This window comes from Podarcis liolepis (genome assembly GCF_965112155.1).
Source record: "Podarcis liolepis genome assembly, chromosome: 3".
Lineage (NCBI taxonomy): Eukaryota > Metazoa > Chordata > Lepidosauria > Squamata > Lacertidae > Podarcis > Podarcis liolepis.
Window position 1 is genome coordinate 103,417,222 of NC_139557.1, and position 72,089 is coordinate 103,489,310.

Genomic DNA, 72,089 nt, shown 5'->3' on the forward strand with positions numbered 1-72,089 from the left:
GGGTGAGCAGCGCGGTGCTTCGAATCGACTGCTCTTTTCACGGAGTGAAGCCGCATTGCTGTTGCTGGAGAGCGCTGACTTTTTCCTGTGGACAATTGGACTTTAAACAACTACCCGTGAGTGGAACAGAAAATTGGACTTTGAAACATCTTAATTTGGCACCGAAGTGGGAAGGTTCTAAACAGGAAGTCCGCCTTCTGCTTTTGTAAATAGATTGAAGCAAAGACATTGCAAGCTAAAGTCTGGAAAATCTTTTGTAAAGGACTAAATCTCCATTGGCTAAAACTACTAAACCCCCTTTGGAAGCAGGAGAAGAGGGGGGAAATCTTAAATTGTTTAAGCCTGCAGGAGAGAGAGTAAAGAAAGATAAATTTTCACCGTTTTGAACCTGGGAACGGGGTGCCAGGAAGATAGAAGTTGTGGGAAAGTTCACTGACTGAGAATAAAATGTTATTTGACAGATAGTTAAAAAAGAGAAACATATTGATTCCAATGTTTCCTTTTGCACTTAAAAGGAACAAAATATTTGAAAAAATAAAGTAACTTTGTTGCTGGATCTGCTTTCAAAAGGACGGATACAAATAGAAAATGTTTTCCTCTAGAGGGAGCTTTTGAAATTGTTGTTGGAGTCGATCTGGGGAATTCTCCAGTTGCAGAGATTAAAGATCGTGAGAACTAGACATTCACCTTGAACAAGAATGTGCGCAGGAGAAGCCTTAGTGATTGCTTTTTGCAAGACAAGCGCTTTACTGGAACAGCTACATGAAAAGATGGATTTGATGACTGTTGCAGTTAATAATTTTGGACAAACAGTGAATACTTATATAGAAACCATTTAGGAACCGAACCAGCAATCTGCTTTGACAGGGCAAGTTGTGCAGAAGACAAAGGAGGAGGTTGTTGTTGAACCTCAAGTAATACAAGTGGAAAGAGTCGCGGCCTTGCAGGAACATAAGCAGGAACATAAGCTGTTGTCTTTGATGACTGAATCTGGAGAAAGTCAGATTTGGAGAGATGGAGTCTCGTTTGGTTTGGAGATGGGAAGTTGGATAGACCCCCCTATGCAGGGTTGTTCTGGCTTCTGGGATCTGGTTTTGGGCCAGGGGGAGTCTGGAGTTGTGGGGGCCTTTAACTCTGGAGGGACTTTGAAACATGCCTTCAAATACCTTTTGGATTTTAGTGCTGACTATGGAGAATGGGCTGACCTGTCCAGAAGGGATAAAGACATTGTTAGGTTGGAGTTTCCCCGAGATCTACTCCTCAGCGACAAAGGAAGGAAATTGAGAACAAGACCAGCAGAAGACAAAGTAAAGTGTAGGTATAAATATGAAGAAGACCTGCAGAAGGGACATGGAAAAGAGTTAAGAGCCTCGGATAGAAGATCACCAGGTTAATGGACTAGATGGAATGGATAGAAAGGACTGTCAGAACCCGAGACCAGGAAGAAGAGACGGTAGATGAAGACCGGAAGAAAGTTTAAAAATTCATTTAGAGAATTATTGTAAAATTAATGAGTATTAGAAAAAACGTTGGAATGAAAATATTTGGCTTTAGTAGAAATGCTATAAGGAGTTATGTATAAATAAGTTTTATGTTTTAGGGCTTTTTATGGTAAGATAAGGTTAAAATAAATCAAGATAATTTAATGACAGAATATAGTGAAAGATGGAAAGGATTTGCTGAGATAATTAATAACTAGAATACAAAAAGGGAGGTGCGAGGAGGTCGATGAAACAAGTTAACGAAAGATAAAGATTTGGGAATATTGGATTTGTTTTTAATTTTTTGTTTGCTTTTGTTTTTTGTTTTGATGTATTGTGTGTTTTGTTCTTTTTCTTCTTTTTATTGACTTGTACTGTTTAACTCCTTGTTTTTGTTTTTTTTCCTTTTTCTTTTTTTCTCTGTAATTTTAAATTCTCAATAAATATCATTTAAAAAAAAAATGAAATGGGATTTCATTGCCGGGCTGGTATTCAAAGGCAAGCCACCACAAATACCCCCAGCACCTTTGTTGCACTGATTTGGAGCCTAGGAAGAGGGCCTTTTCAGTTGTGGCTCCCTATTTGCATGGGCATAGCCGGGGGGCGGGGGCAGCTGCCCTCCAAATCAATAAAAATACTTAACTAACTTAGGTTCTGCCTCCCTAACAAAAATCCTGGCTACTCCCTTGCCCATTTGTGGAATGCTCTCCCAGGTGACGTCCACCTGGTACCTGTACTGACATCTTTTTGGTGTCAGGTAAAAATATACCTCCCCTGCTCTGGGCTTTCGATGGACTATGGTGATGTTGTTCGCTTTTAGTTGTGCTGCCGGCGCTTTCTGCTGCTGTTACTGGAATTTGCTTCCGGTGTTGCCTTTTACAAATTGCATGTATTTTTGTGCAAATGTCTTTTTCTTATACTCCATATTTACTTATGCCAAAGAGCAAGTCAGGAGTCAGAACTGTGCAGCAAGTCATAAACCGTAAGATAAAACAGGAGGCAGAACCAACAAATATCCAAGGGTACAATAACACACTGGTAAGGTCAAGCAAGTGAAACAGGAAGTCCTTATATTCCTTCCTGCCCAGGAAGATCCCATCAGCCACCATGGGTATGGTAGTCGGTTATGAGCCTAAAGGTTCTTGCAAGTGAAGTGATTCACCCAGTGCTTTTTTTCTAAAAAAATATTTAGGGGTACATCTCATTGAAATACTCATTGAAGACCCTCAATGAGGCCAAACTTAAAATGTTTAGGGGTATGCATACACCTGTGTTCCCCCAGGAAAAAAAAGCACTGGATTCACTACTCGGTGCAGTCTCAGATAGACCCCACAGACCCTGACAACATCAGAGCTCTAGTTTATCAAGAAGGATACTAATTGTTTTGATATCCCACCCATGAGTGAGTGATGGATGAGCATTTCTATATAAAGTAACTGTAGGGTCGTCATCACGTTAGATTCAATGAGCAGTCAGTTAGTGTATAAACCAGTTGAGCTATATAAATCAGCAGGAGTACACTTTTTCACACTATACACTTGCACATGTGTGGAGACGACTTGTACTTACGTTGAGTGTAATGGGTGAACAAGTATTTTTAATAAAACCAGTTTCAAATAATTAATCATATGCTGGTGTGACTAAGAACACAACATGGTATAGTGGTTAGAGCCCCAGAGTAGGATCAGGGAGGTTTGTGTCAATCTCACCACTCAAGGCATGAAGTTCACTGGACGACTTTGGTCTAGTCGTTGTTGTTTCTCAGCTTTGCCTACCTCAGGCAGCTGTTGCGAAGATTGTAAGGGAGAGAAAAAGAACCATTACACCAGCCAGAGTTCCTTGGGGGAATGGCAAGGCAAAAATATATATAATAAATGTAATACATGTTGGATCAGCAGCACAGTGTTGCAGTGTGGGTTGCTTACTGTTTAAACATACCATTCATTCTCTGTCCTGGTATTATTATTATTATTATTATTTTAAAAAATTGTATACAACCCTATACCCACAGGTCTCAGGGCGGTTACAACATAAAATCAGAATATAAAAACACAAAATACATAATCAAAACAAAAACAAAAACAACCCCTCCCCCAACACATTTTAAAAGGGCATTGGATGTCAATCAGCCCAAGGCCTGGTTAAAGAGGAACGTTTTTGCTTGGTGCCCAAAGGTGTATAATGAAGGCGCCAGGCGAACTTCCTTGGGGAGAGCATTCCACAGATGGGGAGCCACTGCAGAGAAGGCCCATTCTTGTGTTGCTACCCTCTGGACCTTTCGTGGAGGAGGCACATGAAGAAGGGCCTCAGAAGATGATCTCAGGGTCCAGGTAGATTCCTAAGGAAAGAGACGGTCCTCTTCTTCTTCTCTCTGCAGCCAGTCAGCATTCCACAGTCACTAAGCACACTTCGTCCTTACTAGGCTGTTTTAGGGGTTCCCAGCTAAATTCAATCGCAACACCAATGGGTGGTATTCAATGCTAGTCCAGCCTGGAGTAGACCCACTGATGTTAGTGAATATGGTTTCTTTTTATTCAGCGAGTCTACTCTAAAGCAGGACTTGGCTGAATATAACCTCAGCAATCCACGCCGTGGTAACTTTCAAGAGGACTGTATGAAAATATTTTTGGGTCCGTTCCCCCCTTGCAACTGCTCTCAAATCAATCTTCTTAAAAAAATGTATTAAGAAGCAGGCTGGGGAGGATTCGGCGCTACCCCACCCGCCTCGCTCTCATAAATACCAAAGTGAGATTGCTTCCAGGGCCACCAGCCCTTCGACTTTCAAGTAGGGAGTGGACACTACTGTGCCGGCTAATTATAAGGATTCAGTTTCCTGGTATGAAGGAATGTGCTACCTGCAGCAAAGGATGCATGAGCGATCAGGAACCAGAGAGGGACGGGGAGGAGGAAGCCGAGCTGAATGCCACATAGAACTGAAGCCGTAGCCCCAGGTTTATACCCACAATCCTGGCCCCTGCCGGGAGACTAATCACTTGGCCATTCTCATTTGCTGTTGTCCAATCAATTCCTGAATGGCAAAACTTCACAATGCGGAGTATGAATTAGAAGGGAGGGGTGGGGGGTGGGATGGTGGAAATAAATGTGGGTGCAGAGGGTTTTTTTGTGGTGGTTGGGGTTTTTTCCCCCCTTCTTTTTTGCAACAATACCAAACTGAGCCTTTGAGAGAGGACAACAGACGGACAAAGGCACGGCGGAAATAGGAGTAACTTTTGGAGGCCCTCATAGCTCTTGTCAATAAGAGTTAGCGCCATAATGGTAGCATTGGCCCCTCTATTGTATTGCAGGACCGTTGTTTGTAAGCTGTTTTATTTTATTTTTGAAAAATAAAGCCATAAAATGGAACATTTTCTGGTTGCCTTTGTCTGGAAAATACTGAATTGGATGTCCTCCTTGTGTGTTTGCTGGATTGTTATTTTTTATGTATATATAATCATTTACAACCTGCATGAAGAACTTACATTTCACTTTCCCTCCCCTCTCTGAAGAATAGGAAAGCATATTGAGCCAGACAGATGTCAGGCCCCTGTTTTAAAATTTAGCTTTGTTTACCCAACAGAATGGAATTCATTACGATGCAAAAATGGCTCAATTTTGTGACCTCTTTTTTTTCATAATCCAAAGTGTCGACAATATCAAAAAGCTCATTTGAAGGTCACAGGTTTATGTATTTATTCTCTTAAGTGTTTCAGAAAATTTATATGGAGAATGCCAAAAGTGGAATATGTGCAAACATAGTCTTCATTGTTTACCCTAACCTTGCCATTATTATCGGATAGACAGTGTGTAGGAAAAAAGCATTAAAAGCTATTATGAGCAATGGAATTTCCCTCCCTTTTCTTACCAGAAGACTTTTCATTTTAGCCCCTGATCTGAAAAGGTCACTTTCTCATTCTTTGCAGTTAGTTCTTTTTATAACTTCTATATTTCAAGCATGAGGAGGGGGAAAAAATCTTTGGTGAAACTATTTTTCATCCCTGCAATGAAATTCATTTTCATTCATTGCATCTGGATGTTTTACATGTAGTTCCAGTCGGCATTTTGATGACATCGACAGCTATAAAAGCTGAATGCAAGGTGGAGTGTTTGTTTGTTTTAAAACCAGGTGCCCCCACCCTGCTTGAATAATATAAAATTGGCAGAATTAATAAATCGTGAACTTAAAAGCATCTTCCTAATCTGAGGATGTGAAATGATTTAATTTTGTTATATATAGTGGCATATGGTTTGACAGGCCAGCTAATATTTAACTGTTACTTAATTCCTCCAGTTCTCTGCCTTTTGTTAAAGGAACTTTTCTGGCTGGATCTTGTTGCTCCGGTCCATGCTAATTGCAGCTTGCATTATATTACAAATGGCTTTGTAAAGAAAACTATACCGTAAACCTGGAAAGTTGCATGTTTCTATTTGCACAAACTTGATGCACTTATTTTGAGAGGGTCATTGCAAAGGGAAGCTGTATAGGCCGTAAGAATGTCCCGTATAATAAGCTTAAACAGAACCTTTTGTCAAGCCCAGTATTCTCAGGCCTGAAAATTAGGCCTCCTTTTCCTAACTGCAAGCTGAAGTGGTTCATTACTGCGGCTTCCTTCGCCGGGCCTTGGCCCAGCCAATCCCCCCCAGTACTCAAGGTCTGTAACTTCCTTAAAAAGGAAGAAGGAAAACAGGCTACACAAAGGTCTTGTTAGCACTTCCTATGCGAAATTAGCAGCTTTCTAAAAGGTACAACTCCAATTACCTCACATAGTGGGGACCCAACAAAGACTCCAGTCTTGCAAGTGACATTCTGTCTTTCTAGAGTTACTTCCCTAATTAGGAGTGAAGAAGGCCTATTCTAGTGAGTGCATCTATTTACAGTGGGGCACAATGCTTTAACTTGAGCGTCTTTCTGAAAGACCAGTGTTAAAAAACACAAGTGCTCTTTTGGCAAAGCTGTCTATGGAGAAGCACCACATTCCTAACGGTTACACCCTCTACAGAAAAAAAGAGAGAGAGATTGAGAGAGGGAGAGAGAGGGAGAGAAAAAAAAAGTGTAGGTCCTTCTACCATCAACCCCCCCCCCCCCACGGTATTGTTCACACTTCAAGATTCGTTTTAGACAATAAAGCTTCTGCCCAGTGAGCGCTGGGAATTACAGTGGACAATGGAGGAGGCATTCTTAAGAGTGTCTAATGATGGGGGGGAAAAGAAAAATATTTATTGCTTTTGACAGTTTCACAAGGGGCAAAAATCCTTGTCATGGTTTAAAGTTTCCACAGCTGTTTGGAGGGGAGGGTGGCGCCTACGGACTGGAAACAGTTCGGCGTCTTTGTTTAGCAGGCCAAGCGCAAAAGGGGCCAAGCTGGGAAATTAAAGATGTAAGTTCATTAAGGTAAGAGAAATTGCGCCAGCGTTGTTGTTGGTACAGGTGTAAGCTGCGGGTCAAGATGGCCCCGACCTATTTGCATATTGCTTGCTTGACATGGGAAGATACCTTTTTCTGAATCCATGTGCAGAGAGAAAAATAGGGAAAGGCTTTATTTCTATATTTATACGTCTATATATATTATATATAGCTCCCTCTTTTTTCTGTAGGCCCCTTTTCACTATAAAGGGCCTCAAAGAGGTTTACAAAACAAGCAACAGAATAAACACATGAGCCAAATAAGTAGGCGTTTTAAACAGCAGATACAGATATAGATAGGCACTTGTACCTTGGCAGATAGTGGTCTACATTCTTTCACATTCTTGTTGGGGAATAAAGCAAGTTTGTCCTTGTTTCCAAATGCAACACATCTGCATTTGTTCAGGAACACATCCATCCATCCATCCATCCATCCATCATTCTTTTCCACCTCTGTTGCCTTTCCCATAGCCTAATTTAGATTGTAAGCGCCTTGTGGGAAGAGACCTGCCTATTATTTATCCGGCATGTAAAAACTCTGCAAAAGCATCACATAGTTGCTTAAATAATTAATAGTGTTGTTGAAGACAATTAGGAAACAGACCCATTTGCACAGATGGGTTATCTATCTGTCTATTTGTGTCTATATGTCTTTCAGTCTATTTGTCTGTCTGTCTGTCTGTCTGTCTGTCTGTCTGTCTGTCAGTCTGTCTGTCTGTCTGTCAGTATCTATCATTTCCCCCACATGGTTTTATCACAGATTTTGACGGCGACACTTCCTTTGCTCTCTTATCTCTCATTAAAAGTTGTTTTGAAAATCCATGGTTCTTGCTGCAAATGAACCCAGATTATTAACATTTATTCCCTGTGGGGCTTTGTTTTGTTTTGTTTTACCTCAGAAGACTGCAGCTTGTTAAGAGGAAGGTTGTTAAATGGTTCTGTTCTTCTCCACAAGGCTCATAGCAAGTGAATTTTTCTTTAAAAATTAATTTCCGAAAGGAAAGCGATCACACTCTGTAGCTGCAATGCTGCTGTAATGTTCATGCTGCCTATATGATCCATACCCAGGAGATAAAAGTAAAATCTGTGCCTAAACTCATCCAAATGGAAGGAACTGACAGCAAAGTCTCAAAGCATGCTTTTTAAAAGTAAGTCTCATTGAAACACAGAGTTGTGTTTGATTCTGAGGCTATAGATCACTTGCATGTGATGATGTCAGTGTGATATTTAATGTGCAATTAGGCTGTAAAGTTAATTTTAATGCTCATTTTCAAATAAGACATGTAAGTCATTATCATTACATTTTGAGAGCTTTAGGCTGTAATCCTAAAAACACTTAACACAAAGTAAACCCCACGGATACAGTGGCACTTGCTTTTTTTTTTTTTGTAAACATGCAGAGAATTGATTGTGCTACATGTTTCATTTCTGGATAGAGAAAGAGAGAGAGGGAGCGCATCATGGATGCAGAACTGAGAGAGTATCTAATTTCATCATTTTGCGAAGCAGTGGTGTTCATAAATGACCTTTTGCACACAATTGTTTTGCAGAGGTCAATTTTTAAACTATTGTTCAGTTTTGTACCTGAGAAGAGAGTGCAGTTTAAAGCTGATGGGCTACTTTTCTGCAATTGCACCCATATTGTGATGCTGCAATGCCCTTGATAGAAAGAAACGGCTGTCTTGAGACAGTGGCATAGCCTGCTTGGAACATTAACGTCCACATATCTATCTGCCCGTTCTCTCATTCAATTTTTAGCGCGTGTGAGAAGCTTTTTAAAGGCAGACTTTTCTATAGCAAGGCTTCCTGATTCAGGCATTCTGCCTCTGTTTCGAAGCCAGGTCTGTTTTGGATAAGTGCTTCATTGTCTCTCATTCTGTCTTGGGCAGAATATTGAAATATTTATCTTGGATTGGGGGGTCTAATTCTGCTCAGCAGACATCAGTCAGAAGTGTTCCATTGACTTGGGGTTGCAAGTCGATCTGTCCTGGGTTTTCTCCCCATTTATTACTCTTGAGCAAGATGCCTTAGGAAAATAGGTGGATAATCTTCAGGAAGTGGGGAACAACAGCCTTGCTAATGCACAGGAGAATCTGCTGTTATCAAAGAGTGGTTTTTCTTCTTCTTCTTTTTGCTCAGACACAAAATAATTATTCTCTTTCCCCCTCCCCATCCTTCCCCCCCCCCCTTTTGGCAACAAACAAGCAGAGAAGCTGATGTCTTTGCATAAGAGAACTGCGGCAGCGACTTGTAACCCTACCAGTCAATTTTTTAAAAGGTAGGCTTAACACTCTCTTTTTCATGTGTGAATAATGGATTCTGTTTTGCTACATAAAGAATTATTTGAAATGGTGCAGCCGAGTTAAAACATACATCCGTTTAAAACCAATTTAGCATTTGCATTCAGAGATATTTCAGATGCCCCATGTTTTATGCAGCTTTCCACTCCTTTTAGCAAAAGGTGAGCTCTCCAAATGATAATTTGGTGTATTTGAAAACATGCCCGCAGAATGGCGTGAGTCTCTTTATTGAGTTACTAACATTTCATATCTGTCCATATTGCTAGCACTTTCTTTCATGCTTTAACTATTTAACCGATCTGTTCTATTTTAAAATTTACAGCAGTGCTCAGAAGCATTAAATATCAGTTATTGTGGAAGGTTTGTGTTTGTATTTTGTTTCATTAAAAAAACAAGCAACATGGAGATGCACCATTTACTAACAACTGCAGTCAAATAAATGACTAACACCACCAAAACGTAACACACCAAATACTAATCACAAGTTTGCAGTAAAGAACACTACAAGTGGAAGTATCACAATACAGTACACTGTATTTGCAACTTGTAAAAAAAGCATAATCTGAAGAGAGAGAATTTGCAATAAAGGAACTTTTATTACAAAAAATATATATTTATTCAAGAAAGAGAAAAAATTTTACCTTGAGGTATGTGCTTTTTATCCAGTATTCATTTACCCAGAAAAGGAGGAAAAATATATTTCCAAATGTATCAGAATGTTGAAGATGTTGCTATCAGTGATGCACCTAGCTGATATATAAATATAGGCTATTACTGCTTAGATGTAATTCCAAGTATAAGCTCAGCCCTGTGACGCTACCTATATTTTAATATTTCTATTCAAGCAGATGTAAAAAATGATATTGAATGGGTAGACATATGCCCATGGACAACACAATATTTACAGATTCAGAGAATCTCACCCCATATAATTTTAGAAATATATCCTGGTGTAGCTAAAATGGATAATTTTTGACAAACACCCCATTCTTAAAAAATATGTACCTGGAAGTAAGATTCCATTAATTCCAACTGAATTTAGGATCACAACCAAGGTAGTGTTTTAGAAATGCCTAGAAGTAGCCATTTCAAATACTCTTACATAATTGTATTAGACTTTTAACAGTATCATAATTCTTAATAAATTGCTATTTTCTAACAAACTTTAGGCTGGGTTTTTAAAAGTGACACCCATTTCCCCCCCCTGTCAATGTTGTTAACATAAAAACATTACATTTATTTGCTCAAAAACTATACGGTTTCTTTTTTACAATTGATGGAATTCAGTTTGAAACAATTAAAAAAAATTGTTCCCTTGGGAAAATATATCAAACATACAGACCAGTCCTAGAAGGAAAAACCACTTTGTCTATGACACTTACTTCCAAGTAAGTGTGCATAGAAAAGAAGTTCCCATTTCTGATTTCTTCTTCTAAGTATACAATTAATTCAATGCATGCAGTCACTAGGAGGGTGTATTTGCAGTGGATATTTGGTTTGGGGTATATAACTGAATGGTTGGGAAAAACTTTTAAAATGCTAAATTATCATCGCTTTGCATATATGTATATATTTGTGTGTGTGTGGAAAATACTCTCATTAAAGAGGTGGATCACGAATCTGAAGAAAGTGTATGAAGTGTAGCATGCAAAACTAAAATGCACTTCCAATTTCCAGGTAAATAAAATTGGAAAATGTTCTTACAAATTCTGCTGTGCTGCATTTTTCTCCTGCCCTCTGCAGTTCTGAATTTCTTCTGCTCCTATTCTGAGGATTAGCAATTTAAGTTATGTATTAAACATATCTGGCAAGCTCAATCTAAGAGTCATTATACATGTTTTAATAGCAAAAAATGTGTCATTGCCAGACACAATTTTAATATTTCAATATATGCTTCTTTCCCTTAATAGCCTGATTAGCAAATTTACTTGGAAGGGTAGTTTTAAGATGCATATTGTGGCCGGCAAAATAAATATTCAAGATACTTCCCCCCTTTTTTTAAAAGGTTTTTTATGCTTAAACTAATTTCTGCAAATCAGTGTGTATTTATTTATTTATTTATTTATTTAAAGTCATTGCTAAGAATATGTACAAAAACTTTGCAATGTACACTATATTTCCAGTCCCTAATTTGAAGGCCCTGGATAGATTATTAGGCCTTGATCCATGAAAAACATATGCACTTATCATTAGTCATGGCATGCTGGCATGGTCTTGAATATTTGAAAAAAAGAAAATAGATATATTTGCTTTTCCATAAGTAAATAAGGCATTTTCATAGTGAGCAAGATAACTGTGATGTCTTTGTGTTTTGGTGTCGTGCCCCACCTAAGAATTATTGTGTTTTTTTTACATGCCAGCTTCAAAAGATCCCTTTCCTATTGACCTGGGAAGTCACAACATCTGTTCAACATCCCCGCAGCTGTGAAAGATGTCATAGGTTAGACCAGGAATGGGAAACTGTTGATCCTCATATGCTGTTGGACTCCAACTCCCATCAGCCTCATGAAGCATGGCCAATGGTTAGGGATAACAGGCGTTGTAGTCCAATAACATCTGGTGGTCATAAGTTCCCCCATCCCTAAACATTACTGCTAAAAATGGCCCCTTCGTGTTGACGTCAGCCCCAAACATGTAGTCAACGCATAGTATCTGATGGCCTTACTTTGTCTATTTCCCTGCCCAACCAATGTGGATGAGGAAACTCACATGATGGTGAAGCTGTGTCATGGAGAGGTGTGGCAGAATGTTGTTGCTTAGTCGTTTAGTCGTGTCTGACTCTTCGTGACCCTATGGGCCAGAGCACGCCAGGCACTCCTGTCTACCACTGTCTCCCACAGTTTGGTCAAACTCATGCTGGTAGCTTCAAGAACACTATCCAACCATCTCATCCTTTGTCGCCCCCTTCTCCTTGTGCCCTCCATCTTTCCCAACATCAGGGTCTTTTCCAGGGAGTCTTCTCTTCTCATGAGGTGGCCAAAGGATTGGAGCCTCAGCTTCACGATCTGCCCATCCAGTGAGCACTCAGGGCTGATTTCCTTAAGAATGGATACGTTTGATCTTCTTGCAGTCCATGGGACTCTCCAGAGTCTCCTCCAGCACCATAATTCAAAAGCATCAATTCTTTGGCGACCAGCCTTCTTTATGGTCCAGCTTTCACTTCCATACATCACTACTGGGAAAACCATAGCTTTTACTATATGGACCTTTGTTGGCAAGGTGATGTCTCTACTTTTTAAGATGCTGTCTAGGTTTGTCATTGCTTTTCTCCCCTGCTTCTTGGGAGAAAAGCAATGACAAACCTAGACAGCATCTTAAAAAGTGGATACATCACCTTGCCTTGTGGCAGAAATGAGAGGGAGAATTCCATATGGAGGTTGCTGTTTTCACCAGCATCACACTGGTGCATGCAATCTGTTGTTCTGGGTACATCAGTGGTCTCAGCTTTATCACTGCCAACACCCACCTTGATCTAGTATAAGATGAAATTGGATTCCTGGTGGCTCTAGCTCACAGGTGTGGAAGATGAGTGGTAGAAAAGTCATGTTGCGACCTGCATGGCTATGAGGATGTTAGAGAGACAGGATGGTTCTTTGGGTTTGGGGTTTTTTCAGTCTAGAAAAATAGCAGGCAAGGGGGAGACATGATAGAGCTGCAAAAGTCTGTATATTGTGTGAAGGAAGTGGATATACAGAAGTGTTTCCTCCCACCTTTCTTTCTCATAACACAAGAACCTGGGTTCAGCCACAGAAAGTGAATGGTGAGAGATTCAGGACAGGCAGAAGGAAGTACTTCTTAACTCAGCCCATAGTTAAACTATGGGATTTGCTACCAATAAAATGTAGCGATAACCACCTATGGCTATAATAGGAGGGGGGGAAACAAGTTCATGGAGCATAAAGTGATCAATAGCTACTAGTCATGATGGCTAAATATTACTTCCAGTGCTATAGGAAGTGATAACAGCTGCTAGGAATCATCTGTGTGGAGAGTGCCATGGGAATAGATTGCTGGATTAGATAGGCCTTTGATTTGATCCAACAGGGTTTATGGGTTGCAATTTAGCAACCCGTGTCTCAGCAAGTATTTGGGTGCCATAAATTAGGTTCTCACAACTTGTGACCAATCTTACAACTTGTGACTCAATAAATCTTACATTTTGACAGCCAGCCTGGTGCTTCAAGAAGGATGGGGACGTCAAGCACCAAATATATCACAAAACAGAGAGAGAGGAGGCAGTGATTATATATGGGGGGAAAACAACAGTGTAATTCTATGCATGCCAGAATTAGAACACGTGTCTACTCCCAGGGAAATGTGCATAAGCTAAGGGCTGCCATATGTCCGGGTTTTCCTGGACACGTCAGGGAATTCGGATGGAAAATGGCATCCAGGCAGATTTTCGGCAAATCGGGAGGAAATAAATGTCTGGGGAAACCCGGACATATGGCAAAGGGGGAGATAATAATAATAATAATAATAATAATAATAATAATAATAATAATAAATTAAAATTTAAGAAAGGTCAAAAACTTTGTTTTTGGGAGATGTTTTTCACTTTTCGGAATATGGCAACCCTAGCATAAACCCAAATGCAGCCCAAAAGTACTGTTCCATTAGGCCAGGACTGAGGAACTTGTGGCCTTCCAGGCATTGTTGGCAGCCCAACTATTTCTGACGCTTGGACATGCTAACATCCAGGTTTCCCATTCCAGCATTAAATCAATATGTGTGTGCACGTCTATGTGTGCATGTGGACCAAATATATTTGCTGTATTTGAAAATATTCACACAGAAAGGTAATTGACACCATAAGTCAGCCTTGGCCAACCTGGTGTCCTCCATATGTTTTGAACTACAACTCCCATCAGCCCCTGTCAGTAGGTGCTGATTGGGACTGTTGGGAGCTGTAGTCCAAAATGTTTTATTTTTTTAAAAAAGAGTGCCGCTCTACAACACAAATAGTTTCAAGGTGGCCTGCAGATACACATAGAGGGCACCAGGTTGGTCCAGGCTGCCGTAAGTATTCAAAAAATGTATGCTATCTCTTGTCACACACCACCCTTCCTCTTTATGGCAGTACAGTCCATTCAGAAGTTTCAGAATTATACCTTAATTGTGCCATAAAGGTGAGGCACTATGGTGGCTGCCACAGCAGAAAACAGCTCCTGAACCCAGCCGATTAAACGGCTCTAGCTGGCTGGCTCCCGGGCTGCCAGGACTGCTGCCGCCAGCGCCGTTAGCAGAGAGGAATCGGGGGTGCCCGGTGTGTTTATCAGAGGAGCCGAAACACCTCCCCCCCCACACACAACCTTGATCGAGCTGGGAAGGCACCCGGCCACTCACCCAACAACCCAGAGGAGCTCCAGGGCCAGGAGGACCGCAGAGCTAACACGAGGAGGGGGAAGGAAAGGGGAAAAGAGGAAGAGAAAGAGAGAAAGAAAAAGGAGCCCCAACCTTACTGTTGCTGCTGCCATCGCTGCTGCTGACGGGAAAGAAGAGGAGAGTACGCACCACTGAGGAGACTGCGGGAACCCCAGAGAAGCCCTCAAGACACAACCCAGATGGGACACAAATGACCGCCTGATCCAGATGTTCTGTAAAAGCCACCAGTCAACAACACCTGTGCAGTTCAGCAACATCAAGGAACCACCACCACTCCAAATCACAACACCCTCCTCCCCAAGAGGACATCAAGCAGGCCTTAAACCAAAAACATCAGTGAGACTGCATTGACACCAACCAGGGAGATGGCAAACATCACTGAGAACACAACACCCCCCCCAACCAAGATGAAAATGAAACAGCAACAAAACAAGAACTGAAGGAAGTGAAAACAAGACTAACAGAACTACTGAAAGCGTTCAGTGACCTGACCTCCAAAGTGGAAACTCTAGAAACAAGAACCAAATACAAGAAAGAATAATAGAGGAGTACCGAGAGAAAAACACACTTGTGAATAATCATAGAATCATAGAATCATAGAGTTGGAAGAGACCACAAGGGCCATCGAGTCCAACCCCCTGCCAAGCAGGAAACACCATCAGAGCACTCCTGACATATGGTTGTCAAGCCTCTGCTTAAAGACCTCCAAAGAAGGAGACTCCACCACACTCCTTGGCAGCAAATTCCACTGTCGAACAGCTCTTACTGTTAGGAAGTTCTTCCTAATGTTTAGGTGGAATCTTCTTTCTTGTAGTTTGGATCCATTGCTCCGTGTCCGCTTCTCTGGAGCAGCAGAAAACAACCTTTCTCCCTCATCTATATGACATCCTTTTATATATTTGAATATGGCTATCATATCACCCCTTAACCTCCTCTTCTCCAGGCTAAACATGCCCAGCTCCCTTAGCCGTTCCTCATAAGGCATCGTTTCCAGGCCTTTGACCATTTTGGTTGCCTTCCTCTGGACACGTTCCAGTTTGTCAGTGTCCTTCTTGAACTGTGGTGCCCAGAACTGGACACAGTACTCCAGGTGAGGTCTGACCAGAGCAGAATACAGTGGCACTATTACTTCCCTTGATCTAGATGCTATACTCCTATTGATGAGGCCCAGAATTGCATTGGCTTTTTTAGCTGCCGCGTCACACTGTTGGCTCATGTCAAGTTTGTGGTCAACCAAGACTTCTAGATCCTTTTCACATGTACTGCTCTCAAGCCAGGTGTCCCCCATCTTGTATTTGTGCCTCTCATTTTTTTTGCCCAAGTGCAATACTTTACATTTCTCCCTGTTAAAGTTCATCTTGTTTGCTTTGGCCCAGTTCTCTAATCTGTCAAGGTCATTTTGAAGTGTGATCCTGTCCTCTGGGGTGTTAGCCACCCCCACCCCCCAGTTTGGTGTCATCTGCAAATTTGATCAGGATGCCCTTGAGTCCATCATCCAAGTCGTTGATAAAGATGTTGAATAAGACCGGGCCCAAGACAGAACCCTGTGGCACCCCACTAGTCACTCTTCTCCAGGATGAAGAGGAACCATTGATGAGCACCCTTTGGGTTCGGTCAGTCAGCCAGTTACAAATCCACTGAGTGGTAGCATAGTCAAGACCACATTTTACCAGCTTCTTTACAAGAATATCATGGGGCACCTTGTCGAATGCCTTGCTGAAATCAAGGTAGGCTACATCCACTGCGTTTCCTTCATCTACCAGGCTTGTAATTCTGTCAAAAAACGAGATCAGGTTAGTCTGACATGACTTATTTTTCAGAAATCCATGCTGACTATTGGTGATCACAGCATTCCTTTCTAGGTGCTCACAGACTGTTTGCTTAATGATCTGCTCCAGAATCTTCCCTGGTATTGATGTCAGACTGACTGGGCGATAATTATTTGGGTCCTCTCTTTCCCCCTTTTTGAAAATAGGGACAACATTTGCCCTCCTCCAGTCTGCTGGGACTTCGCCTGTTCTCCAGGAATTCTCAAAGATGACTGCCAGTGGTTCTGAGATCACATCTGCCAGTTCTTTTAATACTCTTGGATGCAGTTCATCTGGCCCTGGAGACTTGAATACATCTAAACTAGCCAAGTATTCTTGTACTATCTCCTTAGTTATTCTGGGCTGTGTTTCCTCTGCTGACTCATTTGCTCCAAATTCTTCAGGTCGGGCATTGTTTTCTTTATCGGAGAAGACTGAGGCAAAGAAGGCATTGAGGAGTTCAGCCCTTTCTGTGTCCCCTGTTTGCATTTCACCATCTTCTCCTCTGAGTGACCCCACTGTTTCTTTGTTCTTCCTTTTGCTACGGACATACCCATAAAAGCCTTTTTTGTTGCTTTTAACTTCTCTAGCAAGCCTGAGTTCATTCTGTGCTTTAGCTTTTCTGACTTTGTGTCTACATGTGCTGGCTCTTTGTTTGAATTCCTCTTTGGTGGTTTCCCCCCTTTTCCATTTTTTGTACACATCCTTTTTTAATAATAAGTTGGCTGAACTAGAAACCCACCTGGAAAGAATAGAAACAGAAAACACAGAAATGAAAATCAAACAAACAGACCCCGAAGATCGCAGTAGATGCTGCAACATCCACTTCTGCAACTTTCCTGAAAAAGTGGAAGAGAAAAGCCCAGCAAACCTAATTGTTCGTTGGTTGAAAAATACTATCCCAAACCTGGCACTCAAGGTAGACGACCTGGGGAGGGCTCACAGAGCCCTAAAACATATGCCGAACCCCCCCCCCAAGAGACATCATTGTAATAATAATTGTGTGCTTCACACCCTACAAAAAGAAAGAAGAGGTATGGAACAACCTCAGAAACTCAACCAACCTTCGATACGGAGACAACCCAATATTGGCCTTACAGGATTTATCTCAGGACACCCTAAATCGGAGGGAAAGCCTACGCCCATGCACCCAGCATCTCCAAGAAGCAGGGATCAAGTACCGATGGGGCTTCCCCTTCTGCCTCGTTGTAACAACCAACAGAACACAACACAACACATGGCTACCAACATACCCAACACTGGTGTCACAAAGACGCTTAACACCGTCTCACTGACCATCCCCTATCGCAAATGACAGGGAGGACGGCCTGCCCCTGAACAAGGCCCTCCACACCAGCTGAGACTTAGGACCAACCAGCTAAACACCAGAAGGCCCAAAATACCCCTAAAACACCTATATGACTACATATAGGATACTCTTTATAATTTACCCCCAACTCTTTAACCCAAATCTAATCCTAATCCCACTAGTCCCCCACCCGCCACTCGCTAGGTCAGCACAACCCCATTGGTTCGTTAAACAACACAAAGTCAGGCCCACAGGTAAACTTTGCAAAGTCAGAAGCTATGTGCGTCAACACCCCCTCCTCACACCCAAAAAGAACTCACTAATGTCACCAAAATAAAACTTTGCCACACCGCGTTCAGATACCTAGGGGTACAAATAACCAGAAACCTCAATAAATTTTACCTGCACAACTACAAGCCCCTGTGACAACAAATTAACAAAGACCTAAAGAGATGGAACAACATGAATTCCACTCCTTCAGGCAAAATAGCCATGATCAAAATGATCACCCTCCCAAAATTAACCTACCTATTCCAAACCCTCCCAATCTGGATTCCCCCAGCCCAACTCCGCAGATGGCAGAGAAAACTACACTCTTTTTTCTTTTCACATAAAAAGCCAAGAATAAGCCCCAAATACCTGCACCTCCCCACCTCAGAAGGAGGATGGGGAATCCCCAACATAGAAGCATATTACATTGCCAACCAAATATGCCATATAATCCCATATATACTAGAAGATGAGACAAAACAATGGATACACCTAGAGAGGAACACAATTGAAAATACCTGCACCACAGCATACCCACTCCTCCCAAACTAAGGAAAATTCCCACAACACTTAACAGGTACACACAGACCATGCTCAAAGCATGGAAAACAGAAATAGGCAAACTATCCCCAACCCCATCCCCACTAATTCCCCTGGCGTACCACCCATTATTCCACCATGCAGCACAAAACCTCCAGATAAAAACCTGGCAAACCAAAGGTTTATATCGTCTAATATTCTATAAAAATAACAAACTTTGTCAACACAAGAAATACAGGACAAACTAGAAGACACCCAAATGCCCTGGTTAGCACAACACCAATTACATGCCATCTTAAACAATCCAGCAGTAAAATCAGCAGCAACTAGGCCCCTGACAATCTTCGAAAACCTTCTCCTAACAACAAAGGGACACAGTAAAGGGATGGTATCCGCAATATACAAAATACTACTCCAAAATCCCACGAACCCCCTAGATGCAATAAAAAAACAATGGGAGGGTGACATAGGCTATGAGATTAACCCCACTCAATGGACCAGAATGTGGTCTAAACCCCCCTTTAAATCCATATCAACGAAAAGAAAAGAACTCACTCTGAAACTTACCTACAGGTGGTACCTAACACCAAGAAAACTAGCGCTAATACGACCAGGAACCTCACCTAAATGCTGGAGAGGGTGCACCTCCACAGGCACAGGATTTTGAGTGCCCCAAAATCCAACTATTCTGGACAACAGCCATATGAGAAATATGTAAAATAACTAAGCAAGTATTAGAAATCACCCCAGAATTGGCCCTACTAAACATCTTCCAAGACAATAATGCCCACTTACACCACAAAGAACTCATAACCCACTTATTTTCAGCAGCCAGACACATCATAACCAGACACTGGAGAGACCTGTCAGGAGTAAGCATGGACCAATGGTACCAAATAGTATGGGAAACAGCCTTACTAGAAAAATTAACCAATAAACTGAAACTGACACGGGGACAAACAGAAGAAGACACCTTCACCCCGGTATAGCTCCCCTTTATGACATACACAGCCCAACAAGACAATGACAAAAATCCACCAACAACATACAAATCAATATGGCTAACCTGATCCAAAACCCCACTCACACATGAAAACAAAGATCACCACAGCCAATCACAAACAAACAACCACACCCTAGGCCAACCCCAACCTCTCTCACCACCAAAGGAACACAAGTGAATAGCATAGAACCTGCACAAGCAACGCTGACACAAAACCCCACAGATATTAAGTAAAATAGAACTATCGCCACCCCACCCCCACTCACCTTTTCCCCCTCCACCTCTTTCCCACTTTTCTTCCTAATGTCTCAACAAATGAAACTGATCTGTAAAAAATGTTACTTGAAAAAGAGAGAGATTGCACATACTTTTGTAAAGCAAGAAAATCTTTAATAAAAATAAAATAAAATTGTGCTATAAATGTGTGAACCCTCCTGGAGATAATTCGTGGACTTGTACAGGAAAGAAGAAACCATCATTTGTAATCAATATCCAATTAATTCCCTAGGCTTAACAATTTCCACCAATGATTAAAAAACCTCCTGCACTAGAAATATTGTCTTCAGATAGCGTTACTGAGCCCAGGTTTTCTGTAGGACTGACCACTAGAATTATAGCAACTAAACACATGAATAATGCTACATTCATCTGTTTGTCTGTCTATCATCTATATCTATCTATCTATCTATCTATCTATCTATCTATCTATCTATCTATCTATCATCTATCTATCTATCTATCTATCTTCCATCAATTTATTAGTGATCTCCCCACCCCCACCGCCGCCATCAGCCATAATCTAACAAATCTACATGGTTTTTCTTACTCGTGATACTCGTAACTATTGATGGGGTAGAAATTTCTGTTCAGTTTGCATTTAATTAAAACTTTCTGAACAATATGGAAATAAAAAAGAGGCCACCCTTCAAAAATTGCACTTTTAATAGATTTGCAGTTCAGTTCTCCAGCCAAATAAGGTGTGCAAACATGCCCATACTAGGGTAAAGTGTGCAAATAAATGCATAGGTTAGTGAAAATAACGTACAAAATGCAACATGGTAAGGGGAAATTGCTTTTCAAAAATGTGTGCCTTAGCCAAAACTGCATGAAAAGTGTGTTCATTTGGGGGAATGTGCACAAAAATGTTTATAAATTTGTATTTGCAATTTAACCAAAATTCACAAATTGCTGCGGAAATGTTGAGAACTGAATTCAAGACAGGGAAAATTAGAAACAGGCATATTCGCCATTCCCTGCTCTTAACAAAAATAGCCAAGATTTTGAAATGTAGTACATGCCAGCAAATTAATTCTATTGTTTTATTCATTACTCAGATTGCAAAAACAGGGCAGATTACAGCGTAGAAAAATAAAATGGTGCCATCACACTCAAATAAGCAATGAAAGCAGGTAAAATATAACAAATGAAGTTATCATCTGTAACTCTGGACTGTCATACAACTTTGACAGAGAGTCCCATCAATGCCATCAGACTTCTGCAAAGGCAGAGGTATGTTTTCATTTGGCACCTGAAGGTGTGTCAGATGCAGTTGCCAAACAAGGCCGTGCCTTGTTTACAGGTAAAGTTTACAGGTTAGTAATGTTCTTAGGCAATCTGGTAAATCGTATGTACAGTGTACAGTGTACACCAATGCACAGTGAGACATTGGTCATCTCTGCTGTATTGAATGGATGCACCAGATCCTGTGTTGTAAGTGTTTTTCAGTGAAATGAATGCAGCTTAGTCATAGGTTCAGGGTGGGGAAACTCCTCCTCATTTGGCACTCTGTTTGGTCCCCAGGCTGCCCCCTGACTTTCCAGACCCCAGCCTACTATACAAAGGTAAAATTAACATTCATTGCTCCATCCACTTTGCCTCTGGCTCTGTCAGGAGCCTTCCCAAAGCTGGGAAGGTGCTAACTAGACTTAGGGGAGGAGGTGGGAAGAATCTAGCACCTTGCTTACCCAGCTTTGGGAAAGCAGTTTGAGGCCTGCGGAGAGGGGCCCCTCAGATGTTGCCAAGGGCTGCCCAAAATGCCTTGAGGGTTGCATTGGACCACCTTGTGCTATGGGATTGTAGGTGATCAGAACACGAGTCAGCCGTGTGGTATGACTGCAAAAAGGATGGGCAAAATTTTAGGCTGCATCAATAGACGCAGAATTAATGGAACTTTGTTCTGCACTAGTGATATATCATCTGAAGTACAGTGTCCAATTCTGGATCTTGCAGTTTGAATTCTTCTGTGCAAAGCTTGTAAACTGCGGGTGGGGAACCTCTGGCCTGACACAGATCCCAATTTGGCCTTTCCCCCAAACCACACCAACCTACCCTATACCTTATGTGATGTCATGTGTGATGCAGGGAGAGACACTCAATCACAGAGTCGATCCATGCAGAGAGCAGCTTTGCCAGCCCTATGTTTGGTGCTTTGCCAAGCAAAGGGCCGGCAAAACCCCATGCGCTATCGTTCCCAAGTGCCTGGCAGCCAACTGGCTATTGAGTCCTTGGGAAGTGCTGCGCAAGGGACACCTGGGTGGGACAAACCGCCTGTCAGTCATCTGACCTAACGATGCCTGGTGATTGACAAGAGGGTTGTCCAGCCCACCTGTCAACACCAGCCTATGGGGGGTGAGGACAGATAGCGATCAGGCCAAAAAAGGTTCCTTGATCTGGACAAACTGGAACAGTTTCAGAGGAGTACAATGAAGGTGGTCGGTGGGGGGAAAGTCCCATGAGAGGAAAGCTGGAGGAACCAGGTATGCTTAGCCTGGAAAAGAGAAGAGTGAAGTTCAGGTCAATTCTGTGTCCAGGGCAGCTGTTTACCAGCTCCATCTGGTACGCAGGCTGAGACCCTATCTGCCCACGGACTGTCTCGCCAGAGTGGTGCATGCTATGGTTATCTCTCACTTGGACTACTGCAACGCGCTCTATGTGGGGCTACCTTTGAAGGTGACCCGGAAACTACAACTAATCCAGAATGCGGCAGCTAGACTGGTGACTGGGAGCGACTGCCAAGACCACATAACACCGGTCTTGAAAGACCTACATTGGCTCCCAGTACCTTTCCGAGCACAATTCAAAGTGTTGGTGCTGACCTTTAAAGCCCTAAACGGCCTCGGCCCAGTATACCTGAAGGAGCATCTCCACGCCTTTCATTCAGCCCTGACACAGAGGTCCAGTGCCGAGGGCCTTCTGGCAGTTCCCTCATTGCGAGATGCCAAGTTACAGGGAACCAGGCAGAAGGCCTTCTTGGTAGTGGCACCCACCCTGTGGAATGCCCTCCCACTAGATGTCAAAGAGAACAACAACTACCACACTTTTAGAAGACATCTGAAGGCAGCCCTGTTTAGGGAAGCTTTTAATGTTTGATGGACTACTCTATTTTAATATTTTGTTGAAAGCTGCCCAGAGTGGCTGGTGAATAATTAATAATAATAATAATAATAATAATAATAATAATAATAATAATAATAATATATTATTATTATTATTATTATTATTATTATTATTATTATTATTATTATTATTAATATCATCATCATCATCATCATCATCATTAATTATACACTGGGTTGAAGAAAAACCTAGTCATAATCAGTGCAGAACCATTGAAATCAATGGGGAGGGGCTATAGCTCAGTGGTCCCAGGTTCAGTCCCTGGCACTGCAAGGTGGGGTTGGGAGAGACCCCTGCCAGCACTGGGGTGCCTGCCTGACGTCTGCCTGGAGGGTGTGTGTGCCCCATTGAGGTAGTGGTGGTGGAAATACCCAGGGGGGGCATAAAAATGTGGGGGCCAAGGATGATCAGTTGGCAGGGAATAAGAAATGTCCCTATTTTCATCCGAGGAATGTTGGAAGGTCTGTCTATTAAAGGCATGGGGCAGGCACATATTAATAGTCCGTGTGGGGTATCCAATGTTAATTGGACTCAAAGCAAATCCATTGAAACCAATGGACTTTGGTGCATTGAGTTCAAGGGGTCTACTCTGATGTTGTTGGATATTATTGAATAGTACCATGGAATGGGTAAATTCTTAGAATTTGTTCGAAATCTACAGTATTTATGTCTGAGGTAGGCCTTCAAATGCACAAATCATATGCAGTCTTTAGCAGGAGAATGATTATAGCCGTAATGGAAATTCTCAGTGTGGATTTGAACGTTATTGATGTCTGAGTGACAAAATACTTACATATAGCATGTGCCTATGGAGTTGCCTGCGTGATCTCTGAATCCAGACTGCAGAACTGAAAACAATCAGAAAGGAGCCCTTTCTTCATGATGTACTGTTTGCTGTGTTAAGTGTTGGCTTATTTATGCGGAGTTTGGAAAATCTGCCATCGAGCAAGGGGCCATCCATCAGCTAAGGAAATGAAAAGGCATTTGGGAATGGGAATTTGAAGGACCCAGAAAGAGACACGCACAGAGAGAAATAGACAGGAGCCAGTCTCTTCTAAGTTCTTAGTTTGGGCACCAAGTTAAGACACAAAAGCATTTGCAACAACATTGTGGGGAGAAAGAATAAAAGCGAGGCTGTACAGCCATTAAGGCAATTAAGGAAAGATTAAGGTTGCTTTTTGTTGAAAGACCCATTAATCAATAGGCCAGAATTCACAGCATGTTGCAAAACATAAATCTACAAAAAAAAGAAGGGAAAAAAGGAAGAGGGGGCAGGGTGGGGGCACAGACCAAACCACTGGCCCCAATTCAGAGTTCCTCTTGAGAAGCAGTGGACTGTGTATAAGCTGCTGCATTCAAGGATCAGCTCTGATAATACTGATCACCTCTCTCTCTCTCTCTCTCTCTCACACACACACACACACATTCTCTCTCTCTCTCTCTCTCTCTCTCTCTCTCTCTCTCTCTCTCGGCAAGAGTGTGGCAGTAGGGATACCTGAAGCCACACATGCACACCCAAAGGAGATAAGAATTTAATGCTACCAATTAGTGCTATGACGAATCTTGCCTTCAGATTTCCAGATGATTTTTTGTCCCATGTGAAAGAGGCTGGATTCCTCTTGTCTCTGCCTCTTTCTCAGGAGGCTTGAGAAATTCACAAAATTTGCAGTTTACATTTGCCTTACACGTGACGTGGCCAAGCGGGTGTGAGTAAGTGAACAGCCTCTTTCATGGTGCAATTATTTCTTGGCACTCTGCAATCTTCCCAGCCCACACTTCCTAAAAGCTCCATGATGTCCATGTTCGCTGAGCTTTCCGGTGAATGCAGGCACTTTGGAAGGCTGAAGGGTGCAGACTGCAAGAGTGCGGATGGGCAGAATGCACTCACAAAAGGTTAGACAAACCAAAATGCTTGTTTACAAAGCTATTGCACTACCAACCTTACTGTATGCTTGTGAAACATGGACCACTTACAGACGCCATCTCCTACTTCTCGAAAGATTCCATCAACAGTGTCTCCGAAATTTTTTACACATCACTTGGGAATACAGGTGAACTAATACCAATAATACTAATACTGGGAAAAGCAAAGATCACCAGTGTTGAAGCAATGATTCTTCAACATCAACTTTGTTGGACTGGTCATGTTGTTTGGGTGCCTGATTATCATCTTCCAATGCAACTACTCTATTCCAAACTTAAAAATGGAAAGTGTAATGCTGGTGGTCAACAAAAGAGGTTTAAAGACAAGGCAAATTTTTAAAAATGTAGTATAAGCACCAACAATTAGGAAACACTGGCCTGCGAGCATTCCAATTGGAGAACAGCGTTTACTAAAGGTGTCATGGGCTTTGAAGACACTCGAACTCAGGACACAAGGGAGAAATGTGCTAAGAGGAAAGGCATGCTTGGCAAATCCACACCGTGATCAACTCCTGCCCAGAAACCAATGCCCCCACTGGGGAAGGATGTGTGGATCCAGAATTGGCCTCCACAGTCACTTATGGACTCATTGTTAAAACCGTGTTTATGGAAGACAATCTTACTCGGCTATGAGTGATCAAGAAAGAAAGAAAGAAAGAAAGAAAGAGAAGACACTGGTCACCTGGGAAGTAAGGCAAATGCGATAAAAAGCCAACATCCCACGCATTATTCGCTTGGATAATTTTCTAACTAAGTTTACTTTCTCATTCATTGAGGATAAATGGTCTTGGAAACATCTTGGCACATTGCTAGGACAAAGTTTGTGTTCAGAGGTTCGTGTGCATTGGATGCATCATTCTTCTATGTGAACTGTTTTTCCCCATGAGGGATTGCAATGTATGAAAGCAGTAACTAAATATATCTTAAGCCAAATGATGTGGAGGCGTCGTAGTGAAAATTCCTGTTGTTTTGCATAAATCAAAGGCCTCTGTAAACAGGCAGGTTTTCAGCACGCACTGAAACTGCACAATCATTGGCACATGTCTTCTTTTTAAACACGTTCACTGTAAACCTATACCCGTCTACCTGGGAGTAAGCCCCTTGGAATTCAGAGAGACTTACTATGCCCAACATGCCTGTCTCTGCCCCTCCCTCTTCTGGTCCTGGGAGACTAGGGGGAGGAGAGATGGTCACAGCCAGAGGGGGAGACACCCTGGCTTCGTCACCAGCCTGACTCATCTCTGCCTCTTGGCCTCCCTCTTCTCCGGCTTCCGCCTCTGCTTCTGATTTGGGATTTCTCTCTGCCATTGACTCTCCCTGCTCACCACGCCCTGTTACCTCTTCAGCTTCTGACACCTCCTCCTCCTCCCAGGCTTCTCCTTCTGACCACTCATCATAGTCCCACCACCAGTCCCCTGGCTCTGAGTCTTCTTCCCATGGGGGTTCCCCAGCTGGTGCCTCCCACTTTTCCTCTGTGTCCAGCCAGTCTACAACAGGAAGGAAGACAGCTTCCAGCTATTCCTCTTCCCTCTGGAGCCTGCCACATCCACCCAAATCTGCTCCAAGGGGTCCTTCAACCCTCCAGAGCAGATTTTGGGGAGATGAGGTGCTATGGAGGGTGGGGAGTGCTGAAAATTGCCTTGCTTGGTATTCGGCTGACTGATACTTTTCGTCAGCACAGTGGTGCCACTTGAACCCCCCGATATTTCCTTTTTAACTCTGATTTGTGGGAGAATATTTAGTTATTGAATTAATACATCTACTTGAAAAAACCTATTTGACTCTACCCAAGAGCAAGTCCTGCTATGATGATGATTCACAGAAGGGCCATTTCCACAAGCTTCTGGAACAAGCTTCCCTCAAAGGCGTATCTGTCTCTCACATTATCGAGTTCTTTCAGGCACCAACTCAAAACATTTTATCTATCCAGGCTTTTGCAGTTCAATAAATAGAAGATGAACTCCTAATTAGCACCGTTTGTACTCCTTTTTAATACTTTGGTACTAAATTTTTAGTGCCTATGTGTTTTTAGCTCTGTTTTCAAATGTTTGGTGTACATTGCCTCAGTGGCATAGCTATTAACATGAGTTTGACCAAACTGCGGGACGCAGTTGAAGACAAGAGTGCCTGGTGTGCTCTGGTCCATGGGGTCATGAAGAGTCGGACATGACTAAACGACTAAACAGCAACAACAACACACATACATACATAATTTTATTTGCATGCTGCCTTTCCACAGTTCAAACCATGTTCAAGGCCGGTTACAACATGTAAAAAACACACAACAAAAGTAGTCATAAACAAGAAACAAAACATTAAAAAGTACAAAACCAAACCAAACAATTTCTACATTAATTACAACAAAATCTAAAATAAAGATGCAAAAAACCAACACACACAAAAAATCCCAAACAACATTCTAGTCCAAAAGTCTGTTCAGCATCCTCAGCTTTTGTAGCTGGAGTCAGTCAGTGCTCCATCCTCCTACCCAAGTGGAAAGATGCCTGCAAGGCAGGGAGCAGGTCTTTCAGGATTCATGGCCAAGGTGGTAATCAGACTACCTAACACTGAGCCCAGATCATTGGTCCATCTAGCTCAGTGTTGTTTAGATTTGGATTGGATTTTGGATTTGATATCCCGCTTTATCACTACCCTAAGGAGTCTCAAAGCGGCTCACAATCTCCTTTCCCTCCCCCCCCCACCACAAACACTCTGTGAGGTGAGTGGGGCTGAGATACTTCAGAGAAGTGTGACTAGCCCAAGGTCACCCAGCAGCTGCATGTGGAGGAGTGGGGAATCGAACCCCGTTCACCAGATTACAAGTCCACCGCTCTTAACCACTACACCACTGACTAGCAGCCACTCTCCACAGTCTGAAGCAGGTGCTTTTCCCATCCTGACCTAGAGATTACATGATTTGAACATGGGACCTTCTGCATGCAAATAAGCCCAAAGTTGATGATAAGCGAGATCATGGCTCAGGTGGGATTAGAATCATAGCCTTTCCCATTCATAGCCACTGCATTATCTGGCTGCATGAAAGTAACTCTCCTATTTGCTCCACACCAAGGCCTGCCCAATCAGAGAACTCTCCTATTGCTTCTGAAACGTGCTCCAGCTAGGGGAAGTGATCTTCCAGGGGAAGTGAGGTTTCACAGAATGGAAGCTGCTACAACGACCATTTCTGTTAAGAGCAGCTGTTAGCTTCTGCTGCTAATCCTAGTGCCTCCTGTTCTTCCAGCGGCTACCAATCAACCTGTTGCATACCACAGACTGAGGTTTTTGCCTTGTTATTTATTTTGCTTCTCGTTGGGAATGAGGTAGCCCTTTCCAATGAAAATATCCTGTTCCGAAAGGTCTCTTCCAACCCGCAGAGAGAAAGAGAGAGAGGAGATACAGAGGAAGGAAGAGGTAGGAAAGGTCACTGAATCATAGAATTGTAGAGTTGGAAGGAACCCCAAAGGTAATCTAATCCAACCCCCAGCAAGGTCTGTTCATTCACAAAAGGGAAATTAGGATCCAAACCTTTGTCTTCTTTCTTCCTTTAACTTGTTCTGTTTGCTAGTCTTATGACACACATGCTGATGACCATTTATTTCCCAGCAACTTGTCTTCTGGAGTGGCAAGAAAGGAAACCCATTGCTATGCACTTCCCATCTTCAGCTGGGCATTCCAATAGGAAGGGAGGTCAGTTGTTAATTCAGATTGCTGCTCTTCCTTTGAGCAACTAATTGAAATAATTGAAATAATTCTAGTTACAGGTAGGTAGCTGTGTTGGTCTGCCAACTGAAACAGAAGTCACCAGACCCTTATATATAGTGAGAGGGTAAAGCTATTTTTAGCCATCTCACCCCTTGTTTTTTCCTGTAAGACCACTTGCAGTCGTTAACAGTCGTCAACAGGTTTACCACACCTATCAGCCAATCACCCATTCCCACTACCCTTCTGACCCCTCCCCACCCTGTCACTATATATGTGAGAGAGTGGGGACTTTCATTTTCAGTGCATCTGAAGATGTCTGCATGCACACGAAAGCTCATACCAATAACAAACTTAGTTGGTCTCTAAGGTTCCTCTACTGGAAGGATTTTTTATTTATTTTTAATTGAAATAAGTTGTACCAAGCAGCTACTCAGGCATATCTACCCAGTCATACCCATTGCAAAAGAAGAAGAAGAAGAAGAAGAAGAAGAAGAAGAAGCAGCAGCAGCAGCTATCGTGGCTATCAGTGAGATGCTGTAATTGAGAATCACTGGCTTTGCAAGATGCCTTCAGGCTCCTATTCTGGGGTGGAAATGGGGAAGATGGGGTCTTAATATGCTAATTAAGAAAGGGAACAGAGTGGGAGGGCAAGCCGCACATGTTAAAACCTGCACCTGAAATAATTGGAAATTGGCTTAAAGTGGAGGCGTGTAACCTGATTGATTTGCCAGCTCCAGGGCATGTTGCTTCATCTTTGGAGTCAGGGTCATCATGCAATCCCTAATGTAACAGATGTAGTTTGAGAGGGAGCCGTCACTGGCGGGATGGAGCTGACAGCTCAAGCGTTTGCAGAGATGACTGCAACACGGCCAAGGGAATAATTATTTGGGAATGCCTTCGGGTTTGTGATTTTTACACAAGGCAGAAAACATTCTGCGCCCTACCCCAAGATGCCTGGAGTGTGTTAGAAGGCTGGTTGTTTTTTAATCACCTGAAAGCTATTGTTTTGGATGTTTCAAGATGGAAGATGGGTCAAAAACAGAGGGAGGTCTTGTTTCAAGGCTAAAATAAGCTAGGAATATGCCAGCCTTCCACTCATAATGCCAACAACCTCTTGTGTCACAAGTTCCATGGAGGCAGTTAGTTGTTTTTGTTATTTCTACCCATGGTGTTTTAAGTTGCAAATGAAGGGGCTAATAATTTTAAAAATAAATGTATCTGGTTGTTGTTTTTAAATCAGGGGTGTGGAAGCTGTGGATCCCCAGATGTGGCTGGGCTCAAACTCCCATCAGCCAGCATGGTCCATAGCCAAGCATGATGGGATTTGTAGCCTAACATCTGAGGAGTCAGGTGCTTCCCATCCCTGTTTTTCAAAAGCACAACATTTGTCCCTTCATCCTGTTAACTCTAGTCTTTCACCCATACTTTTTTCTAACAGTGGTTTGAAACCACAATAGTTTCCCTAACAATATTCTAAAGCACCCCAGAAAGATGGGCGTCTAATCTTTTTCTGAAAAGCTGCAAGGCTGGCTTCCTGAGGAACCTTGTCTGTGGGAAAGAGAAAGTGATGGAATTGGAATGAAAATCTAAACAACAGAGGAGGATGGCTAGGTTGCCTGTTGGTGGTGGGAGGAAGCAGAGATAAATAATGTAATTTATTTTTAAGCAGTGGTTGTATCTGGACAGAGGTCCCTGGACCGCAAAGGGGATGGAAACCATCTTGTCTACTCACCATGGTACAGATGTGAATTCTTGAAGGCCATTCTAATTATCTGTTTGGTAAATTTATAGGCTCCCACTGTTCAGTATAAAGACATACCCTCCAACATTTCTCCAATGAAAATATGGACACCCTATTCAACTACAACAACAATTTTATTATTTATACCCCACCCATCTGACTGGTTGCCCCAGCCACTCTAGGTCGCTTCCAACATATATAAAAGCATAATAAAACATTTTTTAGAAAACCTCCCCTATACAGGGCTGCCTTCTGTTGTCTTCTAAAGGTTGTATAGTTATTTTTTTCCTTGGCTGGGGGATCAGATAACTCCATGCTCTCTAACATTTCTCCAATGAAAATAGGAAAAGTGGGACATTCTGGAATCAAATCAGAAACCAGGATGGCTTCTGTAAATCTGGGACTGTCCTTGGAAAATAGGGACACTTGGAGGGTCTGAGAAGACGGCAAGAATAAGGGTAAAAAGAGATACCATCAAATTCATCCTTAAAATAATGAAGGGCAGCTGCTCATAAGAAGTTGTCAAAATCCAACAGAGCCATAAGACAGTGAACTCAGATCTCTATCCTCATTCCAGGTAAGCAAGAGGCATAGGAGCTGACTCTTAGGGGTTGAGGGGTCTTCAGCTCCCCCAATAAAATATTTGAGGGCCCCAGCCCCCCCCCAAGTTAATGGGCATTGCCATTCATGTATGCCACATCATGTGATTGATTATGTGTGACGGGGCTTACCTGCCCCCCCTATTTTATTCAAGTTTTATATATGCTGGGAGCTGCCCAGAGTGGCTGGGGAAACACACCCAGATGGGTGGGGTGTAACTAATAAAATTATTATTATTATTATTATTATTATTATTATTATTATTATTAGGCATCCCGGCAACTCTGGTAAGAGGCCTTATCAAAGTTCAAGGACACACCCCAGCCAAGCAAAAATACAGAGGATGTGAAGCAGGGCCAATTGAAGGCGTGGCTGGGGAGGGGGTGTGGCTTGTGGAGAGTTAGGAGAGTCGATTGAGACACAGTTGGAGTATCCTGGCCCAAAGGTTCCTCACTATTTGTGCAGGCTATTTTGGGAAGGCATCAGAAGCACCATAAGTGAGATCAAGAGGCGCAAACTGCAAATGAATCCAATCATGATGCCGTTAGGCCACATTAGCCAGTAGATAAATTATAAAGAAAGAGCAAAGGGCTTTGGTATCACATGTGTTGATAACAGCTCTGATAATGGTAGCAAAAAGCTGGAGAAGCAGTAATCTTCCAAAAATCGATCAGGAAGGTGAGGAAACTGTGGGATGGGATGGCAATCACTACTTAGAAATTGCTTTGAGAGGGAAGAATGCAAACACTCCAGATTTTTCAACAAAACTGGTGGTCTTTTATTCTGTACCAAAAAAGAGAGAAGAAATTATAACTATGGGTGTTCTTATAATATGATATAGTGTGACAATACGTGATGCATTTGATCTAAGATTTAAGTAATATCTCGTAATTATGTAGTTAGGAAACTCATGTAAATATATCCGCATGCCATAAGATCCTGCAAGATGGCCTTGTTCCCTGCCAGCAGTGGTTTTTAAAATACTTGTGATTGCAAGTATAACAGAAAAGGGGGTGGGGGGGGAGAGAGAAGGAAACAATGTCAGCTCACATTAACAATATGAATAATCCATCAGTCCTAATTTAAACATTAATATAAGCAGTCCATGTGTCCTAACAGATAGGCAGGTGAGCTATATATTCAAATACAGAAAGGGGCAGTGAGATCTTCAGACCAGGTGGTTGTTCATCCTTGCAACCTTGGAAGTACAAGTCTCTGCAACCATTCTGGCTTGCAGGATCCACTTTTGCTGTCCACCCGTTAGTCCCCACACCCAAGGTGTGCGCAAACATCTGCACGCTTTCTCCCTGTGCTACGGTATCGGTCAACCTCCTTCCTCCAAGCTGCTGTGTCCCCTGAGAAGTAAACTGCCATTGGCATCAGGGAAAGAACGATATCTCTGTGCTAGTGCACATACTATGTGTGCAAAAAAAGCTGCCAGGTTCAATTCCATATAGGGCAGGAGAAGACTCCTTTCTGAAATCCTGGAGAGCTGCTACAAGTAAGCGAAGGTCTGGCCAGTGGTTGAGTCAGCTCCACATATTCCTAGCTTCTCTTCTGGGGAGAAAGGCTGGGAAATTGGTGTGTGGTGGCTATTCATCATGCTGGAAGGACAAGGTTAACTTTCCGTTCATTCACTCACCATGGTTCTTCTCCTGATAAACTCTTATAACTGTTTTGGTGGGGTTTTTTAAAGTAGAAAATAGACACATTAAATGCATAGGCACATTTAATCATCTATTTTGATGGGAGGCAGTTGAGCTTCTTCCATCCCAAGGCAGTGTTGCTCTAAAGGGGCTCTTATGTTCTTAAGACAGGAGAGCCCTGTTGGATAAAACCAAATGCTCATCTAGCCCAGGGTCCTGTTTCCCACAGTGGCCAATCAGATGTCTCTGGGGAGAACTAAAGACTGAAAAGAAATGAGAAACCAACAGATTCACTCATTCCTTAGAGCTAGCTGATATACCAGTTTGCTGCTATGCTACAACTCTTGTGTGTCTTAAGTTCACAGTGCCGTTCTCATGCTTCCCCTTCTCCCTTTATTATTTCATCTGTATGCAACCTCTGGTGATAACCCCCTATTTCCCCAAACCCCTGGTTTTCCAAATTTTCTCAGTTCATCTTATCCTCACAAAGTTCATCTCTTCGTAATCACAGGGACTAGCTCCAAGAGACCACCTGCATTGTTTGGGATTCTACGTGTTGAAGTGCCCCATGTCAATATTTCCATCGAATGCCTGCTGAACGCTGAAACATACATGTTACGGACTCTCGGAAAGTGGCTGCCGGGGGCCTCCCATAAGCCAACAAGCTCCACAGAATGTCAACCCTGTCCAAGGATTCGACATGAGATGAAACGTTGCATTGTAACCAACAGAGAACGATATTCAGTGTATTGCTAAGGTTACATCAGCACAAGAATTCTCTTTGTGCAACTGGACACTCTCCTCCCCCAGCACAATGACCACATCTGTTCTAGGTTTTCCTCCAACCTTCTGGAGCAGATTTGGAGACCACGCGGGGTGCACGGGGGCGGGGACAAGAGGGGCGAATGCCCCATTGTGGTAGTGACAATCCTTGCACTTGCACAATTATTTAGTTGAATGCTGTCCTGAGTCATAATCAGAGCAGAGCCACTGGCATCAATGGACTTGAATTAGTTGTGTGACTCATTGTATTTTTAATTACAGACTCACTCTCTTGTCTGATTTCAGTTTTGTGCCCTCTTTGCAGCTTTTGCTTTAAGTGGGAAACAGATCAATAGAATCTCCAATATTGTGGCTGATTCACATTACTAAAAATGTAGAGATATTGTAAGCAGGGTGTTACGGGAGGCCATGTAAATCTGTCACTGTACAATAAGATGTGCACCAGGTGTACATAATACCTCCATCTTTTGAGTTGGAAGAATCATGGGAATAGATTACAGATGTCCGTGATGCATATGTTATGCCACTGATGTGATGTGATGCATATAAATTTCGACATTATTAGCAGGGAAAGCAGAGTTTCAGACAAAGATTTCCCTTGTTCTTGCTAAGTTCTCCCTCTTCTTGACTAACCCAATACGCCTTCCTGTCTTCCACAAAGAGCCCCTTCTGTCTCTAAGCCTTCTTTAAGGTTTTCATATACCAATTGTCCTTTTATTTCCCCTGCAGAATTTGTTTGTCGGTGTGCTTTCTCTGTCACCTTTCGTTAACACTTCCACGAAAATCCCATGCCATCACAATGCATTTGCTTACGACTTGTGGGAGATGTGGCTCATAGGTGGCAACATGTGGCAGGCAAGTAACAACCAGTTTATTGCTGCTGCAGTTATAACTATGCATCTTGCCTCATAAATCAAACTGCATGCCTTTCTGAGCTCCTCTGGCTTTTCTCTAAGAATGCTAGAATATGGGACCGGTGTCACCATGACAGTAAATAGAAACTGGATCAGGTCTTTAAGAGCGGAGAGAGTGCAGCTATTAGCATCGGAGACAGAATTACTGTTATCATTCTGCATTAATCTGACTCTTTCCTATGCACTGCCCTCTCATTGTCTTCAGCCGTTTGGAAAGCGTTCCCTTAGCAAACAATCAAACCCACCAAGTCCCCTGTCAATAAATTTTATTTGAGAAATATAGCGGTTGCAATATTGATGGATCTCGCTTTCTTCTCCTTGCTTGTCCTGGCTTTCCTCCGCCCAAGAGCTGCATTTAGGCAAGAGCAGGTGCCCCGTTCTCCTCCGGCAAAGGAAACACAGGCAAACGTTGACGAGCACCCATATTTAAATACTGTATAGCGTGTCTATTTGCATATCTTAGCACATTTTCTCTGCATGGAGTACATTTCAAAATAACCAGGGTTGCGGGCTGTTTGGGTCGGTGGCTACTGGATCTGTTGATAACTTGAAATATGTAAATACATCTCCTCTCCCCTCTCCTTCCCTCTCCCCCCCCGCCCCCCGCCTTGCTTTCTTCTTTTCTACAACCAGTGCTTTAGATTGCATTAGCTGTAAACAAAGATGTATTTGCAGGGGCAGTCGGTTTGAGTTTATTGTTTATGTAAATCTCTCTGAATGTGACATAGCCAGATAGCTTCCTATGTTGTGCTGATCCACGTTTTAGGCCTGCAGCCAAAAGTATTTTATCTTTTTACTTCATTATAGTGATCTTCCAATTAGCTGTGGTCTGTAATACCCTGATTTTGGTGGCAGTGGTTTGGGGAGGATTGTTTGATAGTTCTGCTCGAGAGGCAAAATGAGTCGCCTTATTATAGAAAGTGCAGAGGTTGTGCAGTAGCCGAGTTCTGTTGCAAAGTTTGCCGATAAGGGGAAAACTGGCCCTTGAGCATCTATTCTCTTCTGTATATTAACACTTCTAATCTGCGCTGCTGATAAAACTGGAAGCCATTTGCCTTTGCAGGAATTAGTTCTGCCTCACTTGTGTAACCAGGCGATGGTGATTAACCTTTAAACTGTCCAATATTCTCAGCAGACTCCTGCTCCAGATTAGAAACTATTTAGTTACGACCAACTAAATTAACAACATTCCCGCCTCTGAAGAATAAGGTTTGGAAGGTATGCATTTTAAGGTGGAATTGTATTTGAAAACAGGGGAGAGATGTGCTTGTTTGCTTCTCACGAGATGCACACATTTGGCGGCAATGGGGCTGCCTAAGAAAATAGGTTCTGCATTTCGGAGAAAAGAAGCAAGAGGCCTAAACAGAAGAAGCCTGTGTCCTGTAGATGCAATTAGTTAGTAGCCATTGATGAACATGTAGATTTGATCCAAACCTACCTATACATGTTTGATTATAGGTAGGTGATACATTTTGGAGAATGTGTATATTTGGTTATGTGCAGATGGGTGATTTAAACACACACACACACACACACACACACACACACACTGCAATTATTAAGGGATATTTCACTCCCAGCCATACTAGTCACATAAAAGGAAGTTCCATCAATTTGAATTAAATTTACTTCTATGCGAATCTGCTTAAAATCAATGCAGAAGTTTACAATGGACACCACCAACTCTAATCAACTGGTGAATTAATCAGCCTTTTTTTTTTAAGGCTGTAATCCTGCATCCACTTACTTAAGTAAGTGGAACATACTTTTGAGCAGACATGTATAGGGTTGAGCTGTTCCATGACGAATCCAATGGGGATTTTTAAAATATTGAGGTCCAAGGCTGAAGGCTCAGGAACTATATATTTTTTTAAAAAATAATAATAATGACTGGTGTATTATAGGAACAAGGAGGAAATTTTAAATATGACCTTATCTTTATACAATAAATGTTGCTTTTGTTTATTAAATGTTAGGTGATTTCTTGGGTTAATTTATTTAAGCCTAATCAATTGATCAATTAAATGCTTTAAAAACTGGGCAATTAATAATTTTCTGATCTTGGGCTGGCAGATAGCACGCAGGCACACACACATAGGCTGTGATCTGAAACACAATGGTTTGGAACCAAACTCAGTAGAGATCAATGAGACTTAATTCCAAGTAAAAGTATATTGAGGATAGAATGCCAGCTGTCTCAGATTTGAGATGGCTTGGAAGATCTCTGCCACATAATATGACAAAGAATGTGTGATAAGGAGAAGGTGAGCAATATCGGAAAGGAGGGGAAGATAATTTTCTTTTAGGCAAAAAGGGCTCTCCCAATTTTCTCTCTCTCGGGGTTAAGCTGAACAGTGGAATAGATGTTATAAATATCCACTACAGCCCCTCATGCCCAATAGGCTTCAGCTGCTGGGGTAACTTTGCACTGAGCTATTGCATCTAGAATTTTTTTTTAATATAATGTAAAACTTATCAGTTGAAATGTAACCTCCAACTCACATGGCATAAAGACAAAAACGAGGGCATTTATGTAATAAACGGTGTAGTGCTTGTCCGACATGCATGAAATGACCGTATTGTTCTCCCTTGCTGGAGAACAAAATCAAAATCCCCGTTAGCAATGTTTTTCTGTTTTACCAGTTTTTACATTGGCTGCCTCCTTAAAAATTGCTAATCTAGATACTACATTAGTAGGGTGTCAGTCAAACTGCAATCCACAGTGAAGCCTTCTTCACATACCAATTTAAATCATTCATGGTCCTTTCTTTGGCATTATTCAAAAGATCATAATAATTTTCTTGTGCCCACAGCACAAAAAAAATCAATTATTTCCCCACAAAGACTTGAAAGTACTTAGCGAGTGCTGCAAGAAAAGCTGAGGGTTATATCAAATTGAAATTGCACTCATTACACACAACACAATTAGTTGCCACTAGTCTGGCCGGTCCTTTAATTCTGAATGGCATATCTTTATTATTACAGAAACAAGCATGCAAATGGCATTGTTCAGGATTTGCCGAAATCAATAGGATATAGTGCTGTGTGTTTGGTGGCCACTGTCACTCAATCGGCTGTGGATTTGAGATAATGTGTGTATTTGAATTAATGAAGGGAATGTGAGACATCATAAGTGACACCCAAATAAAAGAAATGGGTACATGATATTTGTAATTATTCTACTTGTGTTTTTGTTGTAAATACTTGTGCTTTTTGTTTTTTAATCAAAGGATTAATTGCATTTTAATAAGGCATTATGATTTTCAGAGCTTTAGTTAATTAAAACTTGTAGTATATAATTATGAAGTGATGCTGAGATTTTTCTAAAGATCACCCATATGTTTTGAATGTGTACATTTTCCCTCTTCTTGTTATGCAGTTGCTACATGATTCCCTCCCCTCCCTTTCTCTTTTTAATGAATTATATTTAAATGTTTGAGAGATGACGGGTTCGAATTTCGGACAGATTTTTTTATATTTTTTTTGTAAGTGGCAGCTACAGTACAAAATGTTCATGATCTTAGGGTTGAGTCATAGACTATGTTTCCTTTGGGCTTTCTGAGGATTCAGGACTCATTCCCTGCATCTGCATTGCACAATTAAGGAAAAAATAAATATCGTGATGTGGGAGACACAATGCTAATTGCTGACCTATGAAATGACCAGACCTGGAAGCCATTTGGGAAATGTTTTACCTGCATAGCACTGAAATAATGGGAGAAAGCAAAAGGGGGGGGGGGAAGGGACACGCCGTCCCCCACCGGAGGTGAACATGCAGCTATTGCCCTGATCCAGTTTGCTGAAATTGTAGCACTCCCTTGGGCATATGTTGCTTCCTTACTCACAAAGAATGCTCATTTGGGACTCACAGCTGTCCATGGAGGTGCAGGTCAATTCTGTCTCCAGGGCAGCTGTCTACCAGCTCCAGCTGGTACGCAGGCTGAGACCCTACCTGCCCATGGACTGTCTCACCAGAGGTGGTTCTCTCATTGCGAGAAGTGAGGTTACAGGGAACCAGGCAGAGGGCCTTCTTGATAGTGGCCCCCGCCCTGTGGAACGCCCTCCCACCAGATGTCAAAGAGATAAACAACTACCTGACATTTAGAAGACATCTGAAGGCAGCCCTGTTCAGGAAAGATTTTAATGTGTGACATATTAATGTATTTTTAATCTTTGTTGGAAGCCGCCCAGAGTGGCTGGGTAACCCAGCCAGATGGGCGGGGTACAAATAATAAATTGTTGTTGTTGTTGTTGTTGTTGTTGTTGTTGTTGTTGTTGTTGTTGTTGTTGTTATCATTATCATACCTTTGTATGATGGTAAGCTGCAATTGTGGCCCAGCATGACCATGGTCCGTGTGCTGCTCTAGTTCGCCAGAAGCGGCTTAGTCATGCTGGCCACATGACCTGGAAGCTATACGCCGGCTCCCTCGGCCAATAAAGCGAGATGAGCGCCGCAACCCCAGAGTCGGTCACAACTGGACCTAATGGTCAGGGGTCCCTTTATGACCATGGTGTTAGCCTGGGACAAACTTTTGGCCCTGCAGGACCATTGGGAGCCAACACTCCATCCTCCTCTGGTTATGTAGGTTGCTGGGAGGCTTGTATTCAAGGGGACCTATCACAGGCAAGCTGTGTTTGAACAGACCTATCAGAAGCAAGCAGGGGGTGGGCCTGGCTTTGTGGAGAACCTCAGCTCCTGGTCTTCACTCAGGTCCTCTCACTGGGCATATAAAAACTCGTTAGCTCAGACAAAGCTGGATTCCCCATCCTCCCGCCCTGTGTAGTGGTGGGGAGCAGGCAGGTTCTGAATATGCCCTTGCTATGGAAATATTCGGTTGCCGTATTTGGGGCCAGGGAGGAATTTGCCTGCAGATGAATTGGGCCTGTATGGAGAGTATTGCCAACCTCATAGCAATTGTTACAACTTGTTGGCGGATAAGGCATTGGATTGGATCTTTAGTCTAGGTGACGGAGGGGTTTGGGAAGCCACCTACCCTCGCCTCGGGGAATCAGGGGTGCCATGTTACAGAGGTCCAGGGGGAGGTGCTTCTATCCGGATGCCCATTTGGGAGTTGATGGCCATAGGTAAAGGTAAAGGGACCCCTGACCATTAGGTCCAGTTGTGACCGACTCTGGGGTTGCGGCGCTAATCTTGCTTTATTGGCCGAGGGAGCTGGCGTACAGCTTCCGGGTCATGTGGCCAGCATGACTAAGCCGCTTCTGGCAAACCAGAGCAGCGCACGGAAATGCCATTTACCTTCCCGCCGGAGCGGTACCTATTTATCTACTTGCACTTTGACGTGCTTTCGAACTGCTAGGTTGGCAGGAGCAGGGACCAAGCAACGGGAGCTCAGCCTGTCACGGGGATTCGAACCGCCGACCTTCTGATCAGCAAGTCCTAGGCTCAGTGGTTTAACCCACAGTGCCACCCGCGTCCCTGCTGATGGCCATAACACTCCCCCCAAAAGTGGCAGCCCTGAATGGATCACCCCTATTTGATGTACTTCACAGGGAATTCCTTAACCCAGGATTGACCCTGCAAAATAGTCTGCCAGCCAGCAGTCAAGTTGGTTGATTCGGATACATACGTATGCCAAAAGCTACTTGCATCTGTAATCAGTAAAGTTGTGGCCTGTTCGAACCCAGGATGTTTACGATCCCCATTTATGCAGAGTTCTTTCCCTCGCAAGATTTAATGTTTTGCTGTCTGCAGTTTTGCAAGGTACATTCTCAAAAATCCCATATTCTGAAAGGGACTGCCTCTTGTGGCACAAAACAGGTCGAATCCATCACACACGTTTTATTTCATTGCCCGCTTTATGCAAAAATGTATAAGTATTTGACTCCCTTATTGAAGGAGGGGATCTATCGCACTGACTCTTCCAGCGTGTCCTATCTGCTGAATAATTGTAAGAAGGACATTGTGGAGAATGTGGCAAGATTTTTGAGTGATGCCATGAAATTACGTCGCTATAAGTCCTAAGAGCCACTTTTGTACCTCACAATGTCTGTACAGTTTTATCCTAAAGTACCTCCTACTATGTTTTGTTACCCATGTTGTGTTCTGATCCATGTATATGATGTACTCTTACTATGTCAATAAAGGAAATTGATTGATTGATGTTTGTCCTGTGTATTTATAGTATCTTACCACGATATGGCGGGGACGCAGGTGGCGCTGTGGGTAAATCCTCAGCGCCTAGGGCTTGCCGATTGCATGGTCGGCGGTTCGAATCCCCGCGGCAGGGTGAGCTCCCGTCTGCGGTCCCAGCTCCTGCCCACCTAGCAGTTTGAAAGCACCCCTAAAGTGCAAGTAGATAAATAGGTACCGCTTTCTAGCGGAAAGGTAAACGGTGTTTCCGTGTGCTGCGCTGGTGCCGGCTCGCCAGAGCAGCTTTGTCACGCTGGCCACGTGACCCGGAAGTGTCTCCGGACAGTGCTGGCCCCCAGCCTCTTAAGTGAGATGGGCGCGCAACCCCAGATTTGGACACGACTGGCCTTCGGGCAGGGGTACCTTTACCTTTACCACGATATGGGCCCAGCCACTCGCAGATTCCATGCAGGGAGAACACACATCTGTGCATACATTTCTTTGCACTTTTACTGTTGTTTTACTGTCTGGGCAGCTTCCAACAAATTATGAAACCACATGCAGAAGTTCCCCAGGTGGGGCAGAAAAAAATTATCTGGAGACCTGCTGCCAGTCAGCGTAGGCAATACTGGATTAGATGGACCAATGGCCTTACTCAATATAAGGCATCTTGCCATGTTTATGGTCAAAGTAGCAATCCACCCTGTTCTTCTTAAATGTATTTATAATATTCATACCATCCTTTTCCATTATTCGGTGTCCAAGATGGCTTATGTAAGGCTCCCGGCCTGATTCCAGGGCTCTTCTACAAGATCAGAACTTGAAATGGCGAGATCATTCAAGATTTTCTACAACTCAGCAAGTTGTAGAAGGAGCAAGAAACCTGTTCTTCTATTTGAAAGAACATCCCTTAGTTCATGAAGCCTTCAGTAACATATATCAAGGTGAGTTGTATCCAGACTTCACTTTCTGTGTATGGAAGGACTCCTTCCATTGAAGGAAGGCTTTATACCCAGCAGAAACTTCCTGTTGTGGAGGGAGGCAACTTTGCTGATTGCCTCCGCCCATTGCAGCTTCCTCCACTGGTATTTTGGTAGATCCCGCAACACCTACCGTATTTTTCGTTCCATAAGACACACTTTTTTCCTCCTAAAAAGTAAGTGGAGATGTCTGTGCGTCTTATGGAGCGAGTGTGTGGTTGATTGCTGGCTCCCTTTCCGCCCCCTTGCCCAGGCCTCCATTGCTGAATGTTCTTTCTGTGTGTAGTGGTTAAGAGCAGTAGTCTCGTAATCTGGGGAACCGGGTTCACGTCTCCGCTCCTCCACATGCAGCTGCTGGGTGACCTTGGGCTAGTCACACTTCTCTGAAGTCTCTCAGTCCCACTCACCTCACAGAGTGTTTGTTGTGGGGGAGGAAGGGAAAGGAGAATGTTAGCCGCTTTGAGACTCCTGAAGGGGAGTGAAAGGCGGGATATCAAATCCAAACTCTTCTTCTTCTTCTTCTGCAGACAGAGGCCGTTTGCTTCCCCAGCGACATGTGACTGGCTGATTAGATTATCTGTCTGGAAACTGTAGAAACGGCTCTCTTTCTTTTCCTAAAGAAGCTGCAGAACTGTGAGTTGAACCCCATAAAAACAGGATTTTTTTTCCTATTTGCAAAGTAAGCTCAACAACTTTGAGTTGATCCTCAAAAAAGGGGCTTTTCCCTTTTGCAAAAGAAGCTGCGAGCTGATCCCCCCAAAAACGGGGCTTTCCTCCTCTAAAAACTAGGTGCATCTTATGGAGTGAAAAATACAGTACTATAGTGTTCTGGTGGGTCCTTCAACACTATGGAGGAGTGTGGAAGAGGTATCAGGATCACTGACTGAAGGAGAGATTGAAGAGTGGAGTCATAGGGGTAAGAACTAGAGCTGCACCAAGTATGCGCTCCAAACACTTTTTGAGGGGGTAAGGTTTGCTCTTGTGGGTGTTGAAAACCCTCCTAGCCTTTTAACGTTTCCCCAAGCTTGTCCCCAGTGTGTTGTGCTGCTCCTTCAGTGATATTTCCTCCCCTATTATTAGGCCAACTTTCTCAACCACTGCATGATCCCAGCCAGTCAGGGTTCACTGTGATGATGTCAGAGAGGCAGGGTGCCAATCAGATTTCCAGCTTTGCCTTGTGACAGTTCCATTGCCTGTTTTCACACGGCAGTGCAACACAAAGGATAATTTATTGATGTGGGGAATAAATTTCCCATTTTTCTGCACTGTGGTGTGAGGGTAAGCAATGAAAAAGCATGGCAAGAATGGGAGTGTTGACCTACCGTATTTTGCGCCCCATAAGACGCTCCGGCCCATAAGACGCACCTAGTTTTTTGGGGGGGAAATAAAGAAAAAAAAAATTATTTCCCCCCCAGGTGCGGGGCTGGAAGAACCAGGTCGGGGAACAGTGGGAAGGCACGCTCTGCCTCCCCGCTGTCCCCCGAGCTTGTGGGGCTGGCGATGCACCAGTCCCGGGAGGGCAGGCAGCTCTGTGCCGCCATCCTGAGCGGGGCGGGTCTTAGCGCCCCGCTCGGGATGGCGGCTGAGACCTGCCTGCGGTCCCGCGACGGCAGGCAGCTCTCTGCCACCATCCCGAGCGGGGCGAGACTTAGCGCCCCGCTCGGGATGGCGGCGTAGACCTGCCTGCGGTCCCGCGACGGCAGGCAGCTCTCTGCCGCCATCCCGAGTGGGGCGGGACTTAGCGCCCCGCTCGGGATGGCGGCAGAGACCTGCCTGCGGTCCCGCGACTCAGGCAGCTCTCTGCCGCCATCCCGAGTGGGGCGGGACTTAGCGCCCCGCTCGGGATGGCGGCAGAGACCTACCTGCGGTCCCGCGACGGCAGGCAGCTCTCTGCCGCCATCCCGAGTGGGGCGGGACTTAGCGCCCCGCTCGGGATGGCGGCAGAGAGCTGCCTGCGGTCCCGCGACGGCAGGCAGCTCTCTGCCGCCATCCCGAGTGGGGCGGGACTTAGCGCCCCGCTCGGGATGGTGGCAGAGACCTGCCTGCGGTCCCGCGACGGCAGGCAGCTCTCTGCCGCCATCCCGAGTGGGGCGGGACTTAGCGCCCCGCTCGGGATGGCGGCAGAGACCTGCCTGCGGTCCCGCGACGCAGGCAGCTCTCTGCCGCCATCCCGAGTGGGGCGGGACTTAGCGCCCCGCTCGGGATGGCGGCAGAGACCTGCCTGCGGTCCCGCGACGCAGGCAGCTCTCTGCCGCCATCCCGAGCGGGGCGGGACTTAGCGCCCCGCTCGGGATGGGGGCGCAGAGCTGCGCTGGTCCCAGGACCGCAGGCAGCTCTGCACGGCCACCGGGAGCGGGGCGGAGCTTCTCCCCGGCTCCCGGTGGCCGGGCAGAGCTGTGCTGGTCCCGGGATTGCAGGCAGCTCTGCGCAACCCTCGGAGCCGGTCTTCCGAGGGTTGCGCAGAGCTTCCTGAAGCCTGGAGAGCGAGAGGGGTCGGTACGCACCGACCCCCCTCGCTCTCCAGGCTTCAGCGAAAGCCTGCATTCGCCCCATAAGACGCAGGCACATTTCCCCTTCATTTTTGGAGGGGGAAAAGTGCGTCTTATGGGGCGAAAAATACGGTAGTTCTTCCAACGGCATGTTGCAGGGCAATATTCTTTGTTTTGCTCTGCCGTGACAGTTTCATTGCCCACCTCAGTTCAATGTGACACAAGACTGGGAGTATCAGCAATGGTAATGTGTCTGCTGTGAAGATTCATGTTCTTTTGAACCCCCCCCCCCAAAAAAAAACCACACACACCAAAAAGGACCTCCAATTTTCCAAGGCAACAGAAATTTTCCTTAAAACGTGTCCTCTCTTTCAGTTCTCTTGAAGCAGAAACACACTTGCCATCTATCTGTTGCTGTTTTAATAAGCAAACTTGGTATACTGGTAGTGTTGCAGGTGGGTAATCTGTATTAACTTCCAAATGTGGTTGGCCAGCCCTGCTGTAGTTGTGGCCCATCTTCATATTCCACTGGCCCTGAAGTCACTGGTGGAGGAACATTCAAGGTTTCCTTCTTATATTCTTCCCTCTGCTCTGGCTAATTATCAATCAAATCCACATTACAGGTGCCTCTGCCAGTGGCTGGCTATCAAGTTCAGGGTCTTCTTAGTAGTGGCACGTTGTCTGCAGAAGATTTTTTGAAGGGAGCATCATATGGTTATCTTTCTTCAGCTTTTTTGGAAAAGGACAAAGAGATCCCTCTCTAGAGACCAACACTACTGTGCTGGGGCCCAATGATAAAACTGAAGTGGAGCTGTTCCAGCTGTGTCTTTTTAATCAGTTGTGTTTCTTGTCTTGGGCTGCATTCAGACAGCACTTTATTCCAGTTTCCTAACATTTCCTTACCTGATAACTTTCTTTTTTTAATGTGATCTTTCATATGATGTAAAAGCTACTTCTGGAAATCTAGTGGAATCTAGTGGAAGTCTGATGCCCATTCCCATGTTAATTGCATCACACACATATAAGATGGAAAACTGCAGGATGAAATCTGGGGTGATCTCCTGGCATGCACTTTGTTCTCACCATGGGGGAACAGACGCAGTACCCGTGTTCATAATGAGTGATGACATGTCCAATGGCATCTGCTATTGCGCCACACCATGTCCATGGGACTGAATTAAATGTAGCACAACATATTTCAGTTTTTTAACACCCACAGCTCCATTATGCAACAGGTTAAAAGGAACAGTATGAAAGAAATGTTAGAAACCTTGGGATAGAAATACTGGCATTCTAACCAGGAAAACTAATGAAATAATCCCCAAGTCTGAATGCACCCTTGCACATGATAATATCTTGGGTTTTAGGTAAACAATAGATTGAAGATCTATTGAAGAATTGATGCTTTTGAATTATGGTGCTGGAGGAGACTCTTGAGAGTCCCATGGACTGCAAGAAGATCAAACCTATCCATTCTTAAGGAAATCAGCCCTCAGTGCTCATTGGAAGGACAGATCCTGAAGCTGAGGCTCCAATACTTTGGCCACCTCATGAGAAGAGAAGACTCCCTGGAAAAGACCCTGATGTTGGGAAAGATGGAGGGCACAAGGAGAAGAGGACGACAAAGGATGAGATGGTTGGATAGTGTTCTCGAAGCTACCAGCCTGAGTTTGACCAAACTGCAGGAGGCAGTGGAAGACAGGAGTGCCTGGTGTGCTCTGGTCCATGGGGTCACAAAGAGTCGGACACGACTAAACAACTAAACAACAACAACAACAGATTGAAGATGCTGTGAAATGCTTTGAGAGGGCATCAAACTGTTGCTTAGGTGTCAGGTGAACTTGGCAGAAAGTCTCCCCCCCTTTTTTTGCACACGTCTTCTGAGATTAAAATCCGCTCCTGCAGCCATTCCCCTTTCCCCTGATGCTCTTAGGTATACTTTAAATGTGCAGCTGCACAAACACAGCATTTGCCATATTTGTACCACCTGCGGTTCAGCATCTCCCAGATTTGGTTTATTTGCAGTTTTCCCCCTGCTGTCTTTTGATACAGCTCTTCTCGGACGCTTTGAGGCAAGGCGGGTTGAAGCTAGGAAAGAAACCCAAGGCAGATAGATTCTCCCCCCTACCCACCCACTCCAAAAAAAAAAACCCCACTGCCAGAGTTCAGCACTTATTTAGGTGTATCTAAAAATGTACTTTAAGTAGGATTTGCTCATGTTTTCCCTCCCTTCTGCAAGCTGATTTAAAATCTAATATTATTAAGTTGGCCGCAGCCTTCATATTTTAACTGTCAAGCCCAGAGCCTGAGAGGTGATGCATTCAAAGCTTGCTAAAATATTTGCTCAGCAGCACAATTGTGTGTGATGGAAAATAAACTCCTCCAGAGCATCTCCTCCTATCAGGCATGGCCTGCAGCCAGCGAAGAATGAGGGAAGGTCAGTCAATTATGTGTGGTAATCACCGTAAGCATATTATCTGAGACACAGATGTCTTCCCTGACCCCACACGACATAGCTATTAACCCCACAGCAATATAAAAATGGGGCTGGGGGGGGGAGGTGCTGGTCCCTTAGGTAAACTAGACCTTTTCAGTTTGGACATGTCCAGTAGGAGGGAAAAGTTGCAAGACAAGGGAGATGGTTTTTTCAGGGACCTGTCCAACAACCTGACCTTTTTGTCGCTGCCGTCGGTGAGGTGGCGTGCCTCCTCTTTAGGGACCTCGCTATAGGCCTAGTCATGTGAGATAAATAGCTGCATCATCTGAAAATGAGACGAACAAATTGACTTGTAAGATATCGCAGCCGCATCGTAGCTCCGGAATGCCACTTCCCGATTTGTTGGGTGGCGGGGGAGGGGGAGAGACCAAACAGCCATTTGTGTGCTCCACTCCTGCGTACGTTTTTAAAATATGGCCCCTCTCCTAATATCGACAAAGTGTAATGGCAATATCACACAACTCGCCTAACGCCGTAATGCAGGAAATGGGAATTTCTCATTACGTGGCGTGTTTGCAGCAATCGGCTTCCTGCACAGTTGCTTTCAGGTTGGGATTTGTTTGCAGGATTACAAACTTGTTAGCTAGGGTAGAAAGAATACAGGTTGTTGTTGTTTCTAAACAACCCTCATATAGCTGCAAATTATAATATATACGTACAGTATATGAATGCGTATATAACAGAAATCTAGCTTGAGTTTATATGTAGGAAGCTGGTCTGCACTGTTATATGAGTTATACATAAAGGTAAAGGGACCCCTGACCATTAAGTCCAGTCATGACCGACTCTGGGGTTGCGGCGCTCATCTCGCTTTATTGGCCGAGGGAGCCAGGCTACAGCTTCTGGGTCATGTGGCCAGCATGATTAAGCCGCTACCGGCAAACCAGAGCAGCGCACGGAAACGCTGTTTACCTTCCCGCCGGAACGGTACCTATTTATCTACTTGCACTTTGACATGCTTTCGAACTGCTAGGTTGGCAGGAGCAGGGACTGAGCAACTGGAGCTCACCCCGTTGTGAGGATTCGAACCGCCGACCTTCTGATCGGCAAGTCCTGGGCTCTGTGGTTTAACCCACAGCGCCACCCACGTCCATGAGTTATACATACTCAACTATTATATGAGTCTGCACTGTGTGTGTGTGTGTAGGTTGTTTCATGTTGGCATGGGTAGCTCACAGGAGAACGTATCTAGGAATACAGAAAGACCAAGGGAGGAATTCAGTGTCACACCAAGGCGATCATTCCATCTGGACATGCATTTTGGCTTACCAGACAGAACAATCTCCCCTCTCCTCTCCCCCATATGCTGTTCTGGGGGTTCTCCTAACCCCACCTTCTAGAGCCAACTTCAGGGGCACATGAGGTGATCAGTCACTATCTTTTACCATATTCCCTAATGAGCATATCCTAAAAGAAAATAATAATAATAATAATAATAATAATAATAATAATAATAATAATAACAGATCGTGGGAAGGTGCCTCATACCATGGGAGCCCATTGGTCCATTCATCTTTGTGTTGTCTACACTGACTGCTTTTAATGTGTTTTAAATGTATGATGTGGAATGTGACCAGAATTAGGCTGCCTAATGTCACCCATGGAACATCATGCTATGTACAGGAATTTTAATCCTGCTCTCCATTCTCAAACGCCAACACTCTGCCAATACTCCAACCACTTGGCTACACTCTAACTCCCTCTTCCTTTCTATTCACCCATCCACCATGTTTTTAAGTTTCTCTCTCTCTCATTGGCCAGTGTAAGAACAGAATGCTGGACTAGATTAGCTTTTCCTCTGATCCATCAGGACTGATCCTGATATCCCCTCATTTCCAGCAACAAAATACATTCAGGGTAGCCCCTTGTCTAGAAGACCAGAAACCCTCACAGAGATACACAATTGTCTGTTGCAGAGTCCTCCTGGTATTCTCGCCCCTCTGGGCAAACATCATGAAAGAGAGAGACTACCTTCAGGTGATCAATAGCTATTGGAACAAACCTCAGTGACCATATGGCCCCACTACGTATTCATGTTTGCAACCTTAGGCCCATACTACTGGTGTTTTTGGTTGAACGGTCACAGGGTGCAAAGTTGGAGAGTGGGCACAACTGTGTGCTGCCCAATCGGGGCAAGGTTTAGTTAAAGATTTGCACAGTCCAAAACTGCAACCTCTGATTATCCTGATGCTCCCTTGTGACTGAAGGGACCAATGTATTAAAAAAAACCCACCAACCCAATATAAGTGTGGTCTCCATCTGTATTATGTAACTATCTTATATATGTTTTTATTATCTTGTAAATCACTTCAGGGTGCCTAGTGGGAAGCAATTAATAAATGAAATTCTTCTTCATCATCAACATCCCTAAGTTTAGAGATGTTTTCCAAATCACTTCTGCTGATAAAGTGTGTATCTCATGTGATCACTGTAAACTATTGTATACAGTGGTATCTAGGGTTACAGATGCTTCAGGTTACAGACACTTTAGGTTACAAGGCTCCACTAACCCAGAAATAGTACCTCAGGTTAAGAACTTTGCTTCAGGATGAGAACAGAAATTGTGCTCCGATGGCGTGGCAGCAGCAGGAGGCCCCAATAAGCCAAAGTGTTGCCTCAGGTTAAGAACAATTTCAGGTTAAGAATGGACCTCCAGAACGAATTAAGTTCTTAACCCGAGGTACCAATGTATTGGCTTGGTTGTGTGAAATGGCTATCAGATATCAGTCACCATAGATTGCAGTAGTGGGATAACTGGCATTGGGGGGCAACATATTAAACAATAAACTCATCACCTGATAATGCCCATGTCTAATAACTATGAATTATCTCTTCATACACATACATTATAATGTCTACTTGGTGCTTCAGAACGCCCCCTCCCCTGTCCTTTGGCTCCTCTTTCCAATTCTCCTCTTGTAGAATTTTACATCTAGTTTACCTCCCTTGTTCACTGCATGACATAAATGCAAGATGTAACTAAAGCAGTCCTGGCAGGTGACCATCCCCCTTCTATTTAAAACCCTCCAGTGCAGGAGTGCTTTGCAACCTGCTCTGCTGTCCACCAGAAGTTTTTGCTAATGCTTTTAGCCAAAATCTGCTTCCTTGCTACTCTTACCCATTATTTCCAGCCCTGGAAGAACACACAAAGTTGTGTGTGCACCATGCATTTAAATCATGTGACTTCCCCCAAAGAATCCTGGGAATTGTGGTTTGTTAAAGGTCCTGGGAATTGTATCTCTGTTGCAGAGTTAACTATAGTTGCCAGGGTTCTTTGGAGAAGTGTGCTTTTAATGTGCTGGTGCGCACACAGTCTATGTTCTATGTGGCAGCCCTTCTGATGTTTGAAGGCTACTGTTGTGTTTCTCCTTAATCTTCTTTTCTCCATCTCTTTCAACCATTCATAATAGGACTTGCTTTCCAGGCTCATCCTCACCCTCTAGGCAGGTGCTGATTTTCTCCTGCATCCTGAGTGTTTGGTGAGGTGGCTGCAAATCTTCTTCATCTCTCCCCCTCCCCAATTGTTGTGTATTATTCGGGATTATGCATATTACGACAGACTTCCTAAGGACTCTGGGCTGTTGTTTTTTCTCCCCCTAAAACGTCTTCTCATTTGAAGAATGAGTGTGCTACCTACCCTCCTTACCATTTCCTTCCAGAATACATTTAAATGAAAATGGTAAATGAGATATTTGTTTGCAGCTGCAACGACTTCGTGCTGCTTGTTCCATTTCTGAGAGAGCGGTGTTATGAGCATCTAACATGGGAACAAAAGTATGATTTTAATATAACAAAAAGGGGGTGTTTTTGTTTATTCCCTGCTGATCTGTAATCAAGTGCACTAAGTATATGTGTGTGTGCTTGGTCTTAAACCTCCTGTGACGTCTACTGTGGTTTCGATTGTGAATCAAACATAAAGCCGTCAAGTCTCTCTCTCTCTCTTTACTTTCTGCACAAGTATGGTTCTACTTTGAGTATATATAATGCATTTAAAACAAAGTGAGACCCAGTGCATGCTTCACTTTTGAAGAAGAGCAAGTTCATTTTGTTGGTACGATTCATTGGGACTTTATGAAAGAGTGTCAACAGAATAGATTTGCACAATGGCAATATAGATTTCTGAAACGAGCCAGAAAAATAATGGAGTCCATACATTGCCATTGTTGGTTTGTTTTTGCTTTCAGCTGGTAAAAGTTGGCATGAAATAGCTTACCTGAACTGGCCTCTGGTTGCAGACAGGATCCATTCCTGAGCCCCGTTCACAACCTGAAAGGAATGCAACCCACGTCTGCGCACGCGTGGGTTGTGATTCGTCGCTTCTGCGCATGCGCGTTACATCATTTTGCTCGTCTGCGCATGCGCGAGCGGCGAAACCCGGAAATAACCCTTTCCGGTACTTCCGGGTTGCCACAGGATGCAACCTGAAAAGACGTAACCTGAACTGAACATAACAAGAGATATGACTGTATCTTTAGGCAGACTGAGGTGGCTGTCTCAGGCAATTGTTGTGTGGTGTCATGAAAGGACAGCACATCACTGTTTCTTTATCATTGTATTGCCAAAATAACTTAGCTAGTTTTAGATGCCATCTAGCATCTTGTTCTCACACTGATCGACTAGAGGTCTGTGAGAGGCCCACAGCACCAGCAGATCCCTTCTGTCTTTATGATACCGGTTTAAACAGAAAATAAATAAATGCAAATAAGCATTTGCAAATAGGTTTTTGTCTGCCACATCTCGCGAGTTTGCTTTGGCATTCCTAAGCCATGTTCTGCTCCCATATTCTCCCCCACACTTGCTATTTCTAATTTACATATCCCTTTTATAGAGCTTACCACTTGCTCTTTGGTGTATTAATTTAAACTTGGTGATTTGTTTTTCTGCTCAGGAAGCAGCAGACTCCAGGATAGTGACATATTCTGGCAGCCACAAGGAGCGATTACTTTCCAGTTTGGCTAATGATATAATCCACCGTGGTTGCAAAGTCTTGCTTTTCTCTTTAGATGACATTTTTCCGCAAGCTACACGTGTTGTATTTATAAGTGGCACTTAGGAAGATGCGTTCTGTAATCTCCTACTTATGCCTGACACTCTACGCATGTGTTTATCTACAAGGAGTGATGACATTGCTTGTTAATTCCACCCCCTGCTCCACAGCATCATAATATTGGAGGTGGTGGTTGGGGAGGAGGGGAAGAGTGTCAGAGATGCATTTCAGCTGCCAAAGAGTAATCTATTGACATTGGTCATGGGTACTTTATAAGGCACCTATTTGGAAAGTCATTTGCTACCAAATGTGGAGAAACCATGGCTCACTTATTGTGCATGCAGAAGGCCCCAGGTTCATCCACCTGTTTAAAACATCAGGTAACAGGTAGACAGGTTCAAAGACCTCAGCTGCTGGTCAGAGACCACATTCACACCATACGTTTAAAGCACTATGTTACACTTTAAACAGACTTGGCTTCACCCAAAGGATTCTGGGAGCTGTAGTTTGCTAAGGATACCAAGAGTTGTTAGGAGACTCCCTATTTCCCTCAAGGAGCTGCAGTTCCCAGAATTCCCTGGGTTATATGGCTTTAGTATATTCCCTGAAGTTATATGGCTTTAGTAGAAATGTTATAAGGAACTAGGTATAAAATTAATAGAGTATTAAAGGAAAAAATAAGGTTAGAATGTGTTAAGATAATTATAGGATAGAAAACAGAGGAAGATGGAAAGGAATTGCTGAAACAATTAACAGAAGTGGAATACAAAAAGGGAGGTGTGAGGAGGTCGTTGAAATAAGTGAATGAAAGATAAGATATTGAAATTGTTTGATGTTGATTTGATGTTGTTCGATGTTGTTTTTTGTTTTGTTTTGTTAGTTTAATGTGTTAAGTGTTATGTAGTGTTTTGGTATTGTATTGTTTTTTTTCCCTTTTTTGTGGTGTTTAAATTGTTGGAAAAGTAATAAATATTATTTAAAAAAAAAAAACAACAGAATTCCCTGTGGAGAAGGATGATTATTAAACAACTTGGGAAATTGTAGTTCTGTAAGGGGAGTAGGGGTCTTTGACAACCAGTGCCATTTTTCTAGAGAAAGAGGTGCCAGAGCTCTCCATGAACACCTCCCTTGTTCGCTTAGAATAGCAATGGCGCCCACCTGAGAGGTGCTGGAACTCAGTTCCGGTGAGTTCCGGCTGAAAAAAAGCCCTGTCGACAACATTAACAAACTGTAGCTCCCAGAATTCTTGGAGTTGGGGGGGCGTTTACAGTGGTATTATAGTGCTTTAAATGCATGGTGTTCTGGTATAGCGCCATTTCCCATGCTCCTAAATCATTTCTGTGGACAGCTATTCATATATCGCAGATGGAGAACGAAGTCCTTTGAAATGCCCCTTCATAAAAATCAGTTGCTGGTGATGGCCAAAAATAAAGCCTCTCCCTTATTTTTTTGACATTTGTGAATGAGATATTTATACTGTTCATTTTCTCAAGTTGAAACTGGCTGTGTAAGTGGCATGATCAAAATAGGGGTTTCCCCCCCTTGGCTACTGGAAGAATGCGAATAAATACTGATTTACCTGAATGCCACCCACATGCCACTGTGAACTTATGTAACCAAGTTTTTCTTTATTAACTCTCCAAGGACACAATAGCCATGCACCGAAGATCCTCAGCAAGAGCTCACACTGCCCATGTAAGTGTATTTTTTATTTTAAAAAGGGGGGGAAGGAATCAAGCTCTTACCTTTCAAATTACATTCATAAAGCATTATTCAAATACGTGTAAGGCTGACTACTAAAGAAAGCACAATGACTGTCTACAATGCACTAATTTTATTCCACTTTGACTTTGAAAATATAATCGGTACTTACAAAAATTGTAAATACTACGGAATCATGCTAGAGGGATTATTCTAAAGTGGAAGTGCTAATATAGCAAGCAAAATAGCTCTTTCTAGTCTTAACTGGCTCCATTATCAGCAAAGATAACATCTGGCAACAACATTGCAAGAAGCACAATGTGTGTGTGTGTGTGTGTGTGTGTGTGTGTGTACACACACATAACTATCTGGGATTTATGGTGACATGTACATTTTAGTTTGAAATGAACTTCATCTTGAACTCCACATGAGATGGAACAGGTAGCAGTTATTCCTTGTGACCCCTTGCTCAGCCACCCCAATTAAAACAGCAGCTTAGCCAAATGAATGTCTGTCTACTACCAGCGATTTAGTGGAAGTGGAATGCAAGGGAGTGCTGCTCCGAGACTATTTTCAGAGCGGGGGTGATGGCCTCATGTGCCAAAATGCCAGGGTTATTGATGGATCTTCCTTGCTCTGGCAGATGAATGCAGTGCTAATGAGCCTTCCAAGTTCTCTCTTGCTTCTGATAGCTTAGCACAGTGGAAAATCCAAAAAGCAGGTTGCATACTTAGTCCCCTTTTTTTGATGGAGTTCTTACTTCATCCCCGTGGTTTTATTGCAAAAAGATGGCAGTCTGAAATGATCTGAAGAGAAACCAGGCAACCTATTTGCAGTGATTTGACTCTCAAAATGCTGATCAGTCACAGCAGGCTAACCACTACACCACCCTTTCCCAGCTCCCAGCTCACTGTTCCATGATTTTCTGCTGATCTTAATATATTGGGTATTATGCTATGTATTGATGCCCTATCGCTCTCTCTGTGTGTGAGAGTACATAATAAACCAAGCTGCCTATATTTTTGGACTCTCCTTGTGGGCGTAGCTATGATGGCTGTCATGATGGGCTCCTGCACTTTGCAATTTACCACTGCACCACTGTCTACAGTGGCATTCTCCTTGCACCGTGCCACATGGAGAATGCCCATAGCTGACTGGAAGAGCATTTTCTTTGTGTGCAGAAGGTTCCACGTTCAATCCCTGGCATCCCTAGATAGGACTGAGGGACAGAAGTCCTGGAGAGTCCAAAAATGTTTAGTTTGGAATTGTTTAATTGGCTCTTTTGGTTGTATTAAGATTTGGCATGGTTTGGTATTGTATTAATGTGGGTTGTTATTAATGAAACATTTAAAAAGGTGGAGGTAAAACATTAATAAAAAGTAATTTTAAAAAAGGAATCCTGCCTGTTAGTGGAGCTAGATAATACTGAGTTAGATGGCCAAGGCACTGTGCACTGCAGTATCAATCCAACCAAGTTATTTAAGTAGACTAAGAAACGTATATGGGACGCGGGTGGCGCTGTGGGTTAAACCACAGAGCCTAGGACTTGCCGATCAGAAGGTCGGCGGTTTGAATCCCTGCGATGGGGTGAGCTCCCGTTACTCGGTCCCTGCTCCTGCCAACCTAGCAGTTCTAAAGCACATCAAAGTGCAAGTAGATAAATAGGTACTACTCCGGCGGGAAGGTAAATGGTGTTTCCGTGCGCTGCTCGGGTTTGCCAGAAGCGGCTTAGTCATGCTGGCCACATGACCCGGAAGCTGTACGCTGGCTCCCTCGGCCAATAAAGCGAGATGAGCGCCGCAACCCCAGAGTCAGGCACGACTGGACCTAATGGTCAGGAGTCCCTTTACCTTTAATTTTTAAAAAAGGAATCCTGCCCATTAGTGGAGCTAGATAATACTGAGTTGGATGGCCAAGGCACTGTTCACTGCAGTAACAATCCAACCAAGTTATTTAATTAGACTAAGAAACACATCCTCATGTATTCAAGAATTTGCATATTGAAGAATTTGCACTCTGTCAAATGAGCAGACCAGCATACTATAGCACTGTGTTGTTTATTACTGCATGCCAGGCAGTTTGCATCCTTAACAAAGAGAACATACCTGCATGCTACAGCATTCCATTGTTTCTTACTGTGTCCTGGAAAGACTCACAACAGGATAGTGCTGCTCCTGACTACATTCCAGAGTCCATACTAGGCCAAAGCAGACAGAGATGTCTACCACAGCACTCTTAACGCTTCTTGCTACATGCCTAGCCAACTGAACACACCTCTCTGCCGCAGCGTCCTGTTGTTCCTTGCTGCGTTCCAGTATACCCTAAATGAAAATACCCCGAAGTGCCACGACACCGTATTGTTTCTCGCTGCATTCCAGACAGAGCTCAATCATTCTTGATGCATTATGTATTTACAACATTATATATAAGTGCCTGTTATAAACAAACTGCTATATTAACAGGCACAGCTTATAAAGTATCATTATAAAGTAATCATTCAATCAATCACTCCACTCAGAACTATCCGGGGGAGGCTGGGTGTTCGTCAAATGAAAGGCAAATGTCTGATTTGCATTCACTTTTCTAGAATGTGCCATAGAGTTGAGTTTTGCAGCGCTCTGTATCCTGAATACCAAGTGCATACCTTTTTTTATTTTCTCCAGAGACTTCACTTGGAGGCAAATGGTGAGTCAGGATATTCCTTGGGAGCAAGTGGGATTTGCAAGAAATAAGAAGACCTCCCCTGGACTGGACCAAATGCCATACAATCCAGCATTCTGTTTTAAACATGATCAAGCTGGACGCCTCTGAAAGCAGGACCTGAAGGAAACTTTCCCTCCCTTGTTCTTTGTCACCAGCATATGTTCTTCAGAAGTACACAGAACTTTGAACTTGGCAGTTCCATTTGGTTATCATGGCTGGTACCCATTGCTGCTCCCTCTTTTTTTAAAAAAATAATAATCAGTGACCATAAGCAGATCTTGTGGTACTGAACAGATTTTTTAAAAAATCGAATACAGAAATAGTGTGTGGCATAGCACACAGGAAGAGGCATTAAACCCTTTCTCCCTTGCACCACAATGGATCTTCTTCCCCACAAACTGACTTTTGCTCCAACGGAAGAATTACCATTTATCCTGATAGAGGAGCACCCATACTAATTGCATTTTTTTAAAGCCAGTTGTGTTCAATGCCTTTGTGCATAAGAACTAACAGCCTGAAGAACAGTCTTCATTGAGAAGTGGTGGACTCTCCTTCACTGGAAGTATTTAAGCAGAAGTTGAGTGAGCATATGCCTGGGCTGCTGTCATTGTCTCCTGCACATAGCTGTCAACATTTCACTTTTTTAAAAAAAGGGAAATTCCCTTATTCCGAATAGGATTCCTCACAAGAAAAGGGAAAAGTTGACAGCTATGCTGCTGCATGGGGCAGGAGGTTGAACTATAAGGTTTCCAAGGCCCTTTCCAAACGTCTGATTCTGCAACTTTATCATGCAACCACCACATGGGGGAAATGGTTGTGTAAATTTCACCTTTGTGTCTGACAAAGCCAAGATTCAGGCCGAGCAGATTATACTGAGTAATAGTTATGACAATTCATGTCATGTCGTGTGCTCAAATAACAGAGAAACTGTTGCAGTAAACCCTTCCATAGTTATACTGGGCTAGAAAGTACACGTCCCAAGTCTGTTTAGGTGCAGAGTCAGCATAGTGTCGGCGTATCTTCAAGTCTCGGTCTCCGAAAAAGCTTATCAGTTTGGAGATGCTGCTGTCCAGGTTGTGGTGAAGGTGATGTATCAAATCTTGATTGAGACGACACCATGTCAGCTTGGTGAAATGATGATGAAGCGAAAACATGACCATTTCTCCCTGTATTAAATTTCTGTAGAGATGCAGTTATATAGATACAAAGGCATATTCATATGGAACAAAAAAAGGTGGGGAGGTGTACAGCTAAATGTTCTTATGGTTAGATCAAATCTATATGTGAAATTCAGCCTCCGACTCACTGTGTCTACTCTGACATAGACCCTGGTCTATGGTGCATCTGCCTTTCCATAGATATTGCCAAAGCACACAGCGATTCCATTAGGTCACGGAACAGTTTTCTCTCAAGCTGACCTTTCACTTTTCTCAGAAAAGCAGTGTTGCTTTTCAACATGGAGCTGCTGAAACCTTTCCCCTTGGTAGTTAGGATATTTATGAACATTCCATGTATTGCAGCAGCTTAGCAAATATCTTACACCTGAAAAGCAATGTGCAACCATATTTCAGCTTGGTGCAGGGATTGCAAATTTTATGTTCTGCTGAAATTGTTAGACTATGACTCCCATCATCCCTGACCATTGGCCATCCTGACTAGGGTTGATGGGAGTCCAGCAACATCTGGAGAGACAACCCATTGACTACTCCTGGCTTAATAGATGACATTAACAGTCTCTCTCTTCTGTGTAAGCTCTCTCCATATGTGTCTATGTGGAACATCATGGTGGCCTTACATGGACCCTCCTCACAATATGAGGTGCAAAAGGTAGTTTCAGGATGAGGGCCTTCAGTGGCAGCAGCATAATTGTGGAATGCTTTCCTCTGAGAGGCTCACCTGGAACCTACCTTGATGTCATTTTAGTGCCAAGCAAATATATTTTGATTTCCCCAGGTCTTTCAATCTGTTGTAGCCTGATTTAAAAAAAGAAAAATCTACCAAGTGATTTCATGCTGCTGCTTGTTTTGCCAGATCTAGTATGTAAACATATTCATCAGTATTTGCTTGATTAAAGCTGTTGTATTCCAAGGGAAGCTCCTAGGAGAATGATTTTGTGTTTGTGTGTGTGTGGAAAGACAGCATACAAATAAAATGACAATGAAGATCATAGAATCATAGAATCATAGAGTTGGAAGAGACCACAAAGGCCATCGAGTCCAACCCCCTGCCAAGCAGAAAACACCATCAGAGCACTCCTGACATATGGTTGTCAAGCCTCTGCTTAAAGACCTCCAGAGAAGGAGACTCCACCACACTCCTTGGCAGCAAATTCCACTGTCGAACAGCTCTTACTGTCAGGAAGTTCTTCCTAATGTTTAGGTGGAATCTTCTTTCTTGTAGTTTGAATCCATTGCTCCGTGTCCGCTTCTCTGGAGCAGCAGAAAACAACCTTTCTCCCTCCTCTATGTGACATCCTTTTATATATTTGAACATGGCTATCATATCACCCCTTAACCTCCTCTGATGATGATGATGAATTGCCCATGTAATTCAACCAGGGAAAGTGTGGAAGAGACCTTATGTCACCATGAGATAGCAAAATCCGGTATTATGCAACTCTATTCTTAGCCCCAAGTTACTTAAAACTAAACTTCACTGAGTTCAACCAGAGCCTTCCAGAGAGTTAACAAATACATTTTCAGTACCAAATAGACTATATTGATTTAAAGTTATTGCTAGTTTATCTTCCATTACACATCCGTAGGATATTTGTTAGTTTTACTAACTCTGCCACATACAAGATTCTAAATTCCAGTGGTAATTTGTTGGGTTGCAAGATTTAATTAGTAGATAAATCAAGCAAAATGACTCAAAAAGGAACATGTGTTAAGATTTTTCTAGTATTCAGATTTATTTAAATATAATCAATTAATCAATTAAAAGACAGGTGATTAATGAATGAACAAAATCTAATCAACTGACAGCCTCAGTAATTTGGGGACATTTTGTCTGGAGGTTATCTCTAACAGTGCAGCAGTCAATATATTCATGATTAATTCTACCTCTTCAGTCTCAACTGAGGAAGTAGACCTTTACGAGGCCATGTTAACAGTGGTTACCTAAGCAACAAAAAGCCACAGTCACAAAATTTTAATCTAATTCCTCAAATAGAGGGGTGTCTATGTTACAGCTCCATCTGAAGCACCATTATTTTTGTAAATGGTGTCCATGGCACTAGGAATAGGCATTAATGATTGGCTGGGATGCTGTTTCGGAAATTTAGCACAGCCTGGGAGCTCAGAGTGCTCAACACTTTCCAACAGCAGTTAATCAAGCACTGGCATCAATTCCTCTACTAAAGAGGAATGACAATAGCTTTCAACTGCTCCTAGTTATCAGAAGCATCCTAATAAAAGCCGTGTGCCGTTCCATCGCACTCTCCTGTCATTCACAAGTGCCATCTAGAAGCAGAAGCCAGGATTGGGCTATGTAGATAAGAACATATTTAATTCTCTGTGGGTGGGACTCCAGGATAAGGGAGGAAGTGTGCCTTCCCTATGTCCTTTGGTGTCACTGTGGACATAAGCAAATGGTTGCCACTCACAGCAGTATGCAAAAGTGAAGCATTGCACTCCAAGACACTGTTCCTGTCCAGGCAAAACCTGCCTCCAGCTTCTGACCAGTGTTGGCTCTGGGTTTGGGGGGCATTTGGGCAAGAAACCTTCGAGGGCCTCTTGTCCCTGAGTAGCCCACTTCCTCTTCAACAGTTTTGCTACTCCCTAGTCATTTGTCCTGTCCCTCTGAGCCAAATCTGCACCACCACACAAAGGGAGTGGTCAAGATAAGCAAAGGCAATTGCCACTTACCTAGAAGAACAAATCTTGCTGAGGAAGGATCAGCATGGCTTCCACAAACATATTTTTTTAGAAATAACTAATATTTTAATAGATATTTGAGTGTTTCAGTAAGCATGTGGACAGGGGTGATCCAATAGACGTTGTGTACTTGGACATTCAAAAAGCTTTTGATACAGTCTCTCACCAAAGACTAATGAGCAAGCTTAAAGCCTTGGGATAAGAGGATAGGTCATTTAATGGATCAGCGCGGGTGGTGCTGTGGATTAAACCACAGAGCCTAGGACTTGCCGATCAGAAGGTCGGTGGTTCGAATCCCCGCAACAGGGTGAGCTCCCTTTGCTCGGTCCCTGCTCCTGCCAACCTAGCAGTTCGAAAGCATGTCAAAGTGCAAGTAGATAAATAGGGACCGCTCCGGCAGGAAGGTAAACAGCGTTTCTGTGTGCTGCTCTGGTTCGCCAGAAGCGGCTTAGTCATGCTGGCCACATGACCCGGAAGCTGTACGCCGGCTCCCTCGGCCAATAACGCGAGATGAGCGCTGCAACCCCAGAGTCGGCCACAACTGGACCTAATGGTCAGGGGTCCCTTTACCTTTACCTTTAACTGGTTAAAGAGCTGGAAGCAGAAAGCAAGAATAAATGGGAAGTTCTCATAAAAGGAGGACATAAAAAGTGGGGTCACCTGAGAATCTGTATGGAAATTGTGGCTCTGTCAGGGAAATAAGAGTCTCTTAACAACTCCTAACACCCTTAAATAACTACAGATCCCAAGTTTCTTAGGCGGAAGCCATGACTGTGGTATGGAGACTGCTTTAAACCTACAGTGCAGATGGGAACTGCTGTGTTCTAACTTGGACTTCTAGATTCATCTGATGTGTAGCTTCTGCAGCCCCATTGGTGGACCTTATCTATCATCTGGGAGCCATTCTTGGATGGGGAACCTGTGGCTGCAAGAATGTTACAGGGCTCTCAATTACCCCTATGCCTTGGCCACTCTGCCTGGACCTGACAGATGTTAAGAGCTCCAAAATATCTAAAGGACCATAGGTTCCCCCACCCTACTAGAGACCTAGCAAAGCCAGAGGATTCTTCTTTTTATGTTAACTATAGCAAAGAAAGATGGACTTTCTCAAGGTTTGCATTGCATTCGTACATGAACATGAAAACAACAGCAAACCCTCAACTGCGCAGAATATTCTGCACACTTTGGCCAGTTCCTTTCTGCTCAAGGCGATTCTTTTCCAGATCATGCACTGAGAGATATCTGCTCATGAAGCATACAGCTACTTTAAGTTGTCAGAATAAATGGGTGATCCTTTCAAGTGCTGTCAATCCACTTGGCTTATTAACATCACCAGGGGCACTGAGTTTAGCTTAGCACAGGAGTTCTTCTATCTTCTGTGGAGGGGGCCATCTAGTGAATTTTGTCTTTTTGCATAATCATTCTGTTGGAGTGGGCCTCGCAAGCCATGTAATTCTGTTCAGTGCTGGAAGTACAGGAGAGCCAGAACATTCCCATGATGACTGCCAAGCCTCCACAGAAAGACCTCCAGCAAGGGAGAGACAACCACCCCTCTAGGTAATTGTTGAGCTGCTCTTACTGTCAAGATGTTTTCCCCAATGTTTAACAAAAAGCTGGCCTCCTTTAACTTAAGCCTATTAGCTCTAGTCCTGCCTTCTGGGGCACCAGAGAACAAGTATTTCTATGTGACAGCCCTGTTAGAATTCCTGCTCCATGATTGCAGTCATGGGATTGTTGTCTTTCACATGACAGTATATGTTTTGACTCCACAGAGTGGGAAGTGACGGAGACAGAATGTTTGTGTTACTGTGTTCTGTGAAGTGGGATTGTTGTCCTTTGTTCTTTCTCTGTCTGAAGCTAGAGAGAGAGGGAGCCATGTTGCAGTGCTCCGTGTGTGTTTATATGTAAATAAAGTAGATTAGCCAAAATGCTGAGTTGCTGAGGTCTGTTACGCAAGCTGCGAAGACTCTGTGGATCCCTAAGTGTGCCGGTGTCTGTTGGCATATAGCTCCCGAACGATCGACCAGGAGGGAGAGAACATGCCAGTCGGGCATGTGTCTCTACCAGGGTCATACTCGAGTGTAGGATGAGCTCCTGACAAAGCCCTTCAGATCTTCGAAGTGTGCTGTTGCCATGTAAAAGAAAAGATAAATGAAAAGTACTTCTTCATGTAGCACAGTGTTAAACTATGGAACTTGCTCCCACAAGAGGCATTGATGCCCACCAACTTAGATACTGGACAAATAATTCATGGAGGATAAAGGCTATCAATGGCTACCAGCCATGATGGCCATGATTTGCCTCCATGATCAGAGGCAGTAATATTTCTGTATACCAGTTGCTGGAAACTACAGAAGGGGGAATGCTCTTATTCTTGGGTCCTGCTTGCAGATTTCCCATAGGCACCTGGTTCTTATGCTCATGTTCCCCTGCAGTCCCCCCCCCCCCAGAATAAGCATACAGTACATGGTTCGAGGGACGCGGGTGGCACTGTGGTCTAAACCACAGAGCCTGGGGCTTGCCGATCAGAAGGTCGGAAGTTTGAATCCCTGCAACGGGGTGAGCTCCCGCTGCTTGGTCCCTGCTCCTGCCAACCTAGCAGTTCGAAAGCATGTCAAAGTGCAAGTAGATAAATAGGTACCGCTATGGCGGGAAAGTAAACAGCGTTTCTGTGCACTGCTCTGGTTCGCCTGAAGCGGCTTAGTCATGCTGGCCACATGACCCGGAAGCTGTACGCCGGCTCCCTCGGCCAGTAAAGCGAGATGAGCACCGCAACCCGAGTTGTCCGCGACTGGACCTAATGGTCAGGGGTCCCTTTACCTTTACATGGTTCCTTCAACCTTTCCTCGTAGGGCAGGGATGGCATAACCTCCAGATATTGTTGGATGCCAATTCCCATCAGCCTCAGAGAACATGGCCTATTGTAGGATATGATGTCCAGCAACATCTGTTGGCTGTTAAGAACATAAGAAGAGCCTGCTGGATCAGGCCAATGGCCCATCTAGTCCAGCATCCTGTTCTCACAGTGGCCAAACAAATACCTGCATGCAAGAAGGATCTGAGCACAATAGCACTCTCCCCTCTTGCAGTTTCCATCAACTGGTATTCAGTTATCATAGGTCTTCACCATGCAGCCTGAGCCCCACCTCCCAAATTCAGCATTGAGCAGGATCACTGTCTGACTTCCACCTGTAAAGATCTATGAAAACTCAGACTGAATTTTGGAGCGCAAACTTGCTGCCGGTTTACAAATGGGATGACTGCCGTACGTGCTCAGAGGGTTGCTACAGGGTTCACTCAAGATCAGCAGTATTTTTACCCACATCTACCACCTCCATTGTAATGACTATTGCTACAGATTACACACATTCACTTGCTCAGCTGGATCACTGGATGTGGATCACTTGGGCTGATGTAATGAATTGTGGCTGGCTGGGTTGGAAGACAATGAACCTTGCCTGCTAATTTTACGATCATCTAATCCTAAGTGGTTATAATGTAGACATCTTCAACCAGAAAAAGTTCAGAGATAAAATCCAAACCAGGCAGAAGGTCATAATATTTATACTGCAAAATACAGTAAAATGGCCCCATAATCCACTTCTATCAGTAGCACAGACTACAGTAACGCTTGAGATTATGGTATCTCATTTCTAGATATACTGAAGGGAACTTCTCTTGGAAAATCTCTCTGTTATCATAGAATTATTGAACAGGTAGCAGCTTTCAACAGAATGTCAAAACCAGCTTGTCTAAATCAATGTAACTGTGAAATAACTTAGGGAAAGAAAATCTTTGTGTCAACTAGCATCACCCCAGCGAGTGCACCCATGGGCATCTTCTAAAGCCATCTGGGTGGAATGGAGAGAAATAATCTTATACCGCAACAGTTGGGCACCATACAAAGAGTCCACAAAGATATGATCTGCAGTGCCTGTCCTAGCCAAAAGAAGAAAGACATTCGCTTACATCTTAATTTGGGTGCATAGAGATCATAGGCCCAGTGGGTTTTAAGATCTCTTGCAGAAGAACCGAGAAAATGTCAACATATTGCAGAGCGTTAAATTAACACACACCTCATGCATCAGGGCACTACTCTGGCCATAGGTCCAGGGCCCACATGGCAGAATGGGCAGGAGGACCCTTTGCTGACTTGTTCACCATATTTTGAAGTAAGTGAAGTTATAAATATTACCCAGCATCTGTGAAAGGGGCAAATTCCTTGCCAGGGAGACATAAGGAATGAACCAGAAACAAAATGGCTGATGCCATAACACCATTCTACAAATCTATGGCATTTGGGATATTGCGTACCCTAGGACACCTTGAAAAAGGATACTGCAGGGTTGGAAAAGATTCAGCAAAGGGCAACCAAATAATGATGAGGGTGGAGCAACTCCACTATGAGGAAAGGTGCCTACATTTGGGGCTTTTTCATTTAGAGATAAGGCGAGAAAGAGGTGATGCAATAGAAGGGTGCAAAATCATGCATGGCATGGGGAAAGTGGGCCAAGAAAAAACTTTCTTCCTCTCTCAAAAACTAGAACTCGTGGAAATCCAGTGAAGCTGATTTTTGGAAGAAGGACAGACAGAAGTAAGTACAGTGGTACCTCGGGTTAAGTACTTAATTTGTTCCGGAGGTCCGTTCTTAACCTGAAACTATTCTTAAACTGAAGCACCACTTTAGCTAATGGGGCCTCCAGCTGCTGCCGCACCACCAGAGCACGATTTCTGTTTTCATCCTGAAGCAAAGTTCTTAACCCGAGGTACTATTTCTGGGTTAGCGGAGTCTGTAACCGGAAGCGTATGTAACCTGAGGTACCACTGTACTTCTCCATACATAGCTAACCTATGGAATTCACTTCCACAAAATGTAATGGCCACCAACTTGGATGGCTTGCAAGGAGGACTAGACAAGTGCATGGAGGAGAAGGCCATTGATGAATAAGAAGTAGAAGAGTTTGGATTTGATATCCCGCTTTATCACTACCCGAAGGAGTCTCAAAGCGGCTAACATTCTCCTTTCCCTTCTTCCCCCACAAGAAACACTCTGTGAGGTGAGTGGGGCTGAGAGACTTCAAAGAAGTGTGACTAGCCCAAGATCACCTAGCAGCTGCATGTGGAGGAGCGGGGAAGCGAACCCGGTTCACCAGATTATGAGTCTACCGCTCTTAACCACTACACCACAGTGGCTCCATTGATGACTGTGTTGTACCTCCACGGTCAGAGGCACTGTGCCTCAGTACCAGTTGCTGGTAGATGCAGGATTGAGGAGCTCTGTTGCATTCAAGGTCCTGCCTGTGGGCTTCCCATAGGCATCTGGTTGTGAGATTCGGATGCTGCACTAGATGAACCACTGGTGTTATCCAGCAACTGAACCAAAGGCTGGGTGGAGCATTGACATGGAGTGGCTGTATGAACTTAGGAAGCCGCCTTCTGGCGAGTCAGGCCTTCAGTTCATCTAGCTCACTACTGACTACGCTGATTGGCAGCAGCTCTCCAGGGTTGGGCTCTCCCAGCCCAACTAGAGATGCCAGGGAGTGAATTGAGGACAGCAGATGCTCTGAAACTCAGCTCCATGTCTTCTCTATTATGTGTTCCTGCTGTGAGAAATGGTCGGACTCTGCTGGAGGGAGAAGGGGCAAGCAGTGGTGGTGCTGAGAGAAGGCTGGAAGGGGACTTTATGTGATTTGCAGATCCAAGTGTTTCTACAAAAGTTCCTCGGCCTAAACGAAACCTTTACTCATTGCATCATTATTACACACACACACACTAAAGGTTAAAAAAAACGCTAATGGACTCATTGTGTTGCAATAGTGGGGAAGTGACTATCATGTGCTTGAAATTCTGGCAGCTCCTTTGTTCGTTGCATGTTAACAATCATAATAGAGAGCTTAGAAATGAAATGATACGGCATCAGATCACAGAATATTCCATTCAAGGAAAATTCATTTATTTACGCTTCCCTCCACCAACTCTCCATCAGCACAAAATAGTCAGGTGGCTAGCGCACCCCCTGCCCCTCCCCACACGTAAGAGCACACAGCCATTTTCAACCTGCTGTGTACTGCATGAAAAACAGCACATCTCCAGCTGAGAAGCACAGACGTGCTGGAAAACAACTGTATTCTTTGTTAATTTGCAGGTTTAGAATCAATTAATATGTTGTGATGTAGTTCCTTCTTCTTTTTTTTTAAGGGTAAGCAGAAACCATTCATCCCATAAGGATTCCCATGGTTTGAGACTAGAACACCCATTTTTTAACATACACACGATAAAATGAATGATCTTTCCCTTCCTTTTATTATTATTATTATTAAAAGCAATACTTTGGAAAACTCGTATTGCTAGCCTTAACTGAAATGTTTATTCAGGTTGATATGGACAGGCAGTATACTCTAGCAAGCAACAAAAGGAGCATCATTCTAATGTTTAACATTACATTCATGGCTGGACGGTTCGTCTATAGCCCGGCTAGGATATTTGCTATGCAGAGACACGTGCTTTTCCTGTGCAGCCTGGCTGACAGACACTAGAAATTAAGATGGTGCTGTGAGCAATTCTAATGGATCTTAATCTATCCATGGACTGTGGTTGCCGCTATAAAAAAAAATAAATGCACTGGATAGGGAGAAAGGAAGACCATCTTGTTGCTCTTGAGTGACCTCTTCCAATGCAGAAGATAGGCCTTATCTACTCCGGGCACTGGAGAAATGAAATGAAATGAAATGAAGTACAGTGCAATCTCATTTATCCGAATGGCCTGGGGGACATCCAATCCATTCCAGACTTTGGGGGTAAACAGGGACACTATTTACATAAGGACACATCAGTGTGGCAAGACCCACCAGGCAATAGAAGGAAGCTGGGGTGGGGGAGGAAGAGCCAGGACTAGCAGCCCTATGATGCATGGTCACATATGTTAATAGATGCTATTTATAATTGCTACCCCAAATTTATTATTTGTCTATCTAGCTACTATAAATAGATCTTATGTTGTGCCCATCAATGTATAAGATCATGCATATTCAGAAGGCAGAGGGCCAATGTCATATATGGCAACAGCTGCTAGCGTTGCAAATACAATATACTATTCATTTCCGTGTGTTTTTTCAAGAGATTGTGCTCCACATCTCCAACGAGCTTCTCCTCATTATATTAATGAAATATGTTGTGAAGAGCTAGCAGGAAATGGTAGCAGGTGTGTTTCCATCCTAGATATGTTTACTCTTATTGGCCTCTCCTTCTGGCCTAATGACAACAACATTTAACGCTCCCATTGCAGCTTCCCTGGCTTTTTTTTTTATCTTTCGACATCGAAAACGCCAATTACTGCCACACTGCATTCTTTGCACGTTATTTGCCAGAAATCATGGCAGGTTATGCAATGTCATGTTGCTTTATATGACACAGCATAACAGAAGGTGGCATGGAGCAGGGCAGCCAGGAGTGTAATTGTTCCGCTTGAGCTGCATGGGGTCAGGAGGAATTTAATTAGTTTCTCATAACGAAGCTTTGTGTGTAATGTCAGATGTGTGCTTGGGACTTTGAAATTTCTACCTTCCGTCGCACAAGATCTGCCTTCAAAGGACAATCCAAAAATATACATTCCCCATGGAGAAACCAAAGTCGAAGGCCACAGCCCTGCGCACACTTACTTGGAAGTAAGTCCCACTGAAATCAGCGAGCCTTACCTCAGAGTAGGCATGGGTGGGTAGACATGGGATAATATGTATCTGGAAGGCAGATGCTGAAAGGAACATTTAGCTAAGCAATGTTAACTTAATACAGTGGTGCCCCGCAAGACGAATGCCTCGCAAGACGGAAAACTCGCTAGACGAAAGAGTTTTCCGTTTTGGAGGTGCTTCGCAAAACAAATCTCCTATGGGCTTGCTTCGCAAGACGAAAATGTCTTGCGAGTTCCTGCGGTTTTTTCCCCTCCCCCCTTTTTCTAAGCCGCTAAGCCGCTTATCAGCTGATCCGATAAGCCGCTAAAAGCCGCTAAAAGCCGCTAATAGCGCTAATAGCGCTAATCCACTAATCCGTCAATGGGCTTGCTTCGCAAGACGAAAAAACCGCTAGACGAAGAGAATCACAGAACGGATTCTTTTCGTCTTGCGAGGCACCACTGTATCCAGCCAACCTGCTTAAATGCTGCGCTCAGAATAGATAAGGTCTACGCTCCATTTAAAATATTAACAGCATAAAAGGAGTTTTGCTGGGTCAGGTCCGGAACCAATCTAGCACAGTACTCAGCTCTTAGGTGTCCATGGGTTCCACAAGTAGAACCTGAATGCAACAGATAATTTTCTTAGAATTATTCTTCATTTGCTTATAATATATACATATACTTTTACATGAGTGTGCGTTTATGCATGTGTATCTTTGTGTGTTTAGATAGATAGATGATAGATAGATGCCACAAGGGTCATCTTGTCCAACCCCCTCCAGTGCAAGAGACTTTTACCCAATGTGGGCCGTTTGTCTACAGACAGTTTTCTGGGTCATGTGGCCAGCATAACTAAACCACTTCTGGCGCAACGGAACACCATGACGGAAACCAGAGTGCACGGAACTGCCGTTTACCTTCCCGCCACAGTGGTACCTATTTATATACTCGCACTGGTGTGCTTTCCAACTCTAGGTTGGCAGGAGCTGGGACAGAGTAAAGGGAGCTCACCCCATCGCGGGGATTTGAACTGCCAACCTTCTGATCGGCAAGCCCAAGAGGCTCAGTGGTTTGGAGCACAGCGCCACCCTCCAAGTCAGTCAGTAGCCTGTGGCCACTGAGCATGTTCAGTCCTCACTCAGCTGTTTTGTGGGTTCTCCCTCCTCCTAAGATTGTGTATCCTTTACAAAACATCAGGATTTCTCCAAGCCTGGTGTTACCACATCCTTGGGTAGAGGTGGTGCCATTTTGACTGCATAAGCAATGACACTCACAGCTTGAAGATGGGAAACATAGGGTGTGTTGCCTAAAAAGAAGACTCAAAGAACTGAGTTTTACAGCACCCCTTTTTGTTTTATAGATAAGCACAGAGACGGGAAAGCGCCACTTCCTCAAGAGTACTGAACTGAGATGCCATGCCATGTAAAAGAAAGGAAAAGAAGAAAGAATGCCTTCTGGGCATGATATCAATTGAACACTCACTTTAGACCACTTGGTTAGAAACCCCAAACTTCACAGTAAAATTCAATAGTGTAACAAATAATTTGTCACCGGTGGGAAAGAAAAAGGCCAGTGAAAAGATGGCTCCCTATCTTTTCAAGAGAAAAAGAGAGAGAGAGAGCTGTAGCCAACTGGATTTATTTATAATAATATTATTTGGTAGCAAGGAACGTACCGTGGCTGAATGTAAAAAAGTATATTTTTGATGAGTTAAAGAGATTAAGAAAAATCAGGCAGATTTTGACAGAGAACGGTGTGTAAATGAGAGGCGTTATCGAGCCAAATCTGGCAGCTCCATTTTTGTTATGGTGAAAAATATCAGTATTATTTACTAAGAAGATTAGGCCTGAATTGGAAGAGAGGCTGGTTGTTGTGTGGAGATTGAGATAAGATAAAGGATTTTACCTTCTATACGCAAGCCAAATGCAATCCACACAGGCTTGTTATCTCCAGCTCAGGCCTAGCAGAGGTATATTAAGATGTACATTGTAATTACCAGTGGCAGGAGTAGATTTCATAAAGACTGTTTTAAAACCCTTAGAAAATTCTGCTCTTTAATTATATAGCTTTGGGGGGGGAAATTTGTTAGTTAATTGCAATAGGGGGAAAAAATTAATATTTGAAAATGATTCTTACAGGGAAAGCTTGTACAGTGCAAGACATCTTTTTGCCTGATCTGTACTTGTTTTGCAGTTTAGCTTCCTTTTGGCAGTGGAACGGCAGACAATTGAGACTGCTAAATGCTTTTGCGTCCCCCTCCCCTGCTATCCAGAATGCAAGATTAGCAAGGATTGAGGGGGAAGTGGGGGGTAAATCCTCTTTCCATGACATAATTAATTAGTTCCAAAAATGAGCGGCATGCTCACAAATCATTCATGGACACCAGGGATGGGCCCTTCTCCCTTGTGTGCTTAGGTGGTGGATGGTACGGGAATTATTCTTAGATACTTCAGAAATACGTACTGTTGAAGGGCAAATCTCGAAAACTGTGCATGAATGGATACTTAAACTGAAGCTTATCCACTGAGTTCCTGGGCTACATAAGAAGATGGAGACTGTCAATACTTTGATCCTGAGCATGTTTACTTGGAAATGACTCCTGTTTGAAATCACAGTATTTTTAGACTGAGATGTAAGTCAAGAAGCAAGACCAGCATTCCCCGCTTATCTTACCACTTGCCATTTTGTGAAATGTCAGCATACTGGCAACTGCAGGTCTTCATGGGCTGAGGCATACACCCTGCTTGCCTCTCTGTCAAGAAGTTGACAGGTGACATTCTACTACGGATAGGTGAATCTGTTAATTTCAGTTTCTCTCAGTTTCACTCATCTCCCATCTTCAGTTCTTCACATTTCCGCATCAGTTTGCAACTATTAATATTTTTAAGTCCCCGTGAAACATTTTTGTGCGAATTGCTCCTAATAGATTTGTGTTTGTATACATTATTTTCTTATATACACTTTTTTTTGCCAAGCAATTGCAAAAGGGCCCCAATAACCATTCAAGCATTAAAGGTAAAGGTAAAGGGACCCCTGACCATTAGGTCCAGTCATGGCCGACTCTGGGGTTGCGGTGCTCATCTCGCTTTACTGGCCGAGGGAGCTGGCGTACAGCTTCCGGGTCATGTGGCCAGCATAACAAAGCTGCTTCTGGCGAACCAGAGCTGCGTACGGAAACGCCGTTTATCTTCCCACCAGAGCGGTACCTATTTATCTACTTGCACTTTGACGTGCTTTCAAACTGCTAGGTTGGCAGGAGCTGGGACCGAGCAACGGGAGCTCACCCCGTCGCAGGGATTCGAACCGCCGACCTTCTGATCGGCAAGTCCTAGGCTCTGTGGTTTAACCCACAGCGCCACCTGCGTCCCAGCTTTAGGGTCCCCAAAATGTAGGTCCGCCACTGCTGGTACCCAACTTAAAACAACTCAGTGAAGAATATTTTTCTATAAATTCTTAAGTGCGTTGTTTTAACTTCTAGCTAAGGAACAGTGATCCGTCTTCTTTTACATGAGAGCCTGCTATGCATGTATGCATAAATCATGTTCCAACATTGTCAATGTTTTTTAAAATGGTTTGGTGGTCACAGACAAATGCAATATCCCAGGTTGTCTTTCTATCATTTCGTATGCAAGACATTAAACTATTCTGAAACGTACAAAGGATCTACGCGATAATTAAATAACAATAATAATGAGGTCATGAGCTTTGAAGGGTGGATTATTTATTAAAGTTTGGCTTTATTGAGGACGTCTTTTCGCTGGAAATCTCTGGTTTCAAGTGGTTTTTAATTAGCAGAAATCTGTTGGTGTGGCATTTTCCATGCATATATCCCATACGGAGGTGACAGTTTGCATATGAAAGTTTTGATTAAAAGTCTGTTAGGTCCTTTCTTGCGTTTTAATGTTAAATAGGTACATTTTAACATTGTTTCATTTGCCCTTGGGTAGCCTGACTGGGGCATCAAGTACAGCCACTATTGAAAATGGTTAATAACAGAATTCAGGTTACATCAAAATTCAGTTAGCATTAGGGAAATGGTCAGTCAGTTTTGGAGGCTACCTCAGGGGCAATAGGTTGCTTTGGATCTGCCTCTCTGAGGATGAAGATTAAGACCTGCCGTTAACAAGGACATCCAATCCCATCCAGCCCTATTCCACTACTGTGGAAACGTCTATGGACCTTAATTTACCAGCCTAGGGGCTTCTACATCAGGCCAAAGAGAGAAATGCTATGGATGGGTTCTGGAACCAAAGAACCCTTAGCCTTCCAATTTCAACACACACATAAAACAGAGAGAAGTTTGCTCATCGGCCTTGGGGTTCTCTCTCTACTCACTCCATTTGGATTGCTCTGCCTGTGAATATGAGGCATGAGGCATACACATCAAAAAAGATACTATCGTTTGTGGGGGTGGGTTGTATTCTACATCAATAAGCATTCCATATTTTCCATGATACCTGTATTCTTTGCCACAATATCTTCTGCAATCACACTTTACCTCACAGTCGGTAACATCTTTGCCTCCAGAGCACTCATTTGGAATTTTGAATGTCTGCTGTCCACTCCTGTTCCATTGTGCACCAAAACCACAGAAGCGTTAATACTATGAAAACCATAAGGCAGTGCGATGGTAGTGAAAATATATGCGTAATGGCATCTGCGTTCTAAATTAAACTGAACCATTGAGAAAATAGCTAAGTACAGTGGTACCTCAGGTTACAGATGCTTCAGGTTACAGACTCCGCTAACCCAGAAATAGTACCTCGGGTTAAGAACTTTGCTTCAGGATGAGAACAGAAATCGTGCAGCGGTGGTGCGGCGGCAGCAGGAGGCCCCATTAGCTAAAGTGGTGCTTCAGGTTAAGAACAGTTTCAGGTTAAGAACGGACCTCCAGA

At 43.5% G+C, this 72,089-nt stretch overlaps 1 long non-coding RNA gene across 4 annotated transcripts; it reads left to right on the forward strand.

The window, feature by feature from the left end:
- The first annotated feature begins 6,766 nt into the window (after positions 1-6,766).
- LOC310702909 lies at positions 6,767-57,743 on the forward strand. 4 transcript variants are annotated; one of them, XR_014523776.1, is made up of 7 exons: positions 6,767-6,870; positions 9,091-9,160; positions 41,092-41,237; positions 41,801-41,906; positions 44,138-44,217; positions 52,891-52,941; positions 55,611-57,743. It is a non-coding gene; the product is annotated as an uncharacterized lncRNA (long non-coding RNA). The 4 variants fall into 4 exon arrangements; XR_014523779.1 differs by lacking the exon at positions 6,767-6,870 and adding an exon at positions 7,792-8,030 and having other exon boundaries at positions 9,088-9,160; XR_014523777.1 differs by lacking the exon at positions 44,138-44,217.
- The last annotated feature ends 14,346 nt before the right edge of the window (positions 57,744-72,089 follow it).